We start from the raw sequence: 61,980 nt of genomic DNA, 5'->3' as shown, positions 1-61,980 counted from the left end.
GTTATCAAAACAGTTCCATATCCTTCTTTTTACCCCACAGTCGTGCATCTTCAGTTAAAAAAGGCGCACCACAATATGTCCATTGTTTTCGAGAGCAAATCAACTGGAATGAATCTATATTTGTTTGTATTTCTCGTTTGTCTGTCTACACTACAGCAGGAAACACGCATGTATTCTGCCAAGCCACAAGGCGGCGCAATGGGCGCATGTAACTATGGACCTTCAGATATCTGATTGAGATTTCTTTTACTAGCAAGTTAGTTTAGGCAAAGGCTATCTAATTGTTTTGAAAACACACTGTATTGTTTTCTAAAGTATTAGCTAGGCCTGGTTTATTATAACTCGCCGTGTGCTTCACATTATAAACCCTACTCATTCTCTCGTCATCATGGACTAGGAATATTACGAGAGGAATATTGGAGACTGGGATGGTCCGGATGGCAACGTAAACACAATCTTTAGCTACTGTATGTAGCCAGCTAGTGAATGTACAATGTAGCAAAAAATATATATTGTATCTACATTGTTGCAGGCTGTTGATTCATTGTTTGACAGAGCCAAATCGCGAATTTATATGGCGATAGCTTCAATGTTAAGATGTTCTTTCCTTGGCTGAAGTGATGTGACTTTCATATAGCAGGACGACTATGTTGAAGGGGAGAAAGATGGGAAAGTTCAGGAGGACTGCCTACAGAAGTTCTCCAGCAGAGATTACATCATGGAGCCTGCTGTTCACCCTTAAAACGTAAACACACTATTGCGTGTGTCTGCCTAGTAACGTTAGTGTGTGAAGAGTCCGACCATTTCCTGCAGAGGCTTCTGTTTCCACAGTTATTTCAGGCTGGTGGCTCCCCTGAACACGTCATCCAGCTCCTGTCGGAGAACTACTCCGCTGTGGCCCAGACTGTCAACCTGCTGGCAGAGTGGCTCATCCAGATGGGTAAACAACAATGGACTGGGCTGAAAATGGCACCCTTTTCCCTATGCAGTGTACTACTTTTGACCAGTAATGCACTGCATGGGGAATAGTGTGCCATTTGGGACAAAACCCTGGACTCCACATACACTGAAAATGTTTTTTTGTTCCTCTCACACTGTTTGAGACACATAGTGGAATGTATGTTTTTTCGGACTGTGTATTGCAGGTGTAGATCCAGCTCAGGTGCAGGAACGGGTAGAGAATCACTTGAAGAGTCTGCTGATCAAGCATTTGACCCCCAGAAGGCTGACTCCATCTTTACCGTGGAGGGAGAGGTGAGATATCAGTCGCCAGTGAAAGACAAACCACCAATGCTTTGCTGTGATCTGAATGTGACAGATAGCTCAAAACTGGTGCACTCCTGCTTGCTTGCTGTTTTTTTTCACTCTTATTTCGTCTCCTAGAAAAAAAACTTGATTAATCATATACATTTTTTTAATTCTCTGTTCTTGCATGTAATGTGTTTCCCTCAGAGTATAATAGAAAACCTATCGTATGTAGTGTATATAAACGTCCATTTTTCAGGACCCTGTCTTACAAAGATAATTCGTAAAAATCCAAATAACTTCACAGATCTTCAGTGTAAAGGGTTTAAACACTGTTTCCGATACTTGTCCAATGAACCATAAAACATTTATGAACATGCACCTGTGGAACGGTCGTTAAGACACTAACAGCTTACAGACGGTAGGCAATTAAGGTCACAGTTATGAAAACTTAGGACACTAAAGAGGCCATTCTACTGACTCTGAAAAACACCAAAATATGCCCAGGGTCCCTGCTCATCTGCGTGAACGTGCCTGAGGCATGCTGCAAGGAGGCATGAGGACTGCTGAGGGAAATAAAGGGAAATAAATTGCAATGTCCATACTGTGAGACGCCTGAGACAGGACGGACAGTGGCAGACCACCTGCACAGGATCGGTACATCTGAACATCACCCCTGTGGGACAGGTACAGGATGGCAACAACAACTGCCCGAGTTACACCAGGTCATCCTGACATGACCCTCCAGCATGACAATGTCACCAGCAATACTGCTCGTTCTGTGTGTGATTTCCTGCAAGACAGGAATGTCAGTGTTCTGCCATGGCCAACGAAGAGCCCGGATCTGAATCCCATTGAGCAAGTCTGGGATCGGAGGGTGAGGGCTAGGGCCAATCCCCCCCAGAAATGTCTGGGAATTTGCAGGTGCCTTGGTAGAAGAGTGGGGTAACATCTCACAGCAAAAACTGGCAAATCTGGTGCAGTCCATGAGGAGGAGATGCACTGCAGTACTTAATGCAGCTGGTTGCCACACCAGATACTGACTGTTAATTTTGATTTTGACCCCCTCCTTTGTTCAGGGACACATTATTCAATTTCTGTTAGTCACATGTCTGTGGAACATGTTCAGTTTATGTCTTATGTTCATGCAAATATTTACACGTGAAGTTTGCTGAAATAAACGCAGTTGACATTGAGAGGACGTTTCTTTTTTTTACTGAGTTTAGTAACCCTGTCCTCTTGTTGGTTCAGACTCCTTTCTGGATGGAACAGATGATCGCCCACACCACCTGGAGAAACCTTTTCTACAAGCTGGCCGAGGCCAACCCTGACTGTCTGATGCTCAACTTCACTGTCAAGGTACTGATGATCACCCAGCAGTTAATAACCTCTTAGAGCTACCCCCCTACTTTTTTCAATTTCCGCCTGAAGACATACCCAAATCTAACTGCCTGTAGCTCAGCCACAGAACCAAGGATATGCATATTATTGGTACCATTTGAAAGAAAACACTCTGAAGTTTGTGTAAATGTGAATTGAATGTAGGAGAATATAACACAATAGATCTGGCTTAGATAATACAATGAAAAAAAACATGTTTCTTCTTTTTATTGTTGTATCATCATCTTTAAAATGAACAAGATAAAACAAACATTCAGATAGGATGATGGGGACAATTTCAGTGAAAAACATAAGAGGGCAACAGTACTCTCCAAAATGAGTGTGCTTCATGACATTTATCATGAAGTCACCCAGGTGTCCCACACAAGTAGCCCAAATGTACCCAAGTGGCCAAATTGGTGAAGTTATACATTTTGAATGGAATAACTATATACAAAATACCAAAATGGTATTCTAACACACCCCCCCCCCCACACACCCCCAAAAATGGAGAAAAAACATGGAGAAAAAATAATATACATTTACAAAATAACACAATATTTGGAAGACCCTCAGTCCTCTACACAATATTGTGCTGCTGATGCCAGGTGCCATAGCACATCCATGCCTGCAGAAATACATTTGGGCAGATGAACACCACTTGTGGCAGGAGCTGGATGAACCAGCTTCAGTGGGGGATGGACACCTTGGCACTGCGGGCTCCCATTCGGAGTAAATGTCACTGTGAAAGAAAATGTTCAGTTAGAATAGTTTCACATATGAGCCCTGTATCAACAGGTATAATAAACAGATATATATAGAGTACAGGGAACACAAGGTTGAATATATTATTATAGACCTGCTAGATATACTGTCTCATTTATATTATGACATTTCAGCTAGATCTACTGTCTCTATTATATTATGACAGACCAGCTAGATCTACTGTCTTTATTATATTACAACAGACCAGCTGTATCTACTGTCTCCATTTCACTTTGGCCGTTGTTGTGGGCCTGCCCTCCCCTCAACAGCCTCAAATAGGCTATTTCATTTCACAAATAATATTTTATATTATTAATTTCAAACAACGGCATTAGCATGAGAAGAACTTACCAGTCCAAAACGATGCCCTCTCCGTTCAAAAAATATTCCTCCATTTGGGAATCGCTAAATTAATCAAATCAAATCAAATTTATTTATATAGCCCTTCGTACATCAGCTGATATCTCAAAGTGCTGTACAGAAACCCAGCCTAAAACCCCAAACAGCAAGCAATGCAGGTGTAGAAGCACGGTGGCTAGGAAAAATTCCCTAGAAAGGCCAAAACCTAGGAAGAAACCTAGAGAGGAACCAGGCTATGTGGGGTGGCCAGTCCTCTTCTGGCTGTGCCGGGTGGAGATTATAACAGAACATGGCCAAGATGTTCAAATTTTCATAAATGACCAGCATGGTCGAATAATAATAAGGCAGAACAGTTGAAACTGGAGCAGCAGCACGGCCAGGTGGACTGGGGACAGCAAGGAGTCATAATGTCAGGTAGTCCTGGGGCATGGTCCTAGGGCTCAGGTCCTCAGAGAGAGAGAAAGAAAGAGAGAAGGAGAGAATTAGTGAACGCACACTTAGATTCACACAGGACACCGATTAGGACAGGATAAGTACTCCAGATATAACAAACTGACCCTAGCCCCCCGACACATAAACTACTGCAGCATAAATACTGGAGGCTGAGACAGGAGGGGTCAGGAGACACTGTGGCCCCATCTGAGGACACCCCCCAGGGCCAAAATTGTGTGTACATCTGTACATCTAGACTTAGATTTAGCTTTCCCTGACTTAGTCGCCATACTGATTGATATATAAACAGCTGAATATGCGCTTTACCAAAACAATGCTGTGCGCAACATGCGTGGCTCCTTCCGGTATGAATCGTCAATGGCGAATGAACCTCTTTACGCCGGAGTTTACTACATGGGTTGGTCTTCCAACACATAAACATTACATTTTGCCGTTTACCTCAGCTCATTGGCTATCTACCCAGCTAGATTTCAAGACGATCAGTGGTCATTGGGTTAAAATATAGTCAATCAGCGAAACAGAGGTCATATCATTGGTGCAAAATGATGTCATTACTTGTTATCTTCAAATCGATTTCTTTCAGTCAATACGTCCCGCGAAATGACCCATCAGGTTTGGTTGTGTTACAAACAAACCAGTTGATTGCAATGAAACCAAACATGACTAAAAAAGTCACGTTTTGTGTCTGTATTTACCTCGAATGTGTCGTCGAAAATGGAATGAGACGGAATTCACGACACAAGCGGTTCTCAAAATGTTTCGTGTTAGGCTATAAAAATGGATTTATCAAACAAAAGATCATTCATTGTGTAACAATGAGCATTGGGATTGCAAACAGAGGAAGATCGTCAAAGGTAAGCGATTTATTTTATTGCAGTTTGTGATTTTGTTACGCCATAGTTGTTTTTTATGGGGCTCTATCCTCAGATAATCACATCTTATTCTTTCGCAGCAAATCCTTTTTTAAATCTGACTACGCAGTTGGATTAGCAAGATTCTAGGCTTTCGAAACATGTGAGACACTTGTATTTTCATTAATGTTTAATATGACTATTTATGTAGTATGTTGCCGAATTTCATCCCACTACCCGGTTCGGTGCGCAGAGAGGTTAATAACTAACGTCGTTATGGGTCAAACGGTGTCATGTTCCTCCTCTCCTTGCTGATTTTTTTTTTGTGTGTGTGTGTGTGTGTGTGTGTGTCTTCAGCTCATCTCAGACGGGGGCTACCAGGGGAGATCACCAGTGTGTCCACGGCGTGCCAGCAGCTGGAGGTGTTCACCAGGGTCCTGAGAACCTCTCTGGCCACACTGCTGGATGGAGGAGAGGACAACCTGGAGAAGAACCTGCCAAAGTTCGCTGTGAGCCTCTAATCAGGTCCCCCCCTGTCCATATAATTATATTAATTAGGATCTAAAAGGCAATACTGATTCTAGAGATCAGCACTCCTACTCTGAGACGCTTTATGATTACCGGTCCTGGTGTTCCCAAGAATAAGATCTAGGCATATTTGTCATTCTCACTCAATACAAATCCTTGGTTTGATGATTTTGTAAATGTGATGTATTCAAGATTTTGAATCATTATGAAAGGGGTACTTCAATCAGTATTTCACTAACCAATATGTAATTGCAGGACATTGGGACCACAACACAACATGTTGCAGGCTACCTGTCTTTTGGCATGAGTGTCTCTGTTTGTGTGGTTGGTTTGGAGCTGAACTGTTTTCTTCTCCTTTTCTGTGTTCCACAGAAGATGGTGTGTCACGGTGAGCACACTTACCTGTTCGCCCAGGCCATGATGTCCATCATGTCTCAGGAGGAGCAGGGAGGGTCGGCCATGCGCAGGATCGGCCAGGAAGTACAGAAGTCTGCACATCAGAGGTATCCTGCCCTCTACACTATTTTGCCAGTATTGACTTACTTGACAAGCTTTTGGCTCCTATAAGGAGCATAGGCTGTTGATGCATGTCCTCCATCTTGGCAGCATTACATATGATTGAAGGAAATGCATTGAATTTATTTAAATTGATTCCTGCGTTTTGTGAAAGGATGGTTGTATTATCTGTAAAATCCATTGTTACAATAAGTTTGAACAGTGAGTGAGCAGCTTTGTGGAAAAGGCAGTCTAATGAAGTTATGCTCTCAACTGTCACAATCTCAACTGAATTGGTTGGATAGTAGTAAAATATTGATAGTGTTTGCCTTATCAGGTGTAGGATTTGATTGCCCCACCGTACACTTGGGACTTTGTCCAGCTGTTCCTGCCCATCCTGGAGAACGACAGCATCGCTGGAACCATTCGGACAGAAGGAGAACATGACCCTGTTGCGGAGTTCATAGGTCAATCTCTTATACCATCTTTTTCATGGCCCAAAAGTGTCTACATGGTTTAATATTTTCCTTTTGCTCAGTTATAGAATCTTAATATATAATTATCATTTTGCTCCGTTTCAGCCCACTGCAAATCCAACTTCATCATAATGAACTGAGAATGACACTGGTTCGGTTTAACTTGACTGAGGATGTATCGGGAAGACCAGGACCTTTTGGTTATGAGCCAATCCCTGGATGTGTTCTGCTGAACGAGGACTGGAACATTGCCGATTGAGGCTGACCACTTGGGTGTAGACTTTCACCTGCAACTTTTTATTTTCAAATGTGGTGTAAACACATGACTCAGAATTAGGATGTTGTGTATTATTGCTTGTCTGGAGGTATGTGGAGAACTTGTGCAGCTCCATTCATTTCACTGTAGTTTCCATTAGTATGAGCTAAAGTTTAGGTCTGTTAATATGTATGTATGACTGACTGCTCAAAAGGTTTGGCCTTTTTCATGGTTGCCTTTTTCAATTTGACAAGAATCATGACACATCTTGGTTTTATTAGTTCCAGACGTAGCGACATCCACCATTCTGCAGCATTTATTTTGAGGTGGTTCAGAAAATGTATCAACTATTAAAATAAGTTTCTGTAACAGGCCTGGATTCAAACAAATTGAACTGTGGAAACCGTCATGAAGACAAGCATAAATTACCTTTAAGCTAAGTGCAGTGAGATATCAGTGCATTTGTTTGAACCCTGGCCTTGCTTTCAGAATACTGAAATCATTCAGTTAAATTTGCATACAACAAAAGACAAGTGGCATCAGAATTGATCAAAGCTTTAACATTTACAGCCACAATTAATTATTCCTAGCCTTTTGAGCTTAAGCTAAATTGTGCACCTAATATCAGCATTTGTACTTGTTCAGTAACATTTTGTATAAGAAAAAGATCCGAAAGCACATCAAGGCAACATTTTTTTTAAATAACTTCCCTCTTCCTGATTTTACCATGGTACATTGTTACAATGTGGAAGTAGCCTGAGATTGTATATCTATAGTTTTCTATGACAATGCTGCCTATTAACAGCTTCAAGGGCCTCATTTATAAATGCTGCCTACATGCAAAAGTTGGCATTCATAAAAACTGAAAATGTGCTTACCTCCATGCAAACACACATTTTGTAGTGGTTGAAGTCTGGTATTCCAAGCAGGCAAGTTGGTATTTTGTGCAAATGGTGGATGACACGCTTATTTAAAAAAATTTTTTAAAAAGGCAACCATTTGCTGTTAGAAGAGCAAACATGTATAGGTACACATTTAGTTTTTTGGGATCTTAAATAATTAGGAAATTATTTTCATAACCATTGCAGAATAAATTCCTCACCTTTTCTGGGTGCTAGCCATACAACAAATTACCATCTCATTTAAAATGGGCCTAGTAAATATATAGCACATGCAATCCCATAGGCAGCGCAGTTTATAAGATATACTTCAATGTAAAAGACTGTGGAACTGTCAGTAGCTTACCATAAATTAAAATGTTTGAGAGTAGACTAGACAACGTTTCAGATTTCACGGGAAGTTCAGCATATTTAGGTTGGGGGGGAAAGTCTTGAATTCAAACGTTCTACTGACAGGTCCACACAAATGTGCCACTTTTTTTTCCCCTTTCAGAAACTGTCCTCTGCAAAATATTAAGATTCTGTCAACACCTCAAAACATTTGATCATATTTGTGCTTTCTTTTAGAAACTGTGGCCTAATTCCAATAGTTCCAATTTATACAGCAAATAAAGGGCATTATTGTCACCATAAAAAGGTGAATGAGGGCATTTTCCAGGCAGAGTTTTAACGCTCGTTCACGCATGCAGTTTTACGACAGGTCCGATTCATAAAATCTCAATATTTTGATGCGGACAGATATTTAGTGTGAAATTTACGCAACGGTTGATGGAGGCCCCAGGTCTTTAGAAGAAACATTGGTTGGTCCCACTGCCTGTTGTCTACATGTAGGTCTTGGGCACGATGGGATCTCCATACATGCAGTCTTCCTCCAATGCCAGGTTGTACTGACTGCCACTTCCTCCCTTGTAGGCGCTGGTCACGATCCTCAGCCAGCCCTTCTCACCCTGGCAAGAAAACACATTTACTCAATCTGGCGTTTCAGCTAGATAAAGATGCTAGAACATACATGAACAATAGAAAGTGAAGTTTATGTAATAGTCAAGTTAATAAACTACAGGAACGGCTAAAGGCTGGGATTGGTAAATCTACAGTAGAGCATGAGGCAAATTCTCTGCTGCAGCTAGTGTCATGAAAGATCACAACAGACTACCAGCTCCAATATGGCATGCAGTGTTCATTCAGTCAATGAGGATGGAACAAGCTTCCCCATAACGTCCATCTTCCGAAAAAAAAAAAACTACCTCTTCACCATGCATCTTGATTAACCTCATAGCCCCGCCCCCCACCCCCCCATAAAAATTAAACACCCTAGACTTTCACCAACACTCACTTGTCTTAGCACAGACTTTGTGGATAGCTACTTGATCTGTGGTCGTCTCACCTAGCTATCTTAAAATAAATGAAACTGTATATAAAATAAATAAAATATTTAAAAAATATATATATATTTATAAAAAATAAAAATCCCTCTAGATTACAGCGTCTGCTAAATGACTAAAATGTACAAATTTTACCCATGGCTCTCCCCATGAGTTGCGGACGATCCAGAATTCCACACCGTTCTCATCCATGCCCCAGCCGGCAACAGATACAATGTGGTTGATGAAGGGCTCCTCAATGTACTCAGAGTACAGGCCTCCAGTGTAGGCGTCCAACTTGTCAGTGGCCATGATTCCACAGCTACCAAGGACAGAAAACAAAAACTTTAGTTAAAGCGAAACTAATTAGTCAGCATTTTTTTGTTTATGTTTTTGCAAGGACGTGAAAGGAAACAGAATGCACTAGCAGATTGGAAGACTATAGGTAATACTAGTTAGCAACTTCCTTCAAACTGCACACAGAGACAAAAACGGTATCCACGAGTTCAGCTGACTCGAAGTACAGAATCAGTCAAAGGTTTGGAAACATCTCAAAAATTATTCATTCCATGGTTCCCTTTTCTTTTTTTTCTATTTTCTACATTGTAGAATAATAGTGAAGACATCAAAACTATGAAATGGCACCATGTAGTAACCAAAAGTGTTCATCAAAATAGATTCTTCAAAAATAGAAAATATAAGTAGCCACCCTTTGCTTTGACAGCTTTGCACACTCTTGGCATTCTCTCACCCAGCTTCATGAGGCAGTCACCTGTAATGCATTTCAATTAACAAGTGTGCCTTGTTAAGTTAATTTGTGGAATTTCTTTCCTCCTTCATGCATTTGAGCCAATCAGTTGGGTTGTGACAAGGTTGGGGTAGTTTACAGAAGATAGGGCTATTTGGTAAAAGACCAAGCCCATATTATGTCAAGAACAGCTCAAATATGCAAAGAGAAAATTACAGTCCATTACTTTAAAACATTAAGATCAGTCAATCTGGAAAATTATGAACTTCGAGTTTCTTCTTCAAGTGCAGTCGCAAAAACGATTAAACGCTATGAAGAAACTGGCTCTCATGAGGACCGCCACAGGAAAGGAAGACCCAGAGTTGCCTCTACTGCAGAGGATAAGTTCATTAGAGAGTTACCAGCCTCAGAAATTGCAGCCCAAATAAATGCTTCACAGCACTCAAGTAAGACACATCAACAGTTCAGAGGAGAATGCGTCAATCAGTCCTTCATGGTCAAATTGCTACAAAGAAACCACTACTAAAAAGGACACCAATAAGAAGAAGACACTGGCTTGGGCCAAGAAACATGAGCAAAGGACAGACTGGTGGAAATCAATCCTTTGGTCTGAGTCCAAATTTGAGATTTTTGGTTCCAACCGCCATGCCTTTGTAAGACTGCGTAACCAGATGACCTCCGCATGTGTGGTTCCCATCGTGAAGCATGGAGGTGGTGTGATGGTGCTTTGCTGGTGACAGTGTCAGTGATTTATTTAGAATTCAAGGCACACTTAACCAGCATGTTACCACAGCATTCTGTAGCGATACGCCATCCCATCTTGTTTGCGCTTAGTTGGACTACCATTTATTTTTCAACAGGACAATGACCCAACACACCTCCAGGCTGTGTAAGGGCTATTTGACCAAGGAGAGTGATGGAGTACTGCATCAGATAACCTGGCCTCCACAATCACCCAACCTCAACCCAATTGAGATGAGTTGGACCGCCGAGTGAAGGAAAAGCAGCCAACAAGTGCTCAGCATATGGGAACTCCTTCAAGACTGTTGGAAAAGCATTCTAGGTGAAGCTGGTTGAGAGAATGCCAAGAATGTGCAAAGCTGTCAAGGCAATGGGTGGCTACTTTGAAGAATCTAAAATATAGTTAGATTTGTTTAACACTTTTTTGGTTACTACATGATGCCATGTGTTATTTCATAGTTTTGATGTCTACAAGGTAGAAAATAGTACAAATAAAAACCCTTTGTTACATATCAGATATGTGATTTGATTGTGACTTGGCTTTACATCTTGTGCGAATCCATACACAGTCACTGTTAGGTGGGAGCTCATGAGAAGAGAAGCAGTCACCATGTTAACCCAGTCCAGTTACAAATTTTACCTTTATTTAACCAGGTAGGCCAGTTGAGAACAAGTTCTCATTTACAACTGCGACCTGGCCAAGATAAAGCAAAGAATTGCGACAAAAACAAGAGAGTTACAAACAAACGTACAGTCAATAACAAAAGAAAAATCTACGTACAGTGTGTGCAAATGTAGTAATATTAGGGAGGTAAAGGGAATAAATAGGCCATAGAGGCAAAATAATTACAATTTAGCATTAACACTGGAGTGATAGATGTGCAAGTAGAGATACTGGGGTGCAAAAGAGCAAAACAAATAATATGGGGATGAGGTAGTTGGGTGTGCCATTCACAGATGGGCTGTGTACAGGTACAGTGATCGGTAAGCTGCTCTGACAGCCGATGCTTAAAGTTAGAGAGGGAGATACAGATGCAGAGCTGTTGGCCAGGGTAGGGGTAGCCAGGTGGAATGCATGGCCAGCTGTAGAAAAATGCTTATTGAAATGATATAGTGTAGATTTATCGGTGGTGACAGTGTTTCCTAGCCTCAGTGCAGTGGGCAGCTGGGAGGAGGTGCTCTTATTCTCCATGGAGTTTACAGTGTCCCAAAACTTTTTGGAATTAGTGTTGCAGGATTCCTGGTTGAAAAAGCTAGCCTTAGCTTTCCTAACTGAAAAGTTGCATATCGCAGGGGCTATTCAATGCTAGTGCAGTACGCCACAGGATTTTTTGTGCTGGTCAAGGGCAGACAAGTCTGGGGTGTTTTAGGGAGCGTTTGACAGTGATGAGGGGTGGTCGTTTGACTGTAGACCCATTACGGACGCAGGCAATGAGGCAGTGATCGCTGAGATCCTGGTTGAAGAAGGCAGAGGTGTATTTAGAGGACAAGTTGGTCAGGATGATATCCATGAGGGTGCCCATGGTTACGAATTTATGTGGCACCCCATTCCCTACATAGTGTAACTTTGGTTATAGAAGTGGGGGTGGGGGGGGATTTCTACTTGAGCAGTCCCTGACAAAAATAACATCTTGGCCCACTAAGAGTAGTCTTTTCTGTAAAGTTTATATTTTTCCATTTGCCTATATAGAGACACACCCTATATGTTTGAAACACGCTGTTTAAATAAATGACTCAAGAAGGAGCCTAACCAGAAGAAGAAAAAGACCTGTTCCCGAACCCCCTCCTCCCGCTGCTGGCCTGAAGTTGCAGGTAATGAGCTACACCAGCGGTCAGCAACCTTTTCCATTTGGAGTGCCAATTTGACCATTTCTACCAATCATGATTTTCATATGCACATTTTCATTCATAATCTTTACATCACAAAATCCTTGTCTATGGTTAATCTACATTCAATCTAAATGAGAAATATACAAATCTAAAAGTAACTTATTGCCATTGCTAGCTATTTAATAACCTACATAAAGCATAAACATTGCAGCCTGCAAGTAGAAAATATCCTGATAAATATTCTATAAATCACATTGGCCATGCGTAGCCAATCCTGGGGCGGCAGCCTAGTTGTTAGAGCGTTGGACTAGTAACCGGAAGGTTGCAAGTTCAAATCCCAGAGCTGACAAGGTACAAATCTGTCGTTCTGCCCCTGAACAGGCAGTTAACCCACTGTTCCTAGGCCGTCATTGAAAATAAGAATGTTCTTAACTGACTTGCCTAGTTAAATACAAATATTGTGTTGTGTACCATGACAGTCTGCATAGCTGTTTATACTGTATCAGTGTGAAAAGTAGGGGATCTGACAAATCAATAACATTACATTGCTATACTGACTAATAAAAACTCACATTGCGCTGTAAAAAAAAACGTCAGTATATCGGTCTTCAATCATTTGGTTGCTGATTTCATGATTTTATTCAGGTCTACTTAAAAAAAAAATAATAATACATCAAGTGAGTGAACTAGCTTACGTTGGCTAGCTCTAATGGTGCGTCAACTGACAAAAATGAGCCAAGTTAATTTACCTCTTGAAACGGGACACAAGGGACATTTCCATACACCCAGCAGCTGTTAGATTCTGCTATCTTATAGATAGATAGAGTTGAACTGGTTCTTGTCTACTAGCTAGCTACTTCGTTTCTCTTCAAACAGAATTTCAGTCGAGATGAAACATTAGCTGACGTTACATTTCAGTTACACTACTAGCTCAGAACTGGGAATAAATACTTTTTTCTATTAAGTCAAACCTGTTACCTTGACAGCTACATCAGTCAAATAAAGAGCTGCCAGTTTCTGCTCTGATAACTGAGAAAAAGCACAACAAAGAGACAGCACCACTGTGCTGGTCAGAAGCTTTGTCTTCACACTGCCTGTCTGCACACTGTGGTGTCGGAGAGCAGCCCTAAAATCCTGACGGCTGAAACCTCCAAACAGCCTACCCGACCACTCTGAGGCATCCGTATGGTCCTAAAGCACACATGCCGATTTTTGTATCACAGTGCATTGATAAAACTGGGGAGGGGACAAAATTGCAATTTCAGAACGTGAAAGTTGCACCCCTGCATTTGAGACACAGCCCATGTTGACCAGGTCCAGTTCCTAACCTGATAGGTCCTCCAGCGTAGATCTCAGCCATCATCTTCTCCCTCCCACTGATGGCGCCGAAGTCTCCGACCTTCCACAGGGTATAGTTCTGGATGATGTTACAGACTCCGAATGTTGTGCAGGTTCCACACTGATTGAATGGTTTGCACTCTGCAAGACACAATATGGAGAACATTTTAAGCCTGAGAAATTGTAAATTAACAGAATCTTAATTTGAGGTGACAAATTCTTGTGATCAAGTCATGGGAAAAAAATGTAATGTACAACCAAGAAAAAATTATGTTCAGCTAGGAGTTCTTGAGGCCTTACTCTGGTCCTTGGCCTGGTAGTTGTTGCAGGTCTCGTCAGGGATGCCGTGTTTGTTGGCGTACTCCCACACCCCAGAGTGATCCCCTCCATGACAGGAGCCAGCCTCACCACAGTCCACCACATTCTGGACTGACAGATAAGCAGAGGGCCAGGCTCCCTTTCGCTTGATGTTGATGCGATCTGACAAAGGAGAGCAAACCACCAACAACCAGTCCATTAATTTAGTACAGGTGACAGAATCTGCTCTTACATGTTCACAAGTCAAACTTAGTAAGGACTACTCTAGAACTTTGAAGTCATGGTATTGTTATGATAAAAGGACAAATGACTACTTGTATGAGCAAAGGAGGAACTGTACTTTGCATTCTACAACAAACATGCTTTACAGGAACAAGATTTACAGCATAACCTGAATTACAGGAAACCATGAAGCTTTAACTGCACGTCAGCACATTCAGAGGTTGGCATTGCCACACCGCTTCACTGCCTCACCACTTCCCTGAATTTGGGTCATGTGTTAAATGCCTAACAGACATGCATGTTTGAACAATTATTACAATGTTTACTCCACCTTTGGTATAAAATTGTTTCCAAGTTACTTTAATTTGGTACAAATCATCTTTATGACCATCTTGATGATGAATTACCAAGATGTGCAATACTGTACTTATAGTGAATCAGAGGTTTGAGACATCTGTGGCCAAATAATAGAATTTCACAATCTGATCATCCATTTGTCCCTTTGTACGGTGCTCCCTCCTGATGCAAGAGAGTCTGTAAAACTCCCAAATAAATTGGATATGGGTTGTTCATTTCTATGAGCTGTACAGGTCGGACGACTGTGGAAAGGCGAACTTGAGGTTAAGCTACCTGCCATGGCGCTGGTGCTGCCGTGTGCCCAGCAGGAGCCACAGTATTGGGGGATGTGCTGATTGCGAGTGGTGCTGACGTAGTTGGTGCCGTTGATGTTCCTCCAGTCCCACGTCTTGGGGAGCTCATTGAGTTTCAGGAACTTGTGGGGTCTAGGCAACGTCCTAATGAAAGACATGACATCAGGGTACAAGGTTCTCTAGACAGAATTCTAATGTAGAGCAGCTAAAAACAGTCTCAGCAAGCATGACGGATAACAAAAATGCAGTGCGCACTTAAGGTCCCATACCATGACGGTACAATTCAAAACCTGACCAGGGGTGTAATCATTAGTCCAAACAGTTGCAAAATGTGTTGCAAGTAAAACAAGTTTCAATTGGACAAATTCAGGTATATCCCTCCCAGTTTCATGCAGTTTGCTTTCGTTTAAGAAACGTTTAGCAACAAAAACAAATAATAGGTGTAATGAATACACCCATGATCGAACTTGGCATATCTGCCTCTCCATTCAAAGATCAAGCACTCAAAAGCATCCACAGCACAATCATACTTTCAAAACTCAGAAGCCAAATAGCTACTACCGTTGAAAGGGCCATGCATGTTTCTGGAGACATGCAGTTGTCAAATTATATATTTGGAGAGGGCAGAATTTTGATCGCCCAACAGCAAAATGGGATGAAAAGCTTTAAAAGTCAGGTCCCAAACAATTTCTGCCCATGCTACTGGAGACCCAGTCATCTCCTTCCACTCACAGACATGTCAGAACTTTTCTACCTTGTTTCCACCCTCGGCTTTGATTGCTTCATTGATTTCAAACTTTGGATAGCCATGATATGCCTTTTCTGTAATAAACTGATTAACACTTGAGTCAAAATCACAGGGGGTAAAAATTCTGCACTTGAATATTGTTTAAAGAAGAAAGTTATGTAGGAGCCTACCAATCAGCTAATTCTCATTATGGGACAATTCTGAAACCTGCAGGAACTTGGCAACATTTGAACCATTATTAAAACATATGAAAGAATTACATGCAATAAACTCATACTCAGTTACTGACCAATGATATTGAGTGCAGAATATGCAGGCAATTCACACCTGAACCAATAAAGAACACAAATCAACACTAGACAGTTGAAACCACTAGCGACAAGTGCCATAGATTTAGACATCGCAGATATCGTGTCGCATAACTGTCCCATTATTGAGGCCATCTCCATTTTGAAGTAGTCAATTTTCTTCTACTACTTCTATGAGTTGGAAAACAAAGGTTGCATACTGCCACCTGTATTATGTTTGAACCACTGAGGTATAATAAGAAATGGACTGTCTAACGTGTCCGTTGTTTTCAAGGGAATCTACTCACTTTCGCATACATGGACCTTCTAGATCTGGTTTATAAGGAGCAACATCACATGCGCACTAGCACTCACTGCGCACAGGGACCAGCCCGAGAAGCGAAGAAGTCATCACTTCATCCATAAACATTGGATGAATATAAAAGGTTAATATCTTATGTTAATATCTTCAGCAGTGAGTGATAGGTCTCAGCGACAATTACTTATATAATTTAAATGGATGTTTTGTGCAAAGACCAGAACCCATGCTAGACCAGAACCCTGTCAATTGGTTAACAGGTATAAATGCCAAGGTTGGTGATCAAAATCAAATTGTATTTGTCACATGCACTGAAAACAACAGTGACATACTTACTTACAAGCACTTAAACAATGCAGATAAGAAAAATAAGTAAAATAAATAGTCTGGGTAGCCATTTGATTAACTATTCAGGACTCTTATGGTTGGGGGGGGGGGGGGGGGGGGTAGAAGCTGTTAAGAAGCCTTTTGAACCTAGACGGTGCTCCGGTACTGCTTGCCTGTGCGTTAGCAGAGAGAACAGTCTATGACTAGGGTGGCTGGTGTCTTTGGCAATTTTTAGGGCCTTCCTCTGACACCGCCTGGTATAGAGGTCCTGGATGGCAGGAAGCTTGTCCCCAGTGATGTACTGGGCCGCACTACCCTCTGTAGTGCCTTGCGGTCGGAGGCCGAGCAGTTGCAATACCAGGCAGTCTAGATACTCTCGATGGTGCAGCTGTAGAACCTTTTGAGGATCTTAGGACCCATGTCAAATCTCCTGATGGGGAATAGGCTTTGTCATGCCCTCTTCAACAGTCTTGGTGTGTTCGGACCATGATAGTTTGTTGGTGATGAGGACACCAAGGAACTTGAAGCTCTCAACCTTCTCCACTGCAGCCCCGTCGATGAGAATGGGGGCGTGCTCGGTCCTCCTCCTGTAGTTCACAATCATCTCCTTTGTCTTGATCATATTGAGGGAGAGGTTGTTATGCTGGCACCACACAGCCAGGTTTCTGACCTTCTCCCTATAGGCAGTCCAATCGTTGTCGGTGATCAGGCCTACCACAGTTGTGTCGTCGGCAAACTTAATGGTATTGGAGTCGTGCCTGGCCATGCAGTCACGAGTGAATAGGGAGTACTGGAGGGGACTGAGCACACACCCCTGAGGGGCCCCTGTGTTGAGGATCAGCATGGCAGATGTGTTGTTACCTACACTTACCACCTGGGGGTGGCCAGTCAGGAAGTCCAGGATCCAGTTGCAGAGGGAGGTGTTTAGTACCAGGGTCCTTACTTTAGTGATGAGCTTTGAGGGTACTATGGTGCTTAACACTGAGCTGTAGTCAATGAATAGCATTCTCACTTAGGTGTTCCTTTTGTCCAGGTGGGAAAGGGCAGTCTGGTGTGAAATACAGATTCCATCTGTGGATCTGTTGGGCAGTATGCAAATTGAAGTGGGCCTAGGTTTTCTGGGATAATGGACTGTTTGCTTACAAATAATTAATTGACTGATCCCTCCTGATGACCCATATGGAATAATGTGATCTTTCCTTAACCCACAGGAAATCCCAGTTGACTACTTCAAAAATGGTTAAAGTCTTCAATGACGGCTACCCATGCTGAAACAAGCTTTTGGCACTCAGTCATCTGACATGCGCTGGCTGGCCACCGTACTTCCCATATCAGAGACATGGCTGTGATTGTATGCTGTCAGAGTATATACACACACACACCACAAAAATGACTAATTATGCAGTGTTGCGCAAGTACAAAATAAATGACCATCTTTAGACAGGTGTTTTCACACTTTATTTAACTAGGCAAGTCAGTTAAGAACACATTCTTATTTACAATGAGCCTAGGAACAGTGAGTTAACTGCCTTGTTCAGTGGCAGAACGACCGTTTTTTTTTTAACCTTGTCACTCGGAACCCGGTTCGCTGATTTTTTTGTGCAGTGTGAACACTCCAAGGGAACCCATCAAAAGAGCCCCCGAAACGAACTCGAGAGATGGTCCGAGTTCGGTTCACTTACGGCAATGCGAATACAAAGTCCCCCAGGTTCGCTTATCATTATTCCTGCACGGGACTGCTACAGCAACGTTTCCCTGCCATAACTCCTCACATTGGTGCCACAAAGGGGAGATGTAAAGGTTCACGCAACAAACGTGTGCTGTTTAGCATATTCATTTGCGATTGTCAATAATGCAGAGAAAAGCCTATAGATCACATATTGCAAATAGAGCTTCATAAGCTGTTTATTCGATTGTGGGGTTTGATTAGTGTGAGGATACAACATATTTAGGGAGTACCACAACATAGTGTACAAAATCAATTACAGCTCTTAAAAGGAGCAGTAACCTACATCGGGTGTACACTTCAATTACAGCATTATTTAATAGAGTTATTTTCTGCTATTTCTTCTGTTACCAATCATATTCACATGTTAATAGTATCTCATAACGTTCATACATTTTAGTTATTTAGCAGACGCTCTTTTCAAGAGCGACTTACAATTTCTGAGTTCATCTTAAGATCGCTCCGTGAAACAACACGCCATCACAATCGTATCAAGTACATTTTCCCTCAAAGTATTCATCACTAAAGTCAGTGCAAGCGGGGAAAAAATGTGTTCCTTTAGGTCTCATCTCTTAATTAAATGCAATCTATTAGCTTCCAAAATGTAAATCAAGGTACATCATTCCATCAAGGTCTTATGGAATGGCTTGTCCTGCACTTCGCAAAAACCCAGAGGGCATTGAGTGAATGTTGGAAAATATATATTGGTTCCTTTCTAAACATAGCGATGTGAATGCAAAGATGACTCGGACCACTAAATATTTGAATTGAACTGGCAAAATAGTTGAGTCCTCATTCAAAGGCAAGGGCAACGTGAATACAAAGATAACGGAGTAATTTTGCTCTTTTCTTTTTACCCCAGATTTCATTTAAAAAATGACTGAGATCTGTTATTTTAAAGAGGACTGTGTGAAAACACCCTGATACAACTGGAAACAAAATCACTAGAACCATGTTGCAACAACTCTAGCTACTATTTTTAGCTGGAGAGCAAGCACTTAGACAGCAAACATATCAAATTAGCTGATAGAAGACAGCTAAAGTTACCTGACTCCATTGTGCTTGGTCAGCTTGGGTCGATAGCATGGCTGTTTCTCGTTAAAGTAGCGTCCAGCAAAGACACCAGACAACATAAACACAAACAACAACAGTGCTCGAGCCATGTTGGAAAAGATCAGTCATATGACTTCCTAGGAACTTTTATTTTTATGGTTTCACCCGAGGGTCAACCTGAACAGGGCGCAGGCGCAGCGCAGACTGTGTCAAAAGTATTATACTTCCCTGTCATTGATTACCTGTTTTACAGACAGGACGATATGATTCTCACCTCGCAGTTCGACCTATGTGCATAACCACATAGCAAATTTCATCCCATGATTAGTGACTCGCTACATAGAGTATAACAGGAAAAGCTGAATTGATTTTGTTTTACAGACGTTGCACCTTCTAATTAATTAATAAACCAACCAACTGAACCCACTGCTGCCCTTTAAAGCAAGAATCTTTAGCTGCTACGTCCGTTTGTGGACTTAAAGATACAGTGCCTTGCGAAAGTATTCGGCCCCCTTGAACTTTGCGACCTTTTGCCACATTTCAGGCTTCAAACATAAAGATATAAAACTGTATTTTTTTGTGAAGAATCAACAACAAGTGGGACACAATCATGAAGTGGAACGACATTTATTGGATATTTCAAACTTTTTTAACAAATCAAAAACTGAAAAATTGGGCGTGCAAAATTATTCAGCCCCTTTACTTTCAGTGCAGCAAACTCTCTCCAGAAGTTCAGTGAGGATCTCTGAATGATCCAATGTTGACCTAAATGACTAATGATGATAAATACAATCCACCTGTGTGTAATCAAGTCTCCGTATAAATGCACCTGCACTGTGATAGTCTCAGAGGTCCGTTAAAAGCGCAGAGAGCATCATGAAGAACAAGGAACACACCAGGCAGGTCCGATATACTGTTGTGAAGAAGTTTAAAGCCAGATTTGGATACAAAAAGATTTCCCAAGCTTTAAACATCCCAAGGAGCAATGTGCAAGCGATAATATTGAAATGGAAGGAGTATCAGACCACTGCAAATCTACCAAGACCTGGCCGTCCCTCTAAACTTTCAGCTCATACAAGGAGAAGACTGATCAGAGATGCAGCCAAGAGGCCCATGATCACTCTGGATGAACTGCAGAGATCTACAGCTGAGGTGGGAGACTGTCCATAGGACAACAATCAGTCGTATATTGCACAAATCTGGCCTTTATGGAAGAGTGGCAAGAAGAAAGCCATTTCTTAAAGATATCCATAAAAAGTGTCGTTTAAAGTTTGCCACAAGCCACCTGGGAGACACACCAAACATGTGGAAGAAGGTGCTCTGGTCAGATGAAACCAAAATTGAACTTTTTGGTAACAATGCAAAACGTTATGTTTGGCGTAAAAGCAACACACCATCCCCACTGTCAAACATGGTGGTGGCAGCATCATGGTTTGGGCCTGCTTTTCTTCAGCAGGGACAGGGAAGATGGTTAAAATTGATGGGAAGATGGATGGAGCCAAATACAGGACCATTCTGGAAGAAAACCTGATGGAGTCTGCAAAAGACCTGAGACTGGGACGGAGATTTGTCTTCCAACAAGACAATGATCCAAAACATAAAGCAAAATCTACAATGGAATGGTTCAAAAATAAACATATCCAGGTGTTAGAATGGCCAAGTCAAAGTCCAGACCTGAATCCAATCGAGAATCTGTGGAAAGAACTGAAAACTGCTGTTCACAAATGCTCTCCATCCAACCTCACTGAGCTCGAGCTGTTTTGCAAGGAGGAATGGGGAAAAAAATTCAGTCTCTCGATGTGCAAAACTGATAGAGACATACCCCAAGCGACTTACAGCTGTAATCGCAGCAAAAGGTGGTGCTACAAATTATTAACTTAAGGGGGCTGAATAATTTTGCACGCCCAATTTTTCAGTTTTTGATTTGTTAAAAAAGTTTGAAATATCCAATAAATGTCGTTCCACATCATGATTGTGTCCCACTTGTTGTTGATTCTTCACAAAAAAATACAGTTTTATATCTTTATGTTTGAAGCCTGAAATGTGGCAAAAGGTCGCAAAGTTCAAGGGGGCCGAATACTTTCGCAAGGCACTGTATATACCCATTGATAAACCCAAACATAAAAGCTTGTTTTACTCCAATGTGTGTAAACAATTTAAACAAACACTATTGATAGCCTCAACATAGTTAAAGCTACAATATGTTACTTTTTGGGCGACCAGACAAAATTCACATTGAAAGATTTGTAACTCACATTTCTTTCTCATTGAAAGCAAGTCTAAGAAGCAGTAGACCTGTTGTATGTGCGTTATTTTTATGCTTTCCAGTCTCTCTTACTTTAATTTTGTTCACCAGCTTCAAACAGTTGAAAATACAATATTTTGGGATATGGAAAATATATTTCACAGTGGCTTAGATGGTATAATGATTCTCTACATCAGTGATCAACAAGATTCAGCCGGACCGCAAATTTACCGCAAGAAGCCCAAAACAGATGTTTGACTAAAACAATCATTTCAAAGCTAGCTTACGTTTGTATACGATCACGTCTCTATTATGCGTAGAAACACTTGTAACAGATTTCTTAAATTAATATCACTTGGAACTAATTTCCTGGTGTTATTACAGTCTTATGTCCAACAATGAAAATTCAAAAAGAAAAACATTATTTTTGGGGGCTAAAAAGCACATAAAACCACCGCAGGCCAAATTCGGCCCATGGGCCGCCAGTTGGGGAACCCTGCTATACACAATGACTGCTTGTCTTGTCACAAACTGAAATTAGGCTAACTTTTAGACTTTTTAGCAACCAGGAAATGGCGGAGCGATTTCTGCATAGTGCATCTTGAAAACTATAATTTTTATATCATGGATGCATGGTCAGTCCTTGCATCTATAGGTTTTATGAAATTGAGAGTGGTTGGAGAGGTTTACAGCCGCTGTTCCGCTATGGGGACAACAAGTCACATTGTTAGGGAGGAGACAAGCATCTTGACATTATATCCAGTATCTCTGGAGTTATTACATTTCTACAGGCCCCAACCCTCAGGTTATAACCAATCCCATGGCTATTGTTTGTTTGCTAAAATAGCTTGAGCTATCTTTGTTGTGAGAAGTGCTGCATCACTGCAGTCTATTCAATTATGACAATGCAGAATGTTTTTGGTTAAAAGTGCAATGTGTTTGAGACACTGGAAACGGCTTCAACACACCAAACATGAGCTCCACAACACCTCTGATGTGGATATGAGCTTGGTTGTACCATTGTTGCTCAGGTCTTATTGCATGAACAGAGGGGGGGGGAACAAGAAGTTGGTCTATGCATACCCACTGTCACCAAGTATGATTTCACTATGTTGTCCTCCTTCAAGCTGAGCGTACAAAGAGGAGTTTTTGAAAATTCTTGAGTCATGAATTGTACCTTTCCAGGGTGCAACAATGTTGAAAAACTGCAAATTGGGAGTGTACACACACTTTGCACATTTGAGAACCAGTTTTGTCAATTCCTGTACTCCTCAGCATATGCTGTAGTAGAGGGATACTTAATGGGATTATGACATCCATCTATACAGCCAATAACTCCAGGCAAGTTCCCATATTCATAAAACTCTACCTTGTAGTTGGCGTGGGCTGCAGGGAACTTGATGTAATTGTCTTTCAGTTCACATATAGCAGTGCAGACTGGACTAATCTGCATGCAGTCAGTTCACTTACACCACACAAATCTCTTGTTTCACGATGAAGGTTTCAGATGCCAAAAACCTCAGTATTTGTAGGGAAGGAGGAATGGGCCTTCCCTAAAGAGTCAGATGAAAGCCTTGCCTCAAGCAAACAAATGATCTCAGCTGCATTTACTTTGTACATACAGAAACGATAATGGAAAATGTATTTAATCTAACTCATTCAGTGGGTTGCTCCTGTCGATAACCCCCTTTTTGTCCGTCCTTGGTGGTGCTCTTTGATCATTGAATGTCCAGGTAATCAATTTCCCTCCATTGCCAAGGTCAACCCAGGGGCCACTATCCATTCATCTGAAGTTGAACCTGCCACTAGCCTTCTGGAAAGTCTTCAGACTGTTCCAATCTAAACTAGGGCATATCTGAGAAATGCCATTTCAGTCAATTGAGTTTAAAAAGTGCAAATTGAATATAAGATTAGGTTTAATAGGCCCGCAAAACTGCCCATTATGTTGGGGTTTTAGGCCTAACTACATGGTCTGTAACCTGATTTGATGTGTGCATAAATGTGAGAAGTAAGCGACCAGGTGTTGAATGCAAATACCCAGGAGACAGCAACTTTACCTTAGCTCCAGGGATAGCTCAGTCATGAGTGCCATAGATGGCCAATCCAAGCAGATTAGCGTTGGTTCAAAGTGGTAACCCAAATTAAATATATACAACAATAAAACTAGAGGAAAGCATAAACTATAGGTTAACTAACAAAAACCCACAAACACTGGCAGGCCAAGAAGCCTCTGGTCACAGAATGCCAATCATCCAGATTACTCACACCTGTCAATTTATCCAGGCTTCCTGGCAAAGAAGAGCCCTTCACCCAGTTGGTGCTGCCACCTGGGGATGGAGTATGGCAGAAGTGTATCTTGGTAATATGTTGCCTGGCTGGTAACACTAACCCCCCCCCCCTCCAATATCGCAAGTCCTGCATCAATAGTTTATGGTTTGCTTGCTTACTATACATTTGTTACAGGCAAGTTTGTCAACATTTTATTTTATGCAGTTATCATTTTACAAGGAATAAGATAAAGCAGATAAGATTACTCCAAAAGATCTCTTTATTATTCAAGTTATTCCCAATGTCCATAAAGACAAGTTTGGCAACAGTGGATAAGCTATGGCTGCAAACCAAAATATGTGTTTGCCTAGTGAATTTACTCAAGACACACATTGAAAGAAAAAGGAAACAATCACTTAGCTCACAGGATCGCTTGGATCACATACCTCATTCAGTTATTTTAACAGTCAATTTCAGACTATTTTGATTTCATTTTCAGAAATTGTGATAATGCTCTTGTAATTTATTCAAGGACAGCAAAACCTTTAAGTCTACAACATGCTATAAACATTTGCACATTCATAATTCCTCCCAATTCTTTGTGGGACAAATAATCAAAAGACAGTCAATGAAATACAACACAAACAAATCTGAGAGAAATTCTAGCCACCTGCTCTTTTTCCCCACATTTTATTCACTGCATCGTGAAGAAGTAGACTAAGAATTGACGATTGGAAATGCTTTCTAGGTGAACAGTGCATGTCAGTGTAAAGAGGGGAGGTGTGTGGGTCTGGAGTTCGTGAGGCAGAGGTGGCTGTTTAGAGGTTTTACACCAGTCTGCGTCTTTTACTGTCGCGCACCATCGGGTCCCCGGACGCAGCATTCATTCTGGCCGCCCCCAGAGGAGACACCTGGTTGAGCATAGGGTCGTCGGAAGCCTGGCCGAACAGAGCCATGAGCAGAGCCACGCCGAAGCCAGTAGCACGCTCCCCCTGCAGAGAGGAAGGAAGAGAATGATAGAACAGGTTACAACAGGTTACGCCATGACTCAAATATATTTTTGTTCCCAGCCTCCCTCCATTAGCTCTTACACATTTGTTTTTTCACCGATCTGCAAGCACTAGATAGATAATGTATACAGAGGATGATCATTTTGTTGCCCATTTGTTTGAGCTAGGCTGAAGCAGGTTAGAGCACACTTGTTCTGAAGAGTGTTGGAGTCTGTCAAGATAAGCAGTGGCTGAAATGGATTTAATAGATTATGTCTATACTTCCAAAAGATTTCATTAGAAGGGGTTTCCTGGACACATTACGCCTAATCCTGAACTAAAAAGCATTTTCAGTGGGGATTCCTCCATTAAGTTAGCTTTTTAGTCCATGACTAGGCTTAAATCGGTGTCCAGGAAAACACCCCCACTAAACCCAAATATCCAGTCACTCACAGCATGGACGGGGGAGGCTATGTCCACATGGACCCAGACCCCAGGCCAGTCGAAGCCCAGGTGAGAGCCGATGAAGAGGCCGGCACAGGAGCTCGTAGCATTCTCCCGGTCCTTTCACACACACAGAAAAGGGATACCTTTACATTTTAGTCATTCAGCAGATGCTCTTATCCAGAAAATATATAAAAGGGTGAAGGAAAATGAACAACAATCATGATAGGCTGTAGAAGCATCAACTCTTTGTACGGAGCTACTTGATCGTACTCCGATCTAAGATTAGGACCTGGTAGACTGGGCATACAGCAGAGAGAAGAGTAGTAGTGCCACTCACAGCCACAGAGTTCTTCATGTCTGCCACGGCTGAGGTGAACTCACTGAAGTGCAGCTCTGGGCAGTAGACCAGTGGGTGAGCCAGGTCTCCGCTGCTGCGGCCTGCACTCACACATGCCATCTCCCACTGCTCACTGTTGGTCATCACAGCACAATGGTACTTCCCTGTGGAGATCCCCTAGGAAAGAGACAAATTAAACCATTGTTTGAAACATATACTTATGTAGTAATTTGTTATACAGGAACTATGGTAATGAACTAAAGTGAAATGTGGTAATAAGAAGTTCAATTATGTATGTATTGAGTACAAATTCACCTAACGCTTATGGGCAGCAACAAAAACCAGCCTTGTTTTTGTGCATCAGACCTCACTAACATTTCACTAGCAAACTACTTCACTGGGTAGCCAAAATAATACTCTGTGGTGCATGTGACTTTCAGAATGAGCTCATCAGTGCATCATGAGGGTTACCACATGATGTGGCTTTATCAGTCAGCACAAGCTGTGTTTGAGTTAGAACAACTGTTATTAGGAAATATTTAGGCCTAATGATTTTGTTTGACACAAACACACCATCCATTTGTGTGAGACAACCTTGATACGTTGTTTTGAGTTCCTCAGAGAATGTGGTGAGTTTTAGCTGTAGCCCACAAAAATGTCAGTTAGGGCAAAGATCAGCAAAATTAAACTTACTGGGTATAATTATCTGTCACAAGCCCTGTTGACCCTTGCACATGTTCATTTCAGCCTATATATGGTGTGTGTTGTTGCCAAAGATGCAGTGCTGTGGCCATAGAAAAGCCTACCAGTCACATACCTGTGCCCCTGTCAGGGTGGCCATATCCAGGATGATGTCAGCAGAGAGGTCCTTGCTGGCATACACCACACCATCAGACAGCACCAGCCTGCCCTCGGCATCAGTGTTGTTGATCTCCACGGTCCTTCATCAGAAAGGCAGCAAAAAGAGAACAAAAAACGCTATTCATACCACAAACTAAGCCAGCATCGTAATAATGGATCCTTGGTCAAATATCAGCCAATTGTGTCTTTCCCACACAAAGCCCATCAGAAGGAAAAACCCTACTTTCCTCCATCAGGTTGCCATTGTATTAGCCTGTTTCCCATTACTTTGCCTAACTGGTTTAAATTAATCCAACATTTAGGAGGGTACTCACTTTCCAGAGTAGAGTGTGTGGATGTCATCTGGCCGTGTTGCAGCGGGTCCGACTGCATTCTCTGCCAGGCAGAATACGGCATGGAGATTGTCTTTGAAGCCCTAAAAAAATACATGCATTTCAAAAAAGGTCTATACACAACTTTTCAAACACTCAATACAATCCCATAGGGTGTCTCCAAACAGGACCGAATGTTGCAAAATAAGAGGTTGATTTGAAAGATTAACCAGGGGTAGTAGGTAGATCTCACCTGTTTGACAGTAGCTTTGAAAGCTCCTAAAATGGCTGCTGCCCCACCACAGTCTCTCTTCATCCCAGGCATGTTGGTCTTGATGTGGGGGGGAAAAAGAACATTCATCCTTTACAACATTGTAACTGAATACTTATTTAGCTGGCTACTGTTAAATATCCATTTAATTATACAAAAGACAGAATGATCACATCATGGATCTGTTCCAAATGGCACCCCATTCCCTTTATAGTACACCACTTTAGACAAGGGCCCATAGGGCTCTGTTCAAAAGTACTGCACTATAGAGAACATGGTGCTATTTGGGATGCAGCTAAACTGACAAGCCTCATGCTTGCCTTTACCTTTCCCTTGATGCTGAGGCCTCCAGTGTCATATACAATTCCCTTGCCCACCCATGCAATAGTCTGGGTGGCGCCATCTGGTTTGTGGCTCAGGACTGCCAGAGCAGGGGGGTTCACCGCTGCTTTGCCCACTCCATAGATGCCTGAGGGCCCAAACAGTCCAAAGTAATTGAGTTGATAACCACAAACTAATATTGAGTTATCAGGGGAAACAACCATGAGTGAATCTATATCACAAGACAACTCAAACTAAAATACAAGCTTTATTCCAATGTGGGAAAACTAATTTGACATTCCTTTTGGCCTAAATCTTTTGGGTCCCATTTATTAGCTAGTTTACTGAGAAAGTAAATCATCAGAATAGAAACATTGCACATTCAAAGACAGAGAGGAGAACCAACCCCCAAAAAACTCCAAAAGGGAAGTGGAAGAAAGCGTGTGGTCATCATATATGCGAGCTGATACACATGATTAAAAAACATTTTTCTAACTGGCCCACACAGTTTGTGTGATGGGAAGCAAAGCACCAAACAGATTTGAGTCCCAATTAGAGTATGAGAGCAGAGTTGCTTTGGCGTACCAAATTCTTTCACCATTTAACCAACACCCATCTATTTTTGTTACTACTTGGTTTTGAAGTATTGAAAACAAACCATATGATATTATAAACCATATTTTTAAATAAAGTATTTTAATAAACATGAAAATGCGACTAAAAGCATTCACAATTTCAAATAGGCGAGGTGTTGCATTAAACTGCATATAAACACTTTAAATAGGTCAGGAACCAGATGGGTAGCCTAAATGCATTTAGGTTATATTATTAGCCTAATATTTCAAGGCTATAGCCTACAAATAAATAAAAAGTGAAGCATTTGCGAGTGTCGACACACTAGGCTGGCAGGAACATTAAGCACTCAGCATTTAAACATTTTGTTGTATTAAGTCATTGTACTCTATAAATTGTGCATATAGGCTGTGACTTAATTATAATTCAAATCTAATTAATTATTAGTGCCTTTGAATTCACTTTTAGAAACAAGAGATTGGCCAGAGTGTGACTTCAGGCTCGTGAGCAGGCCAGCAGTAGAGAATAACCTCTGCGCTTGCAGAGCGACTGGGGATGCTAAACACCCTTCGGCCCACTCTTGCCAGGGAGGCAGTATTGTAGTGTTGTTTTTGTATTTTTCTATAGGTAGGCCTGACATTTTGTATAACCCTATCAAAACAGAAAGCTCATTTAAAGAGGTAACATGTCAGGCCTATTGGGCCAAAATCAATGATAGCCTATTGTATAGACAGAATGAAAATTAAGAGATCAGATTTATTGTTTATAAATACTTTTCTACAATGCCAGTTAGCTACCCACCTCATTCCTTTCTTTTAGCATGTGCACGAAGTAGACCATCATGCTTTCGGGATTCGGGTCTTTTCAGATTCCACGATGACTAGTTGTGGACACTACAACACACTCCCTCTCTTGCTCTTGGCCCTCCTCAGCTTTGTAAGTCACCTTGATTCTGCACCGTGTGTGTTTACTCAGTTCATTAAAATATTTAGCAAACTCACATAATCTGGTCCAAAACATAGAAGCATAACACATAGCCAAGACCCTCCTGTCCTGATACACTACCTCCAAATCCTTTCTGTTTCAGTTCCTCTCCTCGAATGATAACAGGAGAAATGCCCAGTTCAGTTCCCACTGCCTTAATCTCCTGAAGACAAAAAGGCATACCCAGTCACGAAAAAGTACATTTTGTTTAATTAAGTTGTTTTAAGAAGTCACTGTCGAGTGTGCTTTATGGTAGCGTCCCAAATGGCACCCTAAACCCGATAGTGCACTACTTTGAGCAAAGCCCACAGGGCTAAAAAGCAGTGCCCTATGTTGGGAATGGGGTGCCATTTGTGATGCAGCCGATAACTACATTACGATATCACTTGCCTCCAAGAAGTGATCAGTATTCATCTCATTGCACGGTGTGTCCACAATCCGTGCTGCCAGTCTCACTCCATCAGCAGCATTGGCAAGACACTGGCAAGAGCCAAAGCATAAATTAAGTTCATTTTTGTCATTTAGCAGATGCTCCTATCCAGAGAGAATTACAACCATGCAAACATGTACTCTGGATTTACATTTATGCACCTCAATCTACACACAACACCCCATAATGACAAAAAAAAAACAGGTTCAGAATTTTTTGCAAATGTATTACAAATAAAACATCACATCTACATTAGTACTCAGACTCTTTACTTAGTACTTTATAATTGCTGCCAAAGTTGCTTCAACAGCCTCAAGTCTTCTTGGGTATGACGCTACAAGCTTAGCACACCTATATTTGAGGAGTTAACCCCATTCTTCTCTGCAGATCCTCTCAAGCCCGGTCAGGTTTGATGGGAGTGTTATTGCACAACTATTTTCAGGTCTCTCCAGAGATGTTCGATCAATCGGGTTCAAGTCCGGGCTCTGGCTGGACCACTCAAGGACATTCAGAGACTTATCCCAAAGCCACTCTTGAATTGTCTTGGCTGTGTGTTTAGGGTCATTATCCTGTTGGAAGGTGAACCTTCACCCAGTCTGAGGTCCTGAGTGCTCTGGAGAAGGTTGGCATCAAGGATCTCTGTTTACTTTGCTCCGTTCATCTTTCCCTCAAACCTGAAGAATCTCCCAGTCCCTGCCACTGAAAAACATCCTCACAGCATGATGCTGCCACCACCATACTTTGGATGGTGCCAGGTTTCCTCCAGACGTGATGCTTGGCATTCAGGCCAAAGTGTTCAATCTTGATTATCAGACCAGAGAATCTTGTTTCTCATGGTCTGAGACTCCTTTAGGTGCATTTTGGAAAACTCCAAGCGGGCTGTCATGTGCCTTTTACTGAGGAGTGGCTTCTGTCTGGCCACTCTACCATAAAGGCCTGATTGGTGGTGTGCTGCAGAGATGGTTGTCCATCTGGAAAGTTCTCCCACCTCCAGAGGAACTCTGGTGCTCTGTCATAGTGATCATCGGGTTCTCGGTCACCTCCCTGACCAAGCCCTTTTCCCTTGATTGCTCAATTTGTCCGCGTGGCCAGCTCTAGGAAGAGTTTTAGTGGTTCCAAACTTGTTCCATTTAAGAAAGTAGGCCACTGTGTTCTTGGGGACCTTCAATGCTGCAGACATTTTTTGGTACCCTTCCCCAGATCTGTGCCACAACACAATCCTGTCTTAGAGCTCTACGGACAATTCCTTCGACCCCACGGCTTGTTTTTTTGCTCTGACTTGCACTGTCAACTGTGGGACCTTATATAGACAGGTATGTGCCTTTCCAAATCATGTCCAATCAATTGAATTTACCACAGGTGCACTCCAAGTTGATGATTAACGGAAAGAGGATGCACCTGAGCTCAATTTCAAGTCTCATATCAAAAGGGTCTGCAAACTTAAATACGGTATGTTTTTTATTTTTTTTTCAATTTAAAGTTTTATTAAGTTTTCTTGTTTTTCAATCAACCAACAGAACACATTCCACATTCACAGATGTGACAGGCTTTAAAAAAATAAAAAAATAAAAAATAATAATACTTTTGAAAAAATAAAAATACAATTAAAATGAATGATAAAGTCAAATAAAAGCATTTATTTGTCTTAATCTATATATTTTCCTTGGTACACACATATATATATATATATATATATATATATATATATATATATATATATATATATATATATATATATATATATACACATACATACATACATACAAACATACGTACGTACATACATACGCACATATACATACACACACCTACGCACACGTACTCAAAAACTAAATTAAAATAAAAACACACACACAAAAAAAAAACACAACACTTGCAGCAGCACTATCAAGGTTCTTATCAGCTATTTCAAGCATTCGCTGAGACGACGGGCCAATAATTCGTTTTTAGGTTTTACAGTACCTTACACAACATGTATCTGCGCATTTCCCTAGTCACCCCATTCACTCTGTCCAGTTTGAAATATAGTTGAATAGTGGAGACCAGAGTCTATCAAACTTGGGCTGTCTCTTGTGGAGGTCATAAGTGAGCTTTTCAAGAGGAAGAAAGTCAACAATCTGGTCAATCCACATTTTAAATGTAGGAGGGGTATTAGAGGCCCACAATAGAAGAATACATTTCTTAGCAAAGTATGTAATAGTCATAAGCAAATTTTCTCTGTCAGGATCAAGAACAAAGTCCTGCTGGGCATTAAGAAGATATATACACGGGGTCATATCAAACTGTACATCTAGTATTTTCTGTGCAGCAGTATGTACAGATTGCCAGAATCTGGCAATCTCCCTACAGCTCCAAAATACATGCATATAGGTTCCACTTTCAGAGGTACATCTTTTACAGTTAGGAGACATATCTGTTTTCATTCTATGGAGTCTCAAAGGAGTATAATAAAATTTGTACAAAAATTTGTAATTAGATTCTTTCATTTTTACACTGGTAGAGGAGCAGTATACCCTGTCGCAAACCTCCGCCCATAACTCACTACTGATAGTTGGACCAAGGTCCTTTTCCCAGATTATTTTCAAAGGAGTAAAGAAGGAGCTTCCTTTCTCAGAAAGGAGTCTATAGATGTAAGATATTTTGCCTTTAATGGATTGTGCTGTGACAAGAAGGGTTTCAACTTCATTCAACTGAGTTCTAAACCTCCTCTTGGAGGTAAATGAGGAAATTACATGTCTAATTTGAAGATATTTAAAAAAAATGGGATCTTGGCACATCGAATTCACTGCAGAGCTCTTGAAAGGATTTCAGTGTAGTGGTTTTCTGATGAAATAGGTCTGAAAAGGTCCTGATTCCTAGAGTATGCCAAAGATTAAAGTTGGCATCCCTCAGGGCTTTTGGCAAATCTGGGTTGCCTACTATAGGCGAGTGAGAACATATTTGGGAGGAAATGCCCAGGTACTTCTTACAGTCCCTCCACGCTAGTAGGGTGCTGTAAATCGCAAAGGTTTTGGCTATGTTGCCCACTTCACTAAAGTTATTAATGAATATAATTGAGCTTAAGGGCAATGAACCACAGGATTGGGCTTCTATCTGAATCCACGTTGACTCTTGTCTGTTTGTGATCCATGTTAGCATGTTGCGGATTTGGGCAGACCAGTAGTACAGTTGAAGGGAGGGAAGGGCAAGACCACCTTTAGATTCAGGTTTTGATAAAGTGGAAAACTTGATCCTAGGTTTTTTATTGCCCCATATAAATTTGGTGATGCTTTGGTTAGTTGTTTTGAAGAAGGAAACTGGGAGATAGCATGGGAGCATCTGAAATAAGTAGTTTAGTCTAGGGAGGACGTCCATACGGATTACATTAATTCTTCCTACTAAGCTAATTGGGAGGGAGATCCAGGTTTGGAGATCGTTCTTGATTCGATCCAGGAGTGGAAGATAATTTTCCTTAAAAAGGCTATTCAGATCTGGTGTTATGAAGATCCCGAGGTATTGAAACCCATGTGTTTTCCATTGGAAAGGACAAAGTGTCTTCATAGAGCTGGTGAGTGTAATATTGAGAGGGCAGACAGTGGATTTGTTAAAATTAATCTTATAACCTGAAAACTTGCCATACTGAGCAATTGTGTCTAAAATGAGAGGGAGGGATTTCTCAGGGTTGGATATGTAGAGCAAGACATCATCCGCGTAAAGCGAAATCTTGTGCTGCAGGCCACCTGCAGACACACCCATAATACTTGGATTGCTCCTTATCAGCTCTGCCAGAGGCTCCGCCCCCAACAAGTAGAGCAGCGGGGACAGCGAGCACCCCTGTCTTGTGCCCCGTTCCAGAGGGAATCTGTCAGAGTTCAGTCCATTAGTAGTCACCATGGCATTTGGATGAGAGTATAGTGATTTGATCCATTTAATAAAATTTGGGCCCATATTGAACTTTTCTAAGACTGAAAACAGAAAGCTCCACTCCATCCTGTCAAACGCCTTCTCAGCATCCAGTGAAGCCAGCAGGACAGGGGTCTTTTGTGCGTTTACTTGATCAATAATATCAAAAAGACGGCGAATGTTATCAGAAGAGTATCTGTCTCTAATAAATCCAGTTTGGTCCGCTTTTATTATTTTGGGAAGAAGAGTGTTTAGTCTTTTGGCGAGCAATTTGGTAATTATTTTATAGTCGAAATCCAACAAGCTTATGGGCCGGAAGGACGAGCAGGATAGGGGGTCCTTGTCCTTTTTTAGCAACACTGTAATGCGAGCTGTGTGCATTGAGTCTGGGAGAACTCCGTTTTTGCAAAAATCCTCCAGCATTGGCATGAAGATAGGGCTGAGCTGGGGCCAAAAAGCTTTGTAGAACTCTCTGGGGAATCCATCTGGGCCTGGGGACTTATTAGGTGGCATGGAGGTAATTGCCTCCAGGATCTCCTCAGGAGTGAAGGGGGAGTTGAGATCTTCCTGGTCGGTCTCTGATAGTTTAGGTAACGAGATTCCCTCTAGGAAAGAGTGGAGTTCTGCCTCTGTGTGTTTTCTCTCAGAGGTATATAGTTTGCAGTAAAAATCATGAAAAGTTAAATTGATCTTTTTTGGGTCATATGTGACCTCGTCCTCTGCTGTTCGGATAGCCATGATTGTACGCTCTGACTGCTCCTTTTTTAATTGGTAAGCAAGCAATCTACTGGGCCTATTGCTATACTCATGGTATTTCTGTTTAGTAAAGAAAACTTTTTTTTTTATCTCCCGAGTGTAGTCCAAATTCAGTTTGGCTTTGGCTGCTTTAAGATGACTCCAGGAGGTGCTGTCTAGGGATTGTTTATGTATTTTTTCACAGCATTCCAGCTCCCTCTCAAGATCTAGCCTGTGTGCTTCCATTGCTTTTTTCTTAGAGGAAGCATATGCAATTAGATGACCTCTTAGTGTGGCTTTAGCAGCGTCCCACATTGTGGCCGGAGAAACAGGAGAGTCTTTATTGTCTTGTGTGTAGATGTCTATCCATGTAGTTACCAATGTATGGAACTCGTCATTTGATAGCATGGAGGTGTTGAATTTCCAGCTCTTTGACCTCGGGATATTTTTGCAGAGGTCAAAGCGGAGGTGGACAAAGGCGTGATCTGAAAGTGCTATGGGTCCGATTGTGCATGTGGCTGAATTTATGAAACTCTTTGGGATAAAAATGTAATCTATACGGGAGTAGGTGTTATGGACATTAGAGTAGTATGTATAGTCCATAGATGAGCTATTATTCTCTCTCCAGATATCTATCAGTCCCATCTCTTTAGTAAGAGAGTTCAACATCTTTGCAGATCTAGGATTTGTGGTGGGGACTTGAGATGATTTGTCTAGGGTTGGGTTAAGGGTACAATTAAAATCTCCGGCCACCACGCCAAAGGAGACACAATGCTCATTGAACAGGGTTATCATTTTTGACATGAAGGCAGGAGTATCTGTGTTAGGGGCGTATATGTTTAATATAGTGACCCAGTTATCAAAATAAATCTCCCCTCCGGATCAGATATGTTTTTGTCAATTATGAATGGAACATTTTTATGGATAAGTATGGCTGTGCCTCTACTGTTTGATTTGAAAGATGAGAAATACACCTGTCCCACCCAAGCTCTGTGGAGTTTGGCATGTTCAGCATCACAGAGGTGTGTCTCTTGTAATAGCGCAATGTCTGCTTTTTCCTTTTTTAGAGCACATAGTATCTTTTTTCGTTTTATTGCATGCCCTAGACCATGGCAGTTGTCAATAGATTTAAGGTGCTAGTCATCGTCATCGAGCAGTAATCGAACTTTAGTGCAAGTCATCGCTGGGTAAAAGTGGATAGTAATTACAGCTGCGTTCACATAAAAGGAAAATAAATGGTGTACATAAAATAATAATCTCTGAACACCCCAGCCGAGTTCCCAAACAACTCGACACATCCCGTTGGATCTATTACCCCCCCGCTCAGTCTCAATTCTGTGTTCCGAATAAAACAAAAACCGGGAACAGTTAGCAACGCACAACGTTTCCTTCTCCCCACCAAAGAAATGCCTCATCCTCTCCACCCCGCATTGAGTAAATAACACAGTTGCCCTCATCCAGACCCCAGTAAAAGAGGGGAGAAAAATAAAATCAATAGCACAGCCTACATATGCCTCCCCCAAGGGACATAGGGAACCCCAGGTAATAATAGCAACAACAAAAAAACAGGGAAATAAAAGTAGGCTGAAACATTAGTAGGCCTAGGTTAGGCTATACAGCCCATCCCTCTCACTTAAAGGACAATAAATATAAATTGGACGGCTATAATGACATTTAGGGGGTGGATCTCTGGATATCGGCTATATGTCGTCTTACCTCCTTTAGTAATGGCATTAATCACATTTAGTCATTGGTCTGTTTCTCATTGGCCAGGATTGTCTTTCAAAAAACGTTTTGCCTCTTCGGGAGTTTTGAAGTGTCGCAAGGCTCCCTGGTGAAGAATCCTGATCTCGTTTGGGTATTTGAATCCCCTGAAGATGCCTCGGTCAATGGAGTATTTCTTCACTTCGTCAAATTCTCGGCGCTTTCCAGCTGACAGGTCCTGGTGTAAAGCGAGTTTGGCGTTTCCCACTGTGATGGTGTTGTTTTTCGCCGCCTGTAGGACTCGTTCCTTGTCGGTGAATCTCAGGAAACGTATGGTGATTGGGCGCGCTGATTGTCTGGCTGCTGGTGGGGGCCTCAGTGCTCGGTGAGCTCTCTCGAGTTCTATGGGCCTGTCGGTGGGCAGGTGGAGCCACTCGGGAAGTTTGTCTTGCAGGTAGCGGATCAGTGGCATGTTTCCCTCTTCTTTTTCGCCCAGATTGAATAGAACACAATTATTCCTTCGCCCCTTGTTTTCCAGGTCCTCTGTTTTCTCTTCCAGATGCTCGATTTTCTTTTTAGCATATGCTATTGTTTCCATGGCATCTGTCAATAAGTTTTCCATGGATAGGATTCGCCCCTCTGCCTCGTCCAGGCGCCCCGCGTTTATGGTTATCTTGTTGTTGATGTCAGGCAAAGCGTTTTCCAGGATTGTCACCTTGCCCCCTATCGCACTGAGCTGAGAATTAATGGCATCTAATTTAGTGTTTAGTTCTGTACGTTGGGATCTCAACTCAGAAAGGATGTCTTCGACAGAGTGCGAGGTTGGCATTCGTTGTGCCTCGTGGGGGAGCGGGTTCTCTTGCTCCTGGCTAATGGCGCTAGTTTTTTCTGAAGCTAGCTTCTTCTTGGAGGCCTTTTCCGTCGCTAATACTCGGGTCCGGGTAAAAATGTCACCCGTAGTGTCGCCTTTTGTAGTCACCATGACTTTTTCTTGCTAAAGCTAAATGAGTGTGAACTTGGAGTGGAGGTAAGATTAGGAATTGGAAACTACTTGTGCGGAGCTCTTAGTTCATGCGGCCATCTCGTTCAAGGGTCACGTGATCCCTGTGTTTTTTATTTTTAAGAAATTTTCAAAAATGTCTAAAAACCTGTTTTTGCTTCGTCAATATGGGGTAACGTGTGTAGACTGATGGAAAAAAACATGTACAGTGGGGCAAAAAAGTATTTAGTCAGCCACCAATTGTGCAAATTCTCCCACTTAAAAAGATGAGGCCTGTAATTTTCATCATAGGTACACTTCAACTATGACAGACAAAATGAGAAAAAAAAAATCCAGAAAATCACATTGTAGGATTTTTAATGAATTTATTTGCAAATTATGGTGCAAATTTGATCTCAAAAAACAATCTTGCGACTGCATGAGTGAAAGACCGCTCGTGCCTGTCAACGCTGGCCTACAATAATTAAACTCCGATGCGCACTACAGAGATTGGGATGAGCAAAACATTGCATCCGGAGGACACCGATTCAATTCTGATCGGAGTAGCGTAATTGTTTGCTAGTTATTTTTTTAAATCTATAACCTGCTTGGCCAAAAAATGTTTTACTTGCCACAGCACTGTAGTGGTTTTAACGAAAATAACCTAGAATGTTTTTTCAGCTCAGATTTAATCAAGAGGCATAGCCTATAGGCCAGGTGGTTTTTATATTTTTTTTATGTATTCATTCAGGTTCACAGTGCGGACCGAAAAGAGGTGCCCATACTAAACGGTTTGGTAGGAATACTTGTGCAGTACATCATAAAAGCACTCCATATAGATCTTGTAGTCAGTTTGATCAGTCATTTACAAAACCAGTGGTTGGCAGCAACAACAGTGGCTAATGTAGGTCCACAATGGCTCTGGCAATGACTAGTATAGAAGTTAGAGGTACCTGCAGTATAGTGGGGTCCAGTGGTCCGTTGTCTTGGCCCACAGTGATGAACTCCACAGTGACTTCTTTCTTCTCGGTCCTGCGGGAGGAGGCAGAACGACGGGAGAATATGGGGAAAGCCCGGGCGATGGCACAGGCTGAGGCAAACACATCAGACCGCTCACACACCACCTGGGCAGACAGGAACAAACATACTTTCACTGTCTGATAACAAATCTGTAATAACAGTCAACCTAAAATGATCAATAAATGCAGTGTGTCAATCACAAAGCATGCAATTTGGCATATTGCCTTAAAAGTAAAATCAAAAGAAAACCGCATAGGCCTACTTTAAATATGCAACCACATGTAGGCCTAACCTATATTTGTTTGAGACTTTGGACAGCCGTAGGGGCCCATCTATGGCTTAACGATCACATTATCACTAAGGATGAATAATAAATGTCTGGTGTCTGACGCGTAATGGCAGATAAGGTCAGCATCACCCTAAACTCCACGGGCATGTTTCCCACCACAGATTAAGCCTAGTCCTGGACTAAAAACTATTCTCAATGGACAACTACCACTGAAAGTGCATTTAAATCCAGGACTAGGCTTAATGTGTTTGGGAAACCGGCCCCGTATAGCTCCGAATTAGTCTTTAATCCCAGTGCAGTGAACTGACTGACCAGGATGCAGCGGCTTGTCCCTCCAGGCAGGCAGGTACGGACCAGACGGGAAAGGAAGTGGGCAGAGGAAGGGCTGTTGTGTCTGCTAACCCGTGAGGGCAGGGCTGCCACAGCTGCATGGCTCAAGTACAGAGGGCAGCTGTCAGTAGGGTTAGGGTTCAGAGCAGTGAGAGCAGCCTGCCAGACCTGGATAAAAAAATAAAAAATAAAGTTTTCATTTTGTTAGCAAATTATTGTCACTGTCAGTGCTATATTATGATGATCACATAAGCGCTGGCATCGATTCTGAATGGCACTGAAAGCATGACATAAGTTGCCTGACAATGTGGTAAATTGTTGAACAATTTACCTGCAAGTTGCACACACTGTGCTGTCAAACAGTGATCAGATATTAGCAAAGCAGAAGACCAAATAGTGATCAAAGGCTGCGTTTACACAGGCAGCCAAATTCTAATCATTTTCCCCAATTAATGGCAAAAGCTCTGATTGGTCTAAAGACTAATAGTGGAAAAGATCAGAATTGGTCTGACTCCACATGCAGCTGGCTGGACCAAACATCAAGTAGTCACGAGGAGCAATAGTTAGGTTATTCGGCCACATGCAACTTGAAATATAATTTAACTAGCTAATTGGGGGGGGGGGGGGGGGGGGGGGGGGGGGGGGGCGTAAATGAGAATTTCTTGAAATTAAGAATAAAGGCCAATAAAATAATGTCAGGGATCAAGTAACGAGTCAATGTGGTTGGAGAATGGAGATGGCATGTTAAAAGCTAAGCTAGCATGACTTGATTTGTGATAGCTAATTTAGCTAGCAAGCATTTAGCTAACTTTGTTAGCATTGTCAGATTCAAGCCAAGGAACTATGCATGGCCCATTGGAACTATTTCACAGAATACCAAGAGTAAAATTAAGCATGTTTCATATTATAATTACTAGTTAGCTAACTTACTAACTAGATTTTTTTTACTGACACTATCCAGCTTGCAATGTCAGCGCCAGTTGACAAGTGAGTACTTGCCGGGGAGCTCTAGCACGAGCAGCCCCGACTTTTTATTTCCTCACCTTTTCGCTGACAGCTGGCTGCAATTTCCCCTTGACCTGGGTCCAGTTTGTTTGGGCCAAGTTATTCAGTTGACCGACAATCAGGACAGGACGATTTTGAGGCTCCGAATCTCCAGCAGAAGCCTTGAACTCGAGCACCACGTTCGCCATCTTTCTCCGATGGATTGATGCCCTTTGCACTTTATCGCACATCCTGCTTTTCAAAGAGCTGTGTCACTGCTGAGGTTGAATGGGAAGTCAGCACTAGCACGGATCTTGAATAGGATTGGATTTTTCTGTACAGTAGTTGTACATAGTGTGTGATAAATATATTTTTAAACCAGTAAGTTTTGTTCATTTTCCCCGTAAAATCAAAGTGGAAAAGACTATCCAATCTTACTTATGCATAATGTTTTCTTGGTAAGCAGCTATATCTCAAACTGCGGATGCGAACCAATGCAATGCACGTGTATTATTTCTTTAAACCGTTAATATCCACAATCGTAAAACAAAACTAAAAACATAAGAATAACATGAGCCATAATATACCATTGGGACGAAGGTGTTTCCCCACCCAAAGAAATCCAGACATGAGCAATTATGATTTATAATTGAAGTGTGTATAAATCTCTCTCTCTATATATATATATAAATAAACTGGACTTGGGCAATGTTTTGGAAATAGCAAATTCTGTCCAAGACTTCCCAAATCCCAAATTGTACCCTATTCCCTGGCTATTGGTCCTGGTCAAAAGTAGTACACTATTTAGTGAATAGGGTGCCATTTGGGACTTCACAATGAATTCAGCTTCATCATCAGTAATAAAGACTTGAGCACACTTTGAAATCTATTCAGAATTTAACATGAAATGGGTCACATATCTTTCCAAAAAACAGGACCATTCTTCATAAGAAACTGTAGTGTTGATTTTGTAGCGGAATCGGCAAAGTAATTTCTGAGCGCAAAAGCTTGCAACACATCGTTCATTCCAACACAGGCCACCACAGACACATTTTAGGCTATTTAATACATCTTTGCCATATTAGACAAAATCCTTTGACCTTTTATAGAATTTAAATTAAAAAATAAATAATTTCATAATATACAGCAGACAGTAGTTTGACAGACATGAAACCAATCATCAGTCTTTCGATATGTGCAAACTGTGAGAGGTATAAAAGACTAAATAAACTCAACTGATGTATCAGTGATACCGAACAATAGAAAGGGTCGTAAAACAAGAGAAAGCAGTCATGTGATCTAAATGTGCACCATCATGAACGACACTGCTGTTGGTACAGAGACTTTCATTTAGGATGGTCTGAATCCGAACGGAACTATTGGTATTCAATCAGTTTCAGCCACTGAGTCACAAAAACCATTGTAATTTCTCCCTCTTTGAAAAAAGAAACATGAAAAAGCAGAAAACGAAACAAATGCTCAACAAATGAAGTGTATACAATGACCAGGGTCCGTAAAAGCAACACCACGAGACAAAATGTTCCTCGTTCATAGACATTCAGTATTAATCTGTGCAGTAGGTGAATTGTAGGAATTCTTCTCTTGGAATAACATACATGGAAGAGCAGAGCTTACAACTATAGCTTACACTAAAACTGGACAGATGATGCTAATTCTCACAAGAAAACCACTTATTTTCTCCAAAACCAAGCAAATTATATGGCCATGACAATTAATCAGTAGTCGACCACAAGGGAATTGAATATGTTTTTTCTGTGTTTCTTTGTAGCAGTACCATGACACATGGATATGGTCATGTTCAAGAGGGTATTGGAGCAGACAGTGTGTGCAGGCATGTTCCAAAGTTAAATAGGAACTCTCCCTGGCTGTCTTCTCTTAGGAATCATGCATTCAACATCTCCATGAGTCATACAATGATTGATGAAGAATGATTCTTCAGATGTTGATTGAAAAGTTGGACAGGTAATCAACATCATTTGAAGTACAGATAAGACCCTCATACAAGCACATAAAACATACCAAAAGCAAAGGAATGCATCACTAGAACTTGGTCCCAAATAGAATAAGTATTAGAACGACAACTATAACAGTAAGGATTAAAATGACCAACATCTTTCGGTTTTTCTTCTGATACTGTTCAGCCTGCAAGAAAACAGAGAAAATGTTATAATTAAGTTTGTGGGCAAAATGACATCTTACCCTTTTTCATGGACATAATCATACATTGGGCTTCGTTTGAACCATTGTGCAACGCACATCTGAAACATCAACAATCTAACATAGTGTCCTCACCTTTTGTAACTGTTTCAACCCCTCTTCTGTTTTGACACACGATTGCTCCACATTGAAGTCAATTCTGTCAAGTACTGTGCCCTGATATTGGATAAAGAATGAAACAAATCAGTTGGGAAAACATACAAAGCCATATCCATGGGCCATACTGACACAGTTTGTTATTGATGTTAATCATCACAAGGTATAAACATGGTGTTGTAATGTTTCCAAACACTGAATAGGGTTTCCCTCACAGACCTGTTCCACCACCAATCCAGCCAGGTCTCGGAAAATCTCATTCAGGTCAGAGATGGACTGGACAATCTGTCTGACCTCTCTCTCACGTTCCTCCACCATCACTGTGTTCTGCTCTACCAGGACCAGCTGGTCACCTGTAAACCCCTGGGAGAGATCAGAAATATGGGCTCACTGAATAAAACTTTGTCTTCGTCCCAAATGGCACCCTATTCCCTTCTGCAGGGGAAAAAAATAGTTTTGTCACAATCTTAATGCTATGAAAATACTTCAGTCGAATAGTGCTGTTCACAGGTAATTTCCCCTGCGGTCCAGTAACCTCTTCATACACCACACAAAGAAAGTTGGAAGTTTACATACACCTTAGCCAAACACATTTGAACTCAGTTTCACAATTCCTGACATTTAATCAGAGTAAAAATTCCCTGTCTTGGGTCAGTTAGGATCACCACTTTATTGTAAGAATAATAGTAGAGAGAATGATTTCAGCTTTTATTTCTTTCATCACATTCCCAGTGGGTCAGAAGTTTACATACACTCAATTAGTAGTTGGTAGCACTGCCTTTGAATTGTTCAACTTGGGTCAAACATTTCAGGTAGCCTTCCACAAGCTCCCCACAATAAGTTGGGTGAATTTTGGCCCATTCCTCCTGACAGAGCTGGTGTAACTGAGTCAGGTTTGTAGGGCTCCTTGCTCACACACGCTTTTTCAGTTCTGCCCACAAATGTTCTATGGGATTGAGGTCAAGGCTTCATGATGGCCACTCCAATAACTTGACTTAGTTGTCCTTAAGCCATTTTGCCACAACTTTGGAAGTATTCTTGGGGTCATTGTCCATTTGGAAGACCCATTTGCGACCAAGCTTAACTTCCTGACTGATGTTACTTCAATATATCCACATAATTGTCCCTCCACATGATGCCCTCTATTTTGTGAAGTGCACCAGTTCCTCCTGCAGCAAAGCACCCCCACAACATGATGCTGCCACCCCCGTGCTTTATGGTTGGGATGGTGTCCTTCGGCTTGCAAGCCTCCCCCTTTTTCCTCCAAACATAACGATGGTCATTATAGCCAAACAGTTCTATTTTTGTTTCTTTAGACCAGAGGACATTTCTCAAAAAAGTACGATCTTTGTCCTCATGTGCAGTTGGAAACTGTAGTCTGGCTTTTTATGGTGGTTTTGAGCGGACTTTCAGGTTATGTAGATATAGGACTAGTTTTACTGTGGATATAGATACTTTTGTACCGGTTTCCTCCAGCATCTTCACAAGGTCCTTTGCTGTTGTTCTGGGATTGATTTGCACTTTTCGCACCAAAGTACATTCATCTCTAGGAGACAGAACGCCTCTCCTTCCTGAGCGGTAAGACGGCTGCGTGGTCCCATGGTGTTTATACTTGCGTACTATTGTTTGTACAGATGAACTTGGTACCTTCAGGCTTTCGGACGTGGAGGTCTACAACTTTTTTCTGATGTCTTGGCTGATTTCTGTTGATTGTCTCATGATGTCAAGCAAAGAGGCACTGAGTTTGAAGGTAGGCCTTGAAATACATCCACATGTACACATCCAATTGACTCAAATGATATCAATTAGCCTATCAGAAGCTTCTAAAGCCATGACATAATTTTCTGGAATTTTCCAAGCTGTTTAAAGGCACAGTCAACTTAGTGTATGTAAACTTCTGACCCACTGGAATTGTGATACAGTGAATTATAAGTGAAAAAATCTGTAAACAATTGTTGGAAAAATTACTTGTGTCATGCACAAAGTAGATGTCTTAACTGACTTGCCAAAACTATAGTTTGTTAACAAGAAATTTGTGGAGTGGTTGAAAAATGAGTTTTAATGTCTCCAAACTAAGTGTATGTAAACTTCTGACTTCAACTGTATGTATAAGCAATAATGCTGATCAGGGAAATGTCAAAATACACTGACAGTGTCAGTTCCAAGCTCACCCTGTCATATAGTGCTATGTCTTCATCCTCCTCCATTAGAGGACCGGAGTCAAAAAAGTGCTTTGATCTCTCCTCGCGATTCTTCATGCCTGTAACAGAAAGCATCAACATTATGACAATAAAAGAGACATATGATGGAGGGTGCAGGTGAAACCTAAGACCAGAGAAATGTAGTGTGTGTGTGTTTGGTGTGTGTGTGCACAAGTTCGTGCCAGAAGAGAGAGAAGTGAGGGTTGGGAGATAGCTGAAGAGGTGTAGGAGTAAATACAGTAAGGTGAAATACCACCGTTCAGTTTGAGTGAGTGCTCGCTTACGTTTCAGGTAACTGGACTGTGTGTGTCTGAAGTTGGTGGACAGCTCCTGCAGGCTCCCTGCCAAAGAGGACACCACGTTTCTCAGAAGCCTCTCCTCCTGCTCTGTGCAGTGGCCACAGCGAGACTGCAGACCTCTCACCGCACGCTGACACCGGTGGAACATCTACACACAGAGGCAAAAGAGCAAGTACTCAATATATCTTTGCTATATTAGAGAAAAACATTTGACCTTTGTACAATTTAAATTCTAAATAAATAATTAATATCTACGTAGGGCAGGCGCGTTTAGATTCATAAAGAGTCAGGTTGAATAAAGAGAAAACAAATGTATTTTCTTTCATCCATAAATGTATAATTATAGTGCAATTTATATCTATAGGCTATATTGAGGTTTTTCTTTCATTATTTTAAGCTATCTGGCATTAGTGTGTAAACCAAAGCTTTAGTGGCTAACTTTACGCACACCAACCACTAAATGCTATTGTGAACGGGCAGAAAAAGTTAATGTCATCCACTGAGCCAAAAAGGACAATGTCAGAGAAATATGAGAAAAGCTGTGAAATGGAAAGTTGAAAATAAAGAGAAAGGAGGGCCAGAAAACGAATGTTTGGGAAAGATTTGGTGAAGTGGTAGAAGAAGACGATAGCAGTGCATATGCTATGTGTCAGGATTCTGAGGAGCTATACAAATTTGACAGTCACTTGACAGGGACTTTAAATAGGCCTATGGCACGTCAATGCAACTGTAGCCTACTGTTCAAATGGATTAAATAGAAACTGAAATCTGGAAACTGACTGTAGGTCTATAACCCCCCCCCCACATAGACTTAATATTAAATCCTGCAGAATTAAGAATTTCTTGCTGTAAAGTGATTCACCAAATGTACATTTTGACTTGGGAACAGGAGTGGATAAATATTATTTGTTTCAGCATCTTAAGAGAATGTGAATGAATGCGCAGTTAGGGACTGTCTGTAGAGGTAAAAAGTAACTTCCACAGCTTTCCATTTCCTTACAACCTGTCAAACGGATGTCATTTGGAAATTTTGCACAGAGAGAGTTATTGCATTTTCTCCCCGGTCGCTAAACGTCTTTGCTCCACGAAAGAAGCAGAATTGACAGAGAAAACTTTACTGATGTCACCAAGATTGAAGCATTCATTATAATTTATTCTGGTGAGCAAGGGTTTATTTAGTCTTCTAGGGCAACATCTAATGACAGATACATGCAGCTTCTCTTCTAATTATGAACAAGATGACTGACAAATAGCCTACCAAAATGTCCGAAATTATAAGCAGAAACACATTAAATTGAGCAAGAAAAATTCCTGTCAAAAATAATAATTATAACCGGTCCGCCATCTGACTGTAGCCTACAGAGCATTTTCTATATTTGCGGGTTGGGGTCGGGTGCGGGCCTCAGATTCTCTCTTTACCACATATAATCGCGTGGTTGTTGATAGGTTATTAGCAATTGCGGGCGGGTGAACGCACCACTAATCAACACAAACCCAAGCAACACATCTAATCTACACAAACCGAAAGCACAGAGAAATACATACTGAAAAAAATAGGTTCTTATCCTACTACATAACAAGAATGGCCACAATGGTTAACATATTACATCAGCAGGCTGCATATACTGTTGGCCCTCATAAAAAGGCACAAACGTAAACACGTAAAATTCTAAATATTATTAGATCATATTGTCAAACAAAGAGCTCCATTCATAACAACAATTATTAGGCACTCCTTAAAGGCGGTGGCTTTTCCAGAATGCCACTTATGAGGTGTCACCAGCTGAGGAAAAAGGTATCTTAGGTGATAATAATAGTAGTGACTCTTCAAAGTTCATTCAATGGGGTTTCTTGTCTAGATTCCCATCTCTGTCACTGTACATGTTCACAGATCCTTTGTTTGTACCCCCCAGGACAATTGAACTGATTCCAGAGGCTGATCCAAAACACCACCGGAGGAGAAGAGGTATTCGGAGTGGAGTGGACTTCTAGTCCAACTCAGGAGGCGCGCACACTACCCACCGCTATTACTCGCTAATGTTCTGTCTCCGGATAATAAAGTTGACGAGCTCAGGGCAAGGATCTACTTCCAGAGAGACATCAGGGATTGTAACATAGTTTGTTTCAGGGAAACATGGCTCTCTCGAGATATACTGTTCCCGTACGTACAGTCAGTTGGGTTCTCAGTTCATCGCGCAGAAATTAATAAATATCTCTCATGACTAACTACTCATAGTGTGATTGTGATTACGTACAGAAACGCAACTCCTTTTGTTCAACTGATCTAGAATACCTCACAATCAAATGCCAAACATATTACCTAAAGACAATTATCTTCGATTAGTCACAGCTATGTATAGTCCCGTTCTAGTCGATACCACGACAGCCCTCAAAGAACTTCACTGGACATTATGCAAAACACATAACCGGAGGCCGCATTTATTGTAGCTGGAGATTTTAACAAGGCAAATTTGAGGAAAACGCAACCGAAGTTCTATCAACACATTGACTGTAGTACTCGCGCTGCTTAAAACACTCGACCACTGCTACTCCAACTTCCGGGATGCCTACAAGGCCCTCCCCCACCCTCCACTAGGAAAATCTGATCACGACTCCATTTTGCTCCTCCCTTCCTATAGGCAGAAACTCAAAACAGGAAGTACTCGTGCTAAGGACTATTTAACGCTAGTCTGACCAATCGGAATCTACGCTTCAAGATTGTTTTGATCACGTGGACTGGGATATGTTCCAGGTAGCCTCAGAATAAACATTGACGAATACGGTGACCGAGTTTATCAGGAAGTGTATAGGAGATTTTTTTCCCACTGTGACTATTAAAACCTACCCTAGCCAAAAACGTGGATAGATGGCAGCATTCGCGCTAACCACCTTATTTAACCATGGTAAGGTGACTGGGAATATGGCAAAATACAAACAGTGTTGTTATTCCCTCCGTAAAGATGAGTCAAGGATCACATCACCTCTACCTTATCTAACATCCACTTAAATTTGCTTACCGCCCCAATAGATCCACAGACGATGCCATCGCACTTCCCTATCCCATCTGGAAAAGAGGAATACCTATGTAAGAATGCTGTTCATTAACTATAGCTCAGCATTCAACACCATAGTACCCTCCAAGCTTAACATTAAGCTCAGACCCTGGGTCTGAATCCCGCTCTGTGCAGCTGATTCCTGGACTTCCTGACGGGCCGCCCCCAGGTGGTGAAGGTAGGAAACAACACCACTTCACTGATCCTCAACACAGGGCCCCACAAGGGTGCCTGCTCAGCCCCCTCCTGTACTCCCTGTTCACCGACGACTGCGTGCCCACGCATGCCTCCAACTCAATCATCAAGTTTGCAGACAACACAACAGGAGTAGGCCTGATTACCAACAATGACAACACAGCCTACAGGGGGAGGTGAGGGCCCTGGGAGTGTGGTGCCAGGAAAATAACCTCTCACTCAACAAAAGCAGCTGATCGTGGACTTCAGGAAACAGCAGAGGGAGTACCCCCCCCATCCACGGGACCGCAGTGGAGAAGGTGGAAGGCTTCAGGTTCCTTGGCGTACACATCACTGACAAATTGAAATGGTCCACCAACACAGACAGTGTGGTGAAGAAGGCGCAACGGCGCCTCTTCAACCTCAGGAGGCTGAAGAAATTTGGCTTGTCACCTAAAACCCTCACTAACATTTACAGATTGAGAGCATCCTGTCGAGCTGCATCACCGCCTGGTACGGCAACTGCACCATCCGCAACCGCAGGGCTCTCCAGAAGGTGGTGCAGTCTGCACAACGCATCACCGGGGGCAAACGACCTGCCCTACAGTACACCTACAGCACCCGATGTTACAAGAAGGCCAAAAAGATCATCAAGGACCATAACCACCTGAGCCACTGCCTGTTCACCCCACGATCATCCAGAAGGCGAGGTCAGTACATGTGCATCAAAGCTGGGACTGAGAGACTGAAAAATAGCTTTTATCTCAAGGCCATCAGACGGTTAAATAGCCATCACTAGCACATTAGAGAGTGCTGCCCTATATACACAGACTTGCCACTTTAATAATGGAACACTAGTCACTAATAATGTTTACATATTTTGCATTACTCATCTCATATGTATATACTGTATTCTATTCTACTATATTGATGCCACTCCGACATTGCTTGTCCAAATACTTATGTATTCTTTATTTTAGATTTGTGTGCATTGTTTGTTGTGAAATTGTTAGATATTACTGCACTATTGGAGCTAGAAACACAAGCATTTCACTACACCCCCAAAAACATCTGTTAAACACATGTATGTGACCAATAAAATTTGATTTGAATAATAAATATTAGTGATTTGAATAATAAATATGATATTCTCTTCAATTGGGTTTCTTGTATGGACTCCTCTGTCACTGACCAACCTGTGTGATCTCCTGAGTAGTGATCTCTATGGCATGCTCTTCTTCACTGCTGTCATCCAGGGTGGGACGGTTCGTGTGCTTATCATGGAGGGCGGCCAGCTCCTTCATTTTCTGCCGGACCCGTGTGATTTCATACTGAATCTGAAAGCCCACGCAACCACAAGATTAACACAGATGCACGGGAGAACAGGACAAGCACTGAAAGCTCCAATAAAAAATGACATTTTAAAGAAGACTGACACGGAACCTTGGAATTTGGTATAGGCTAATACTAATAAGCTGATATTTTCTGAAGTATCTACAGCTCAACAGTTTCATTATGGTGGTGAAACTAGGCATATGTAATAGCCTAAACTTAAAGGATTAGCTCACTATTTTACAACTTGATGTTAGATTGTTCCTCCATATTTTGTAAGATGTTACTTAAAAAGGTGATTTGGCCATGAATATTATATTTATTTTTTTAACATGCTCACATGTCCCCATCACTACCATTGATTATGGTGGCTAAAGTAAGGTGCAGTTTGTTGTGGCTGTTTAAAGAAAACTGAACCATGGATGAGTTTCTCCTGACCCATAAACTACTTTCAGGATGAGGGACTATCTAACATCAAGTAGTAAAATTGTAAACTACATGTTTAAAAAGATAGTCATCAAAAAGGAAAAGAAACTTGGTGGAGAGATCTCTGATGAAGTCTGAAATAGTGGCTTACTTAATAAAGTAAATGGAAGCTCCTCTTGTGCCTCCTCCGGCTCAGCCTTAGACAGTTTAAGGTACTTCACCGTATCCATTTCAGTAAGGTCATATTATTAAAAATCTGCCCAAATTGATGGTACATGTGACAGGTGTAAAAGCTTCCTTGGCAAACTTGAGTCACATGTTCTGGTCCTGTCCACATCTGGTAGATTGGTCCACTATATGTAAGACCCTTTCTGAAGCATTGGATATAGAGTTGCAGCCTAGTGCAGAAAAGGCTATTTTTGGAGTACCAAACAACAATCCTTCCCTGACCAATAGACAGCTAGATGCCACTGCCTTTGTCTCCCTGTTGGCCCACAGACAGATTTCATTGGATTGAAAATACATCAATCCTCCCTTAGCCTCAAAGATTGTACATTTTTCCTCTACCAATGTCTATACATCGTTATCCTTCATTCACTGTGAATAAAAAATATTATATACAGTACCAGTCAATAGTGGACACACCGACTCATTCCAGGGTTTTTCTTTATCATCTTCACTATTTTGTCCATTGTAGAATAATAACGAAGACATCAAAACTATGAAACACATATGGAATCATGTAGTAACCAAAAAAAGGTTTTCAACTAATCAAAATATATTTTATATTCTTCAAAGTAGCCACCCTTTGCTTTGATGACAGCTTTGCACACTCCTGGCAATCTCTCAACCAGCTTCATGAGGTAGTCAGCTGGAATGCATTTCAATTAACAGATGTGCCTTGTTAAAAGTTCATTTGTGGAATTTTTATCCTTCTTAATGCGTTTGAGCCAGTTGTGTTGTTACAAGGTAGGGGATAGAGGATAACCCTATTTGGTAAAAGACCAAGTTCATATTATGGCAACAACAGTTCAAATAATATATATATATATATATATATATATATATATATATAATGTATCCAGTGCATTTGTTTAAGTATTCAGACCCCTTGACTTTTTCCACATTGTTACATTACAGCCTCATTCTAAAATGGATTAAATAATTTCCCCCCTCAATCTACACATAATACCCCATAATAGACAAAGCAAATTTTTGCAAATGTATTAAAAAATCTAAAACTGAAATATTACATTCACATCAGTATTCAGACCTTTTACTCAGTACTTTGTTGAAGCCCCTTTGGCAGCAATTACAGCATTGAGTCTTCTTGGGTATGATACTACAAGCTTGGCACACCTGTATTTGGGGAGTTTCTCCCATTCTTCTCTGCAGATCCTCTCAAGCTTTGTCAGGTTGGATGGGGATGATCGTCACTGTACAGCTATTCCTCTCCAGAGATGTTCGATCGGGATCAAGTATGGGCTATGGCTGGACCACTCAAGGACATTCAGAGACTTGTCCCGAAGCCACTCCAGCGTTGTCTTGGCTGTGTGCTTAAGTTTGTTGTCCTGTTGGAAGGTGAACCGTTGCCTCAGTCTGGGTTCCTGAGCGCTCTAGAGCAGGTTTTCATCAAGGACCTCTCTGTACTGTTTCGTTCATCTTTGCCTCATTCCTGACTAGTCTCCCAGTCCCTGCCACTAAAAAACATCCCCACAGTATGATGTTGCCACCACCATGCCTCACCGTAGGGATAATGCCAGGTTTCTTTTCTTCCAGACGTGACGCTTGGCATTCAGGCCAAAGAGTTTAATCTTGGTTTTATCAGACCAGAGAATCTTGTTTCTCATGGTCTGACTCCTTTAGGTGCCTTTTTGCAAACTTCAAGTGTCATGTGCCTTTTACTGAAGAGTGGCTTCCGTCTGGCCCTCTACCATTAAGGCCTGATTGGTGGAGTGCTGCAGAGATGGTTCCCATCTCCAGAAAGGAGAGCTCTGTCAGAGGGACCATCGGGTTCTGGGTCACCTCCCTGACCAAGGCCCTTCTCCCCCGATTGCTCTAGGAAGAGTCTTGGTGGTTCCAAACTTCTTCCATTTAAGAATGATGGAGGCCACTGTGTTCTTGGGGACCTTCAATGCTGCAGAAATGTTTTGGTACCCTTCCCCAGATCTGTGCCTCGACACCATTCTGTCTCGGAGCTCTACGGAAAATTCCTTCTACCTCATGGCTTGGTTTTCGCTCTGACATACACTGTCAGCTGTGGGACCTTATATACAGGTGTGTGCCTTTCTAAATCATGTACAATCAATTGAATTGACCAATTAAGTTGTAGAAACATCTCAAGGATGATCAATTGAAACAAGATGCACCTGAACTCAATTTCGAGTCTCATAGCAAAGGCTCTGAATACTTACGTAAATAAAGTATGTTTTTTTGTTTTTAATACATTTGCTAACATTTCTAAAAAACATTCTCGCTTCGTCATTATGGGGTATTTTATTTACAATAAGGCTGTAATGCAACAAACTGTGTAAAAAGTGAAAGGTTCTGAATATTTTCTGAATGCACTGTAAAGACAAAATAAAAACTTATCATACTGAAGTACTGTAGAAAGCATGTGATTGGTTCTTACCTCATCGACCCCATCTACCCACTTGGGCGGCAGTCTCTTGGTGACTCCGATGGCAGCTTCTGGGTCCAAACGTATCCCAGAGACCAGGGCCATGCGGTCATCAGCCAACTGATAGGAACATCACAGATAATACACAGCATATAATTTCCCATTTCAAGCAGACTTTCTATACAAAGCATGGTTTATGTTTCCCCCAGAAAAATAGGTCCTTGTGACTGATATTATAGTTTGGATACAAGGAGATTGGACAGTACCTCATCAAGCTCCTAATGTGATTGGCAGACCCCAGCGAAGTCCAATGAGGAGAGAGGGAGAGGTGAGATGAAGTGAGAGAAGTAACAGTAAGTGAGCCCCAGACAAAAAGCAGTGATCAGCTTCATACAGACATTTTTCATGCAATGTCACAGATACCGTTTAAAGAGGGATCATACTAAATGTTCCAAAATTTCTAATTTTGACCAAAAAAAATGCAATTTTATATCAATCGAGGTTCTTCAAACATGTAAAATCACCCTTTAAAAAAGGTAGGCCTGTCTTTGATAAATCTACACTAGGCCTAAATACATTGGGTCAGTGAAGTGTGACATGAGAGTGTGTGTGCGAAGGCAAAGAAATAGGGCTAGCCTATGTCCCTGATCTCCAAATGATTAGCCTAAGCACAGAAGCATTTCATATAGGCCTAGAGAAAGGAAAGATGCAGGACAAAGATTCGCATTATAAGAGGATTTTGATATGCATGCAGATCACTCAGCATGAGCACCCAAAACACCATGCAAGAGAAATAATGCCATAAAAACAAGGGAGGAGCACCTAAGCTACTTCAGAAACTCAAAGCCTAGTAAACACTGGATTTGCTCTTTGATCCAAACAAACATTACTATGCCCCAAAATGCCAGACGACTGATTTGTCATGTAATGAATTTGGCCTAACGCTTCCTCGACTATCCACAATCAGGTGGATGAAAAGAAGGCATTTCAAAGTCTGGATTTGAGTTCTACTATGAAGCTGCTGAACACAATAACGGTCCCATAGTCAAAACACCTTAGTGCCCAGAAGTAGGAGGGTGAATGAAAGAGGGACTGAAAGGGAAAACTATGAACTCTTTAGAGTTTTGAAACTAAGCAAAATAAATAGGCTAAGATATTATGGACTTACATAGACAGCATTTGTAAAAGGCCCTGCATCCTGGTCAATAATGAAAAATAGAAAATATATATCAGTGACCAACAGTGCAAACTAGGTATTCTAAATTAGCATATACAAATATCTTAGTAACAAGTAGGCCTAGGCTATATCAATGTAAAGTTTGTGTAAAATACCTTAAACAGTTTAACAACCCAACACCAAGCACAGGATCAATTAAATCTAAAACAGAGCAAAGCACCATCTAAAAAGGGTAGGTTTGAGAAAGACATGCAAATCACTAAAACGCAAAAGGGTACACACTACAAACAAACACCTCATAAAATGCAACACGTCAATTGTTACATTTGACCATCTCTATAACAAAAGACTATCCAACTCATTCCAGCATACACTTATGACTTCTTTATCAAGTACTGAACATTGCCCCTAAAATTTACTTCATGTTCTACCTTAAGCCAAACTTTTAATTAGTTTCTTACTTTGACAAATGCATTGCTTCAATTGACTTTATCATGCCAAAGGAGAATGCATGCTCTGAGATGATTGGTAATGCAAGTTGAGGCTATCAGTACTCTAAATGCATGCCTCTGTGACATGACTCAGGCCAAGGCAAATGTGCGCATCTAGCTTGACAGCTAACTGTACCTAGTTGTTGCGTTCTAGCTTGACAGCTAACTGTACCTAGTTGTTGTGTTCTAGCTTGACAGCTAAATGCAGCAAGTAGCCAACATCATATTAATGTGTGGTAGATGGCCACAAGCTAGTTAGCGAACGAGGAGACGTAATCAAGCTACGGCTAGTTTAGTAAATGTGTTAGCCATCACACACACACACACACACACACACACACACACACACACACACACACACACACACACACACACACAAAATCCTGACGATTAACGTTAGACTCACCGCAGCATTGCTACGTGTACTCAGAGTACGACGGGTGCCGTATGTACTCACTTGCTCAGCCAATATATGACGATTTTGGATTGCATTGTTCCGCATTAATAAGAAGGCATCGGTCAAGCGCCTAGTTGCCATGATTAATTTACACACTTAGGATGCGTAGCTATCAAATAACAACCCGCTGCGCACAGTGACTACAACGACTAGCTAGCGAACTATACAATGCAAGGAAAGTTAGCGAGCTAGCCTGTACCGGCTAATCGAAGGGTTATTCCCCTTTCTGTCCTCACAATAACATATCGTTTGGTTTCTATCTTTCGCTTTGATGAAGTACATAAATAAAATATGAAGTTTGACTTCAATGAAACATGTACTGAAGAGAAGGTCGGTGTTCTGTCCTCATCTACGTGGAAAACGTAAAAACACAATAAGAGCTTCGTGACCAAACACTTCCCGGTTAACACTTTTAATTTGAATTGGAGACCTCAAAGATAATATATTTTTAAAACTAAATCTAATCATCATTGATCATATTTTATGTATATTCATATTATGTACTTTTATATTAATAAAATAAATACATAAAAACGAGAAACATTTTATTTTCCGGGTCAATCCCACAAGGTTTCAGTCCACCGATATTTTTGAAGAACAGTTGAAATAATGAAGGTAATCAAGGATGCATGATATATGGTTCTGCATTGCATAGTATTATATTGCAATAAAAGCATTGGCATCTATACAACTGAGATATATATTCGGTTTTTAACGCTACCCCCAACTGTAACTATCAGCGTACAGGAACGTACCCATTGGAATCTCTATTGCGCATGCTTCCTTGAATGTGTAAAGCTAATGGTTAAGGGTAAACTACATTAACAGTCTAACCATTTTTAAAGACAATGGCAGAATATGGAGAGGAAGAGGGATTCATGTTGCCTGTAGACGACGGTTTATTTGCTGATACATTTTCTGATGATAGCGTGTACAAATTCATCGGTCAAGAGTTAAAGATCAGCCAGGTGTTCAGCGCCAACCTCGGCGTGGCAGCGCCAGTGTGGGACGCCGTATGTTCACTACTAACTCCATTAGTACACACTGGCTACATTTATTCTGCACATGATGAATACAGCTTTATTGGTTATGTAGTAGTGCATTTAATACAGTAGTGTTATGCAAGGAATTTAATGAGCTGCCTGTTGTATTTACTGTTTGGTTACTGTTGGTTAAATAGGCGCTTCATCTATGCCGCTATTTCGAGGAAAACTCGCTCAACCTGAAAGGAAAGCGCATCATTGAGTTGGGCGCAGGAACTGGCATTGTTGGCATTTTGGCAGCACGTTTGGGTATGTTGGTTCATTCTTTGTCCGTCCAGTAGAGGTCGGCAATGTCGATTTTCAGCAGCAGCCACTGTTATTTCAATAGCCTAGTTATTATTATTTACTTTAATAGCGTTTATAGAATTTGAATTGCCTTTCCATCACACTGTGTTCTACCCTGTCACACGCACAATAGCCTGCAAATGCACTTTTCAAAGACTTTGAAACACTACAATAAAAATGTAAAACATCACAAAGATAATCATTTATAAAGGTGTATTTACCTAATTTCCCACTGTTACAGGAGCGGATGTGACCTTGACAGACCTCCCCCTTGCTGTCCCTCAACTGCAAAGCAACGTCTCGGCCAACATGCCGTCCTCTGGCTGGCCTTCTGTTGCCCCCTCCGTCCTCCCCCTCTCCTGGGGCCAAGACCAGCACATCTTCCCCATGGACTGGGACCTGGTACTGGGTGCAGACATTGTGTACCTGTCTGAGACTTACCCCCTCCTGCTGGACACACTGGTTCACCTGTGCAAGGACAGGGCAGTGGTGTACCTCTCATCCAAGATGCGAGAAGAGCACGGAACGCCTGGCTTCTATGGAGACACTCTGCCACAGAGGTTCCATGTAAAGCTGGAGCACCGCGACCCCACACAGAACATCAACATCTACAGCGCTACTCTGAGAGGGAAGCAGTGACAGAAATGAGACTGGATAGGACTGGGAGACTGATGAACCGGTAAATAGGTTGAGACTTGGAAGAGAACCACACAACAGTGCCTAACTCTCTGAACCCTCTGGTGTTCCTTCCTCTCCGAAAAAACTTTGTGCAGGAGCTGGATAAGAAAGAATAGGCACCTGACACAAAATAGCAAAGGCTCCTCACTCTGATTTTAGTGCTCCCAAAAGTGTTATTTTAAACCAAATATAGACCAATAGGTCATCATGTTGAATGAAAAGGTCTGTATTCGAGGTCGACCGATTAATCAGAATGGCCGATTAATTAGGGCCGATTTCAAGTTTTCATAACAATCGGAAATCTGTATTTTTATATATACCTTTTATATATATACCTTTTATTTAACTAGGCAAGTCAGTTAACACATTCTTATTTTCAATGACTGCCTTGGAACTGTGGGTTAACTGCCTGTTCGTGGGCAGAACGACAGATTTTCACCTTGTCAGCTCAGGGTTCCAATCTTGCAACCGCACAGTTAACTAGTCCAACGCTCTAACCATTGCACTCCATGAGTAATCTGCCTGTTACGCGAATGCAGTACAAGCCAAGGTAAATTGCTAGCTAGCATTAAACTTATCTTATAAAAAACAATCAATCATAATCACTAGTTATAACTACTAATCCAGTTTAGCGGGCAATATTAACCAGGTGAAATTGTGTCATTTCTCTTGCGTTCATTGCACGCAGAGTCAGGGTATATGCACGTTTGGGCTACCTGGCTCATTGCAAACTAATTTGCCAGAATTTTACGTAATTATGACATACATTGAAGGTTGTGCAATGTAACAAGAATATTTAGACTTAGGGATGCCACCCGTTAGATAAAATACCGAACGGTTTCGTATTTCACTGAAATAATAAACGTTTGTTTTCGAAATGATAGTTTCCAGATTCGATCATATTAATGACCAAAGGCTCGTATTTCTGTGTGTTATTATGTTATAATTAAGTCTGATTTGATAGAGCAGTCTGACTGAGCAGCAGCAGGCCCATAATCATTCATTCAAACAGCACTTTCGTGCGTTTTGCCAGCTGCTCTTCGCAAGCACAGCGCTGTTTATGACTTCAAGCCTATCAGCCTAATGGCTGGTGTAACCAATGTGAAATGGCTAGCTAGTTAGCTGGGTGTGCGCAAATATTGCTTCAAACGTCACTCGCTTTTAGATTTGGAGTAGTTATTGACCTTGCGCTGCAAGGGCCACGGCTTTTGTGGAGCGATGGGTAACGATGCTTTGAGTGTGGCTGTTGTCAATGTGTTCCTGGTTCGAGCCCAGGTAAGGGCGAGGAGGGGGACGGAAGCTATACTGTTACACTGGCAATACTATAGTGCCTATAAGAACATCCAATAGTCAAGGGTATATGAAATACAAATGGTTTAGAGAGAAATAGTCCTATAAATACTATATTAACTACAACCTAAAACCTCTTACCTTGGAATATTGAAGTCTCATGTTAAAAGGAACCACCAACTTTCATATGTTTTCATGTTCTGAGCAAGAAACTTAAATGTTAGCTTTTTTACGTGGCACCTATTTTACATGGCACACATTTTTACATGGCACATATTACTTTCTTCTCCAACACTTTGTTTTTGCATTATTTAAACCAAATTGAACATGTTTCATTATTTATTTGAGGCTAAATAGATTTTATTCATGTTTTACATTAAGTTAAAATAAGTGTTAATTCAGTATTGTTGTAATTGTCATTATTACAAATGTAAAAAAATGTAAAAATCGGCTGATTAATCGGTATCGGCTTTTTTGGTCCTCCAATAATCGGTATCGGTATCGGCGTTGAAAACTCATAATCGGTCGACCTCTAGTCTGTATAGTCTTGTAAGAAACAGAATAATAGTTTTGTGGGCAGGAAAAGCATAGCAAATATAATTTTCCTGTCTTTGGCAGGTTACTACAGTCAAATCAAGTTGTGTTTGATCTGGTTTGAGGAAGTGTTATATTGTTTAGGTTGACAGGGTTGATTACTGGGAAAATGTTGTTGATACCATCCACTTACAGAACTTTTTTGGCAAAATTGACAGTTTCTGCCCCCACTCCCTCCGCTTGGGCATACTTCATCCCCTCACTCTTCTGCTCTCTGCTGATGTGCAGAGTTTCTGTTTAGAAAAGAAAAGAAAAGCCTGTTTGTTCCACTGGATAGTTTCAAAGAGAGGCCGGCCGTCCTACCCCCCCTCCACCTCTCTCTGTGCTATAGCTCACCCGACAAAACAACAGATCCTTATCTATATCCACTAGTGGTCCACAAGGTCCCCATATGAGAAACTGTCATTCATCGTGCGTGTAATAATCCTTTGATCAATATTGTAATGATAATGCCCAAGCAAGTTGGACAAAAAGTAACCTGTGGTACAACATTAAAAAAAATACAATGTTATGCATCATTTTCCTATGCCTATAGTGCCTGTAAGAAATTATTAATTGTTCAATTATCAAATTATTGAGAACCAAAACCTTCTGAGAAATAAAGTTAATAAAATGTATACAACTTTCAGCAACAATCTCCTTGTCTGCATTATCGTTGATATAATAGATGACATGTTGTAATGCTTTTTTCCCCTTAGGTTTGCAAAGTCATTCACTTTTAAGCAAATCAACCATGTACATACAATGTGAAGTGTGCCAACCCTCGGTGTCATTTCAGTATTGTACAAGCAAACATGAAAATCAAGGATGACATCTTTGGAAAGATATATTGCATAGTGTCATCCTTAAATCCTCCACCACTGCTGTCCCTAATCCTCAATCTGACCCCAAAACTATCAGGTTTTAAATCCTCCACCACTGCTGTTCCTAATCCTCAATCTGACCCCAAAACTATCAGGTTTTAAATCCTCCACCACTGCTGTCCCTAATCCTCAATCTGACCCCAAAACTATCAGGTTTTAAATCCTCCACCACTGCTGTCCCTAATCCTCAATCTGACCCCAAAACTATCAGGTTTTAAATCCTCCACCACTGCTGTCCCTAATCCTCAACCTGACCCCAAAACTATCAGGTTTTAAATCCTCCACCACTGCTGTTCCTAATCCTCAATCTGACCCCAAAACTATCAGTTTTAAAATCCTCCACCACTGCTGTCCCTAATCCTCAATCTTACCTCAAAACTATCCGATTTTAAATCCCAATAAATTCAGGTTATTGCTATTCGTGATCCTTAGGACGTCTCTACCCGTAAATTCATGACAGACAGCCTTTGTTGCCCCAAACAATTAACTTCATCCAAAAAACACTGAAGTAAGCATTTGGGAGCAGGCATTGTCTTTTTTTAACCTGCTGTGTCACATTGGTCCGTGTGTATGTACAGACACCGTTTATATTCCCACTTCTCTCATCCTGCTATCTGTCAGCCCAGGGAATGTGACTGGGTGGGGAATGTTTGTTGCAACCAGGGTGTGCCTCTTAAAATAATTCCACTGTGATGTTTTGAATGGGAATGTTGGCTGTGGACAAGAGGATGGACTCTCTGGCGGTGACGGGGGAGTGAGGGTGTGTGGGACGAGGAAGGGGGGGGATCAATAACATTCTCTTTCTAAAACAAGTTACTCTGTTGGTGTGGTCAGCATCAGATTATACCCTAAAAGCAAGGACCTTCCTCCAGAAACACTGACCAGAGGTATGTGTGATATGACAGTCATTGGATTATTAAATGTGCTTTCAATTTATCTTATTTAAAATTCATACAAATTCACACTTGTTGGTTTAATCTAAAGTTTGACTTTTGTATGCAAGTCTGGACTATAAAAGTTTAGTTTTCTACTTCAACAGTGAAACTGCATCTCATTTGATGAAATAGAGAAGAAAAAAAATCTGAATGCTAAAAGCAATACTGTAGTTGAAAAGGCAAATCTACATTAGGGAAACAACAATAAAATGTAAGTTTTTCCTCTACAATAATTTCAGAATTCAATCTCTGGTTTCAAACCTCTTGTGATAAAGTTCTGGGCTGTGGGTGAGGGGCAACCACCTATATATGACACATTTGGGACTGTTCCCGGACAAAACTTTGCACATGTGTGAGTTCAGTTCATTTTAAGCTGTTTTAAAGTGATAGTGTGTTTGTCTCTGTGAAAGCTTGCCAGGTGAGAAGTGTAAACAAATAGCTATGCTTAGTTTGTATTCATGTCTCTTTGTTGGCAAACAGAAGCAGAGCAGAATGTTCTTAAACCGAGCAGAATAGTCATAACCCTAAGAAAAATAAACCTAGTATCACATAAAGATGTGTAAATAAGGTTGTTTGTATTCATTCAAAAATATATTTCACTTACAAGTGAATTTACTATATGCAATATTTTCTTTGTTGTCTATATGGGTTATTAGGTGTCCATGTAACATGCTACTACACTGTGTCCTGCAAAGCTAGGTATTGGGGTAATCTTCATGTTTTTTTCCCCACCCTATTATTTCCACAGATATCAGGACAAGCACCAGGCATTAGATTTTCCACTGTACCAGGGCAGGGAGCTCAGTTGTTGGACAGTACCAGGTTCTAGGACCGGAGGGGTCCTACAGGACTATACCAACTGGACTGATCAATATCTGTCGCCCTCTATCCCTCATTTCCCTTTTGCTCTAGACAACCAGCTCTGACAGCTCCAGGGCTTAAGGGACTATCAGGCTCAAGAGAAGAGAGAGAGGGAATGGCAGGTGGGAGAGGCTCATAGAGCAGCAGCTAGGGAGAGGGAAAGGGAGTGTGAGAGAAGGATGCAGAGGGAGGGGTGGCAGAGGGAGTGGGAGCCCTGTAGTCCTGTCCGCTACAGGAGGGAGCCAACCAAGAGAAGTCTGAGTGACAGTAACTATCGGGAGCTGGAGGCCTGGGCGACCCGCTGCCTCACTGAAGATTATTTTTCTGCTAAAGATACTGATGTCACTTTAGATGACCAGTCTGCACCAGATATAGTTGCAGAGCCCATGTGATGTCTCTGTGGAGAACACCAGTGACTTAAAGGTGAAGTCTTTACGAAAGACAGGTAGCGCAAACGAGCCCCCATTCAATCTTTGCCAGGAATCAGGTCAATTTGGTGATGATACTTTTCCCCCACCCTTCTCTCAGTGCCCCAACCCACCTCTAAGTAACCTAGATTCTCCCCCACACTCACCTTTAAATGCTACCTCCCCCTCTAATTCAAGACCCTCCTCTTCCTCTCATCACTTGTTGACTTTACCCTCCCAGTTCATTTCATTATCTCCCCTCCCTAAGTCTAACATAGACCCCCTGTCTCTCCCTGAAGATCCACCCTCTCCCTCAGATATAAGCTTACCCCTTCACCCTGATTACCCTCCTACTGAACACTCAGACTCCATTTCCCTGTCCCAATTCCCATCTCCCCCTCCCTCAGTCCCACTCTTCCCCTCCATCTCCCTCGGTCCCACACTCCCCCTCCAGAACCCTCCTCTAGTGCCTGGAGCCTAGAGATACTGGCCGAGGCCTTTACCCCTGTCCTGTCCGTATCCACCACACTTACCACACATAGAGAGGAGCCACAATACCCCAAGTCCCTCTGGGATGCAGTGAAATGTATCCGGAAGGACAAAGCCCCTGGCTCAGAAAATGAGGAAGAGGGACGTGAGCTGTGGGATACAGAAAGTGCTGGTGAGGATGGTGCTGCACTATATGAAGGATTTTATTTGGCCATTGGGGATATGTTGTTCCAGAGTAGTGATAGCCTGAGACAGGGGATGATTTTTAGCTCTGGTGGAAGCTCCCTTGAAGTAGCAAAGGACTGCGAGGTGCAAAGGGATCACGAAAAGGGACAAATTTTGATTAACGTCAACACAGGATGATAAACGCAGTGAGAAAGAGCCCAGCAGGCCAGCTGAAGATGACAGCTCTCCTGCAGCAGCACAAACAGCCACGGCTCAGGGGACACGGTCATCATGGGGGCCGAGGGAGAGTTTGACTCTTAGACAGAGACTGAGGAAGAGACAGATTGTGAAGCTGAGATCATCAGTAAGGAGGAGCCTGACACCAACATGAAGCACTGTGTTGCTGAAGGAGCGGAATGGAACGGTACTGTTGGGCTACAGAGATATGTTGTAGTGGAGGGGGAGGGAGA

The 61,980-nt window shown here is 41.6% G+C and overlaps 4 protein-coding genes and 1 pseudogene across 8 annotated transcripts; 2 read left to right on the top strand and 3 right to left on the bottom strand.

The window, feature by feature from the left end:
- Positions 1–437: 437 nt before the first annotated feature.
- On the top strand, positions 438–7,446 carry LOC139412650 (negative elongation factor D-like; annotated as a pseudogene).
- LOC139413619 (cathepsin Z-like) lies at positions 7,082–19,587 on the bottom strand. 2 transcript variants are annotated; one of them, XM_071161226.1, is made up of 7 exons: positions 19,371–19,527; positions 15,671–15,748; positions 14,897–15,060; positions 14,027–14,206; positions 13,717–13,867; positions 9,226–9,391; positions 7,082–8,655 (listed from the first exon to the last, which is right to left on the bottom strand). In XM_071161226.1, exons 1-7 carry the CDS (start codon positions 19,484–19,486, stop codon positions 8,530–8,532), a joined length of 981 nt encoding a protein of 326 aa, XP_071017327.1. In that variant the 5' UTR covers positions 19,487–19,527; the 3' UTR covers positions 7,082–8,529. The 2 variants fall into 2 exon arrangements, with proteins under 2 accessions (XP_071017327.1, XP_071017328.1); XM_071161227.1 differs by lacking the exon at positions 15,671–15,748 and having other exon boundaries at positions 19,371–19,587.
- Positions 19,588–24,146: 4,559 nt separating this feature from the next.
- On the bottom strand, positions 24,147–39,724 carry LOC139413618 (aminopeptidase like 1). The gene is made up of 12 exons (XM_071161224.1): positions 39,396–39,724; positions 38,335–38,520; positions 37,667–37,837; positions 29,374–29,463; positions 29,065–29,146; positions 27,432–27,574; positions 27,088–27,165; positions 26,838–26,938; positions 26,480–26,603; positions 25,663–25,839; positions 25,332–25,442; positions 24,147–24,881 (listed from the first exon to the last, which is right to left on the bottom strand). Exons 1-12 carry the CDS (start codon positions 39,585–39,587, stop codon positions 24,717–24,719), a joined length of 1,620 nt encoding a protein of 539 aa, XP_071017325.1. The 5' UTR covers positions 39,588–39,724; the 3' UTR covers positions 24,147–24,716.
- Positions 39,725–40,383: 659 nt separating this feature from the next.
- LOC139414385 (syntaxin-16-like) lies at positions 40,384–54,296 on the bottom strand. 4 transcript variants are annotated; one of them, XM_071162297.1, is made up of 9 exons: positions 53,850–54,275; positions 52,944–52,973; positions 51,788–51,895; positions 48,594–48,734; positions 44,156–44,318; positions 43,842–43,930; positions 41,890–42,033; positions 41,650–41,730; positions 40,384–41,499 (listed from the first exon to the last, which is right to left on the bottom strand). In XM_071162297.1, exons 1-9 carry the CDS (start codon positions 53,979–53,981, stop codon positions 41,398–41,400), a joined length of 990 nt encoding a protein of 329 aa, XP_071018398.1. In that variant the 5' UTR covers positions 53,982–54,275; the 3' UTR covers positions 40,384–41,397. The 4 variants fall into 4 exon arrangements, with proteins under 4 accessions (XP_071018398.1, XP_071018399.1, XP_071018401.1 ...); XM_071162298.1 differs by lacking the exon at positions 52,944–52,973 and adding an exon at positions 52,042–52,053 and having other exon boundaries at positions 53,850–54,208; XM_071162300.1 differs by lacking the exon at positions 52,944–52,973 and having other exon boundaries at positions 53,901–54,296.
- A 181-nt stretch (positions 54,297–54,477) lies between these two features.
- Positions 54,478–58,425, top strand: LOC139414384 (EEF1A lysine methyltransferase 3-like). The gene is made up of 3 exons (XM_071162296.1): positions 54,478–54,913; positions 55,081–55,192; positions 55,470–58,425. The coding sequence occupies exons 1-3, from the start codon at positions 54,749–54,751 to the stop codon at positions 55,865–55,867; spliced, it is 675 nt and encodes a 224-aa protein (XP_071018397.1). The 5' UTR covers positions 54,478–54,748; the 3' UTR covers positions 55,868–58,425.
- Positions 58,426–61,980: the final 3,555 nt, after the last annotated feature.

This window comes from Oncorhynchus clarkii, chromosome 7 (genome assembly GCF_045791955.1).
Source record: "Oncorhynchus clarkii lewisi isolate Uvic-CL-2024 chromosome 7, UVic_Ocla_1.0, whole genome shotgun sequence".
Lineage (NCBI taxonomy): Eukaryota > Metazoa > Chordata > Actinopteri > Salmoniformes > Salmonidae > Oncorhynchus > Oncorhynchus clarkii.
Note: the sequence above shows the minus strand (reverse complement) of the source record. Positions and strands in the feature narration are given on the sequence as shown.

Excerpts from the sequence above, each read along its gene's own strand:
- LOC139414385 (XM_071162297.1), bottom strand. The coding sequence starts at position 53,981 with ATGGCAACTAGGCGCTTGACCGATGCCTTCTTATTAATGCGGAACAAT. Across the intron at positions 43,931-44,155 it reads ACAGTCCAGTTACCTGAAAC|GCATGAAGAATCGCGAGGAG; the intron begins GTAAGCGAGCAC and ends TTTCTGTTACAG. Across the intron at positions 41,731-41,889 it reads CTGGATTGGTGGTGGAACAG|GGCACAGTACTTGACAGAAT; the intron begins GTCTGTGAGGGA and ends ATCCAATATCAG.
- LOC139414384 (XM_071162296.1), top strand. The coding sequence starts at position 54,749 with ATGGCAGAATATGGAGAGGAAGAGGGATTCATGTTGCCTGTAGACGAC. Across the intron at positions 54,914-55,080 it reads CAGCGCCAGTGTGGGACGCC|GCGCTTCATCTATGCCGCTA; the intron begins GTATGTTCACTA and ends TTGGTTAAATAG. Across the intron at positions 55,193-55,469 it reads CATTTTGGCAGCACGTTTGG|GAGCGGATGTGACCTTGACA; the intron begins GTATGTTGGTTC and ends CCACTGTTACAG.
- LOC139413618 (XM_071161224.1), bottom strand. The coding sequence starts at position 39,587 with ATGTGCGATAAAGTGCAAAGGGCATCAATCCATCGGAGAAAGATGGCG. Across the intron at positions 29,464-37,666 it reads TGGACCCCACTATACTGCAG|TGTCTTGCCAATGCTGCTGA; the intron begins GTACCTCTAACT and ends GGCTCTTGCCAG. Across the intron at positions 24,882-25,331 it reads TAGCCTCCCCCGTCCATGCT|GGGGAGCGTGCTACTGGCTT; the intron begins GTGAGTGACTGG and ends TCCTCTCTGCAG.
- LOC139413619 (XM_071161226.1), bottom strand. The coding sequence starts at position 19,486 with ATGGCTCGAGCACTGTTGTTGTTTGTGTTTATGTTGTCTGGTGTCTTT. Across the intron at positions 14,207-14,896 it reads CAGCACCAGCGCCATGGCAG|ATCGCATCAACATCAAGCGA; the intron begins GTAGCTTAACCT and ends CTCCTTTGTCAG. Across the intron at positions 9,392-13,716 it reads TACGCTGGAGGACCTATCAG|CTGTGGAATCATGGCCACTG; the intron begins GTTAGGAACTGG and ends TGTCCTTGGTAG.